Genomic DNA, 72,089 nt, shown 5'->3' with positions numbered 1-72,089 from the left:
TTTGGCTAAGAGCCATAGAGCTACTTATCCGTTAAGCTTGAATAAAAGTGACACTCCATTTGCTTTAATTCACTTGGATGTATGGGGTCCTTCACTTATTACTAATATGTCTGGCTTTTGTTGGTTTGTTATTTTTGTGGATGATTGTACCCGTATGACATGACTCTACTTAATGAAACACAAAGATGAGGTCCTTAGTATCTTTGAAAAATTCCATGCTATGATTCACACTCAGTACAGTGCAACCATTCAAGTTCTCCGCTCAGACAATGGTGGAGAATATGTCAATAAGCAACTTCAATTCTACTTTAATCACCATGGTTTAGTTCATGAAACTTCATGCTCCCAGACACCCCAACAGAATGGAGTTGCCGAGAGAAAGAATCGACACATTCTTGAGACTGCACGTGCCCTCCTCCTCAGTGCTCATAAGCCCAAACGTTTTTGGACTGATGCCGTTTCTACTGCAGTCCATCTTCTCAACCGTATGCTATCTAAGGTTCTATCCTTTTGAGACTCCATTTCAATCTCTATCTATACATGTGTCCCTTCCCACAGCCTTGATGTTACCTCCTCGGGTCTTTGGGTGTGTGGCATATGTGCATCTCCATAAGAACCAACGCATGAAGCTTGACCCATGTGCCATACGGTGCCTTTTTCTAGGCTATGGCATCCATAAAAAAGGATACCGATGCTACGATCCTATCACTCGACGACTCTATGTGACTATGGATGTGCAGTTTTTGGAGAATGACATGTTTTTTTCGGCACCCAATTCTCTCCTCTTCAGGGGGAGACACATGATGAAGACTTGAATTGGTTTAGTCATGAGGAACCAAATGAGTGGAGTTGGTTTAATCGAGAGGAACAACTGAATCATGAGAAGCAAAGTGAAAGCCACACTCGACCAAATGACAACTCAGGTGGTTTGAATGATGAAACTGATAGTGTGGAACCCGAGATATGTCCCAACGTGGAGCATGTGACCGAACCTACATCCCCCCACTCTAAAGTACCAGTCGAATAATCTCCTAAGAATATTCATGAGGTAAGTACTTCTATTACATATCCACATAATGAAGATATAGATACTCCTGTGGGATATGTCTTACCTCCCAGGAACAATCGTGGCAAGCCACCCAATAGGTACTCTCCAGATTTTGAAGAACGAAGATCCAAGTATCTGATTGCTAACTATGTCTCTACCAAGGGACTATCCCATCCTCTCAAGAAATTTACATAGGAGCTCTCCATGTGTCAGATCCCTACTAGTGTTCAAGAGGCATTGGCAAACCCAAGGTGGACCCGAGCTACGGAAGAAGAAATGGAAATGCTACTAAAAAATGATACATGGGCTCTCGTTCCACTACCTGAGGGAAAAAAAATAGTGGGGTGCAGGTGGGTGTTCTCTATTAAACACAAAGCAGATGGATCTATTTAAGTGCTACAAAGCAAGATTGGAAGCAAAGGGATACAAGCAGACATATGGAGTTGATTATCAGGAGACCTTCTCACAAATAGCTAAGTTGAATACAATTAGAGTGCTACTGTCTCTTGCAGCAAATTTCGACTGGCCTTTGCATCAATTTGATGTAAAGAACGCTTTCCTCCACGGCGATCTCGAAGATGAGGTCTACATGGATGTTCCTCCAGGTTACACAACATCTGCAAAGATTGAAGTTGTCTGTAAATTGCAGCAAGCATTGTACGGACTAAAGCAATCACCACGAGCATGGTTTGGACAATTTAGCTTGGCAATGAAAAAATACGGCTTCCAACAAAGTAATTCAGACCATACGTTGTTCTTAAAACATCAGTTGGGCAAGGTAACCGCTTTGATAGTTTATGTTGATGACATGATTATCACAGACAATGATGAAGAAGAGATCTCTCGGCTTCAGAAGCAATTAGCAATTGAATTTGAGATGAAAAATCTAGGAGAACTCAAGTATTTTCTGGGAATTGAAGTTGCTAGATCTAAATAAGGTATATTTCTTTCCCAACGGAAATACATACTAGATTTACTAGCCGAGGTAGGAATGTTGGAGTGTAGACCTGCAGACACTCCTATTGTTCAAAACCACAGGCTTGGAGAATACCCAGACCAAGTGCAAACAGATAAAGGAAGATATCAAAGGCTAGTTGGTAAACTCATTTATCTCTCACATACTCGCCCTAATTTTGCATATGATGTAAGTGTTGTAAGCCAGTTTATGCATAATCCAAGTAAGAGTCATATGGAAGCAGTGATTCACATATTTCGGTATTTGAAGTCATCTCCGGGCAAAGGGCTTATGTTCTCAAAGAATAATAGTTAGTTGAAGGTTGATGGTTATACGGATGCAGATTGGGCAGGTAACATCATTGACAGAAAATCCACCTCAGGATATTTTACATTTGTTAGAGGGAATCTTGTAACATGGACAAGCAAGAAACAAAAAGTGGTGGTGTTATCAAGTGCTGAAGCAGAATTTAGAGGAATGGTTAAGGGTCTTTGTGGGCTACTTTGGCTAAGAAAGCTACTCACTAAGATCGGTTTTCCTCCCATTGCTGAGATGAACCTCTTCTGTGATAATAAGTCAGCAATTGCCATTTCTCACAATCCTGTTCAACATGATCATACTAAACAAGTGGAAGTAGACCGACATTTCATCAAAGAAAATCTTGATGCAAAAATAATTCAATTTCCTTTTGTGAGATCCGAAGATTAGTTGGCGGATATCCTAACAAAAGCTGCGTCAAGCAAGGACTTCAACAAGTCACTTGACAAGTTGTGCATCCGAGACCTCAATGCATCAACTTGAGGGGAAGTGTTGGCGTGAGCTATCGCTACAAACAAACAAGAGAGATTTTAGGCATTTCATATTTGTAGAGATCCCGTAAATAAGGGAGTTAACGTGATTATAGGAACTGTTAGTGTATATTCAAATATAGTTTTCTTAGAACTTACAGTTTCTGATATATACGTTTTGTAAAGAACAGAGTTTGAATATACATGAGAAATACAGAGTTTTTTGACGAGCATCTAGCACGAACTCGATCGGACAAAAAAAAGACATATTTGTAGGTGCAACAGGGGATATTATTATTAACTCAGAGATGATAAACTTTCCTTCCCGCATATACAAGTACGACGTAGTAGGTACAAACTAGTTTGCCTCAACTCCCGTGGGGACTTCGATCCATACTACGGAAACTGCTACAGCTTTTATGAAAATTACTAGGTACACACAAGTACTTCAGATGCTTAGTTCCTACGCTGCCACCCAAAGGATTCCGAACTGAACAGTGTCGTCTCGTCCCTATTATACTTCAGCCTTCTAGCTTCCTCCCTGTCAATGCGGTATGCATTTATTAACACATCCTCTGGAAGTGCCCGCATGACCGAAAACCTTCCAGCAAGCGGGTTAGTTTTGGCGTTGTCGTTTGTCTTGAATGCCACCCACTCGAATCCCTGATTTCCTGCCTTCTTAATGACGGCGAAGTTTTGAGGCACTGTCAAAGCCTGACCTTCCCGAACCTCACCGTCAAATACGTTCTGGCCGTTCTCCCCGACCACCTGAAGCCTGGCGTTGCCCCTGATTACGTATATCACACTGTGGCAGTTCATGTTATAGAGTGGTGCTACGAGGGCATTCTGCACATTTTTCAAATGACCAAATTAACCATGTTAGTAATTATGACTGGGACATTGCAAATTACTCATACGTGTTGGTATTAAACATGATTATGTGATATGTACTGGTTTTGCGTTTCGCATTTTGATTTTTTTTTTTTTTAAATTTTCATTGGGTCTTATCTCTTACCCTGTAGAGGACACCTCTCTCAGCACTTAGCTGGATGTACCTAAGGATGGGGAGGTTGAGGCTGTTGAGGCTGGTGATGCGACCGCCGCGTTCATTGTAAACATCAGTGCGTTGTGGGTCGGCGACGTTGTGTTTGAGCCTCAGCGTGCAGAAGGTTTCCTCCACGCCATTGTCTCTGTCCCATCCCCTCTCTTCTCGCTCTTCTCCTCTGCTTTGTGGGCTCAGCACCCGAAGTTCATCCTCGACGAGGACGATTCTACCCCTCTGATCATCTCGGTTCTGTATCCTCATTGCCAGCTCATTGTCAATGTTGAAGCTTTCGGCCAGAAACTCTTCGTCGAAGCCATTGAACATGTTGCTGCCACTTTGCGGGCTTCTCTCTCTTTCTTCCTGGCGTTGGCTCCGGCTTCGGCTCTGGCTCCTACTCCTGCTTCCCTGCCAGCTCTCTCTGCGTCTCTGGCCGCGTGGGTTCCCAGCAAGGTAGAACCTCTGAATCATAAATTACTGAAATAAGTACAGTTCTTCACGATGTTAATTTGAAAAAGTTTTCATTGTTTATTAGACTTTATTTATATCAAAGTATATGTAAGATAAATGCAGTGAATAACCAATACCAATAAGGGGTAAAATTATTTGTACTGACTCTAGCGTTCTCATCGAGCTGGTTAGCCTGATTTGAGGTGTCGTGGAGTTCAACCAAAATAAGCTGTGATTCGCCGTCGTTATAAATCCAATGAGCTATCCCGGCCGGCACAGCAAGGATGTCCCCCTCCCGTATTTGACGAACCTTTTGGTGCAGGTCTCTGCCCCTCCGTTGTGAGCCCTGATCTCCTCTAAACTGCGAAGAGGACTCCGATTGAAAGGTTTCAGCACAACCTGGGATAGCAGCTCCGTGAAGACCTCTACCTGCATGAATTGATTATTACAAAAATGAATGGTTATGGCAGGCATGGTATATTGACAAAACGTATGTAGAGCCATAAGTGCGGTACTCTCTAATACGTGCCTTGGACAACATAGATGAGCGTAGGGGCATTGGAGAATGAAGGCAACAAAAGGCCTCTACGTTGGATAGTGTGGCGGACCAGGTCAACTCCGGCACACCGGAACTGTTCATCGTTTGGGCTCCAGTACTCGGTGAGACCAGCCTCGGCTTCAAATCTCTGAGCGGGTTCTTGAGCGTTTAAGTTGTTGATGCGGCACTCTGTCTGGAACCGTTGTTGCTGCGGCCTCTGGGATCGCCCTGTGACTTGCTCTAACTGAGCACGGCAGCCATGGAAGAGAACGAGCAAGCAAATGCTAAGATAGAGCAAAGAAGAGTAAGCCATAGTGGAACTCCCTTAATTTAAAACTCCTTGCTTAATTATATGGTGAAGATGGGGGCATAGGTAGAGTGATATTTATAGTGTGAAAGGTAGGTTTATATTTTGCACGCGGCGAATGGTTAATTGGTTAAGGCATTTGTTTTTCGCTGTGCATGTCTTTATTTGTTGCATGGCTGCAGAACACCATCTTGCTAACACATAATATTTTCAGTTAGGGTATGTGGCAATCGTTAACCGAGAAGCTTGCATATATTGCTTGTAAGGGTGCAAATTCGTCGGTTTGGTCCGGTTCGGTGATGGAATTTTCAGTCTATCATTTTTCTTCTGGACCAGACCAGACCGCAAGATCAGTAGCTATCAGTACAGTTTAATTATTATTATTATTATTATTTAAATCAATTAATAAAAAAATTATTTAAAAAATTAAATTAAAATTAAATGACTTATTAATGTGAATTATGTAACTAACTCACTAAAAAAAATTATATAGTTAATGATAATAAATTAGATGAAAATTACTATATAATTAACTAATTGATATTATATATTAGTTAATTGATAGAATATTAACAAGTTAATAACATATTTAAAATTTTATATTGTTAATAGTTATAGGTTGGATGAAAATTACATAATAAATTGTACAATTATTATATAAATAATATATATAATTTATTTTTCATTCAGTCCTGTCCAGGATGGAAAAATCCTGGATCGGGACCGGACTGAAACTTTTCGGTCTTCTAAAACGACATATCTCAGTCTCGGTCCAGTCTAGTCCGGACTAACCATTTATCACCCCTACATATAGTGATTTGAAGAATAATTGAGATGAGATAAAAAATTTGTAAATAATAACAAAATTATTTGAATTAAGATGTTTAAGTTAAGATCTTTTTTATCATCAATCCCTCAACATGCCTTTAGGGCTGTAAATAAACCAGTCTGTTTGATAACTCGCTCGGTTAAACTCGAATCGAACTCGACTCGTGAAAAAAAATATCGTTCGTGAAAGTAAATACCCGCTCGATTTGTAAATGATATATATCCGTTAAGGCCTGCTCATTTATGCTTGAGTCGACTCGTTGGCTCGACTTGATTAAAATTCATTTATATATTGTTAAATATATACACACCTATCTATATATACATATATATATTAGCTAATAATATAAGCATACCACTTTTATAATTAAATATATAATATGTAATCTAATTACTTATATTTATATAGTGAATATACTTCATAGGTATATTTTATAATTTATATAATAATTAGTCGATAAAATTTAATCATATACTAGTATGTGAGAACCATATATGAAATAAATAAATGCTATCATATTAAGTGTATTTGTTAATAATATATATATACATATAATATATTGCTATTTTTTTTATAAATATTAACTAGTTAGATATTAATTTATTTATAAATTTTTTAAAATTTTATAATCTAATAGAGGTTCTACTTGTTAGTTGTATAAATTCAATATTAAATCTTTTATTTTTATTTATTTAACTTATTAATTATTAAATCTTATTCAAAAAATAAAAAAATAAACAATTTGAGCTCGAGTTCAGCTCGACTTAAACTCGTTTGTTGGATAAGTTTGAGCTCTAGCTTGAGTTGAGAGTTTAGGTTATCGAGTCGAGATCGAATAAAAAATAATTAAAATTTCGAGCTTGAATATTTTGAGTTTAGTTGAGCTTGGCAAGTTAAAGACCGGCTAGACTCGATTCGGCTCGATTATTACTCTACATGCCTTGATATGATATCAAATGGTAAGTTTATGAATAAATGTAATAAATAATTTCACATCATGAGATATAAGATAATAATGGCAAAACGAAAGACCAGTAGTATTAAGATTGTATCAATACCTTAGGTTGGTGTGAATTAACCAGATAGCTTGGGTCTAAACTTCGAGGTTTGACCCTTTTCTATATTGCTTGAAGTTAATGACATCTCATATTGTACTTTCAAGTCCGATAGTTTTCTGGTGTACAATCGCTGGCTCTTTTTTAGGATTGTATGTTGACTTTTAATTAATTCAAATTAAGAGGAAATTTGGATTGAGAGATGAGTTAAGATTATTTTATTATTATTTATAAATTTTAACTCATAAATCTTATTATTATTCATAAATCATCTTAATTCATCTCAACTCATTTCATAATCTAAACGGAGCCCAAATGTTGTTGATGTTCAAAGTTTAAACGTTTGATGAAAATTGGAAAAGATTAAAGTAGTAGTGTTCCTCAGATTACCAGTTCCATGAGCTTATGATATAAACTTACCACCTCTTAGAAACTCACAAATTTATGTTTACGTCCAGGATGGAAGTCGGTTCTTTAATGTATAACCTTTTCAATTGAGTGGTAAATGAAATATTTCTATCGCATTCCAGTTACGATGTTGCGTCATTCCAGAGTTACAGATTTATTAACACAGGAGAACTTGTAAGTAGGGCTGCAAACGGGCCGGTCCGGTCCGGCGATGGACCGAAAATTTTAGGTCCATTATTTTTCCGGACCGGACCGGACCGAACACCCAAAGGGACCGGACCCGACGGGTCCGGTCCGGTCGGTCCACCGTCTTTTTTTTTTTTTAATAATTAATAAAAAAAATTTATTTAAAATACTAAATTAAACTAAGTGACTTATTAATGTGGATTATGTAACAAACTCAATAAAAAAATATTTTATATGGTCAATGATAATAAATTAGATGAAAATTATATTATTAATTTATATAATCACTATATAATTAACTAATTGATATTATATATTTATTAATTCATAGAATATTAACAAGTGTTAATAGTATATTTAAAATTTTATATTGTTAATAGTGATAGGTTAAATGAAGATATATATAAAATATTGTTAATTTATAGAATATTAACAAGTATTAATAATATATTTAAAAATTTATATTGTTAATTGTACAATTATTATATATAAAATATATATAAAAAATATTTTTTTTTTAATTTTTCATTCGGTCCGGTCCGGTCTGAAAAAACTGTGGACTGTGGACCGGACTGAATGATTTCGGTCCTCTAAAATATGGACCGGACCGAACCGGTCTAAGTCTCGGTCCGGTCCAGTCCGGACCGAAACGGTCGGTCCGTTCGGTCCGACCGGACCGTTAATCACCCCTACTTGTAAGCTTCATTATCAGTTAGAGCATTGGTAATTGTTAGTCTATGACTGTTCATCTGAAATCTAAAAAATCAGATTCTGATTTTTGATTTCGTTCTGGAATAAATCTGAGCCGGAACCTGGATTGCAAAATCTGGACACACTCGGTCTAGGTACCGAATTTTAAATTCGAAATCCAGATTTTTTTATTTTTAGTTATTTTTTATTTTTATCAGTTTGAATGTTTTGTGAACACAATCAATATTGGATAGAGCCACAAGCTAGCTTTGTCCAGTGTCCATAACCAATGTAATTAAAGTACTTTAGTAGCCCATGGGCCCTTACGAACTTGAGTCTACCCCTATTTCCTGAACCTCGGAGCTCTTGGTCTATGCATGTATATATGTATATGTAAAATCATCTCTTTTATATAATCACTTTGTCATTCAAATAATATTTTTACATTGACTTATACATATTTGAGACAAAATAATAATAAAATATTATTATTTATATATATTTTACAATTAGCATCCACTACATACATTTGATATTAATAATACAAATGTAATAATAAAAAATATAATAAAATGAAAAAATATATATATAATATATTATACTAATAAAATGAATGTGTAAGTGAAGATTTGTTGTGTTGTTGGAGGGAGAAAATGAAATGATTGTGAGAGAAAGAGTGGGAAGAGAGAGAAATAATGATTAAAATATATTTTGTGGAGTGAATAATAATTATCCAAATTTAAATAAGCATTGTTCATAGCTAGTTAAATATTTGGATATGCATAAGCCAATGTAGAAGATTTTAGAGTCATATTATGTAAATATGACTTTGTATATGCATATATATAGACCAATATGGATGCTCTAAGTCTGGTGGCATTAAAATGTACATCCCATGAAATGGTGGCATTAAAATGTACATCCCATGAAAGTGGAGTATGGGTTTTCTTTGATGGGTGCATACAATTGCGACCCTAGTATGGGTTATCTTTCATGGGTCCCATGCAACGTACAATGTGCAGTAAGAGCACTAGTATTAGTTTACGTATTTGTATATACATCTACATATTTGCATGATATGACTTTAAATTGAGTTGTATTGGATTATGCATTTCTAAAAATTTGTATAATTATGAACAGTATTTCTACAAATTTGAAGATGCACTATCCATCTCCAATTCTTATTTTATTATTTTTTTTCCTCTCCTCCCCCTCTCTCTCCACCAACGGATAGAATTTTAGGAAAAAAACTCTAGTAGGTGCTAAATGATAGAATTTACAGTGGTGCTAATTGTAAAATAAAAAAAAATAGGAAAAAAGTAAATAATAATATTTTATTATTATTTAGATTAAATATGCATAATCTAATGTAGGAGTTTTTCTTTATATACAAAATCAATCTCCAAAAGATGTGATTTTGCATATGCATATAGAGAAACCAATGTTAGTGCTCTAAAAGAGGTTTTAACTGTCTAAGATTCAAAACATTCAAAATGAATAGAGAGAAAAAAAAATCTGGGTTCCGAATTTAAAACTCGGATTCATCCAGGTTTTGCCTGGGTTTGACCCGAACTAACCCGGTTCGGGTTCCGGCCCAGGTTTGGAACCTGAGTTCCTGTCCGGGTATACCCTGGTTCTCGGGCCGGAACCCAGATGAACAGTCCTAGCCTAGCCATTGTCAAGTCCAAATTTTGGCTAGAACTTCAAATTTTTGCTATAGCATTAACATTTGGCTAGGTAAATCCACATTGAACTAACCATCTTAAAGTCAAAATAATAATATAATATTTTACAAATGCACTTCATATATTAATTAATAATTTAATTTTTACATAAAGTTGATTGCAAATTTCTTACTTTTAATCACAATAGTACCTGGATGTAAATTTTGCGAACTCTCTGACCATTCAAAATATAAAGTTTGCAAATTTTGAAAAACACAGTTTACTATTGTGATTAAATACAAAAGATGAATGTCCTCTTTACATAAGTTTCTACCAACACAGAAAATGAGAAAATTACAAATCTACCAACACAATGACAACAACACATTTGGTACCATATAATTACAAATCCAGCACAAACCACGAAAACAAATTCTAGTTTCTAGCAACACAATTCTACCATATAATTGCAGTTTCTACCATCATTGCGTCCAAAAAATAATTGCAGTTTGACCCTAGTCACAACACAAGCATCTAACCCCTTTAGTTGCTACCCAGCCTCATGTTTCTTACCTAGCCACATGTTTCTCCAGCTCACATGTGGCTGGACAGCCACTAAAATAAAAATAAAAATAAAAAATCTACCAAAACAATAGTTTTTTTTTTTTTAATAAACCTCATTCATTCATAGGAATCATTCATTACAAGCCAAAACAACAGTTAGACACTTCCATAAGGTGTCGATGGAGATATTGCCAATATATAGATGTTATATCTGCCTGCCTCAAACTGTCTCAAACTCCCACATAGTTGATTGAATCAGAATTAAAGAAGGTGGCTTCCATCATTAATTCAGACCTCAGTAGTATAGTACTGATCCTATGTTGCCAATAATAAATAGAGGTTATCCTCCTCTGTAGTGAAAGGGTCACTGTCAGTTTATTGTCGTTCACTGTGAGAGCCAAGTCATGTTTTTACACCTAGCCAATTGCATTGTAACCAAAGTGGTTGTACATGGACTATCTAGTTCTGCAATGTGAACATAGGCATTTTGCAATATGCTTGAATTAAATGGATCTGAAGCCGACATATTATAATCAACATTATTTTTTATTTTTTGCAGCACTTTATACATGTTGGGGAATATCCTATGTGAAAGTGGTGACAATTTGGTCTATTTGACTAATTTTGGTTATCATCACTTGTCACCACTCTCCCACACCTTTTTAAACCCCAAATCTTCAAGCCCCTATGCTCCCCAAATATTACTCTTTATCTCTAAAACAGTAAAAACTCTATGTTCGCTCCCTGTAATCGGTAGGAGAAAAAGATGGAAAAACCCCAATATTAGTTTCATCAACCCTATTATTCTTTCAATAAAAGGACAACCTATATTATATATATATATTTAAGTCACCAACTCTCTATATTACCAACTCTCTGTTTATTTATAAGTCATGTTTGAAGGTAGAAAAATGAAGGTTTTTGCACAAATACCAGAATCACTTGATAAACTCAATGTGTCAATATTATGCAAGATGAAATTTTATACTGGCAATGATAGTCACTAACTATATAAATTTATAAGTCATAACAGACTAAACCATGACATTCAGATTGTAGAGACTTCAATTTTATTTATTTATTTTTGGTTCAGAAATAGGAATTGAATGTTCTCCACGGGAAAGCATGTATTCCAACTGAATATAACCCAAGGCATATAAAATTAGCAGCCATGAAAAATCCATTATAGACAAATAGAACATATAAAATTAGTAGCCATGAAAAATCCATCAGAGACAAAATTAGCAGCCATGAACATATAAATTAGCAGCCATGAAGAATCCATCAAAGATAAATTCATGACCTCGAGGGTGGTTTTGAAGCCCCATAAAAATATTGCAAAGAAAAAGTCACGGCCATGAACATTCTATCTCAACCACCACAACATTTAGACCAGTCCAAGCAAAAAGAAGCTAGGTGAAAAATCGATATTTGAAGGAAAAAATAACACTAAATTTACCCTTGTGAAGCACAATAGTCGTCGAGGGAAGATAGAATGTTGATCTCGGTAGTCTAGGGCAAAAATTGTGGTTGTAAATAAGTCCAGATACTTTGTGTTGCTGATGCCTTCAATGGATTCTACAAATGGAAAGACAAGAAAATGGGAGCAAGGGAAAGAAAAAAGGTGGGTTCGCTGCAAATGGAAGCCGAGAATTGGAAGGAAAGAAATGAAAGAAAATGGGAGGGAGAAAGGAAAGGGTGCGATTCGGCAAGGGTGCAGAGAAAAGACAAAAATGGGAGGGAGAAAGGAGAGGGTGCAATTTGGCAAGGGTGCATAAAGAAGACGAAAATGGAAAGGAGAAATGAGAGGGTGCAATTCAGCGAGATGAAAATGGGAGGAAGAAATGAGAGGGTGCATTTCAGCATGAGAGAAAAGGAAATAAAGGGAAATGGGGGAGCTGAAAACGAGTGAGGAAAGACACGTTGGGATCCAATTTTAGTCAATAAAATAATGTTTGGAAGAGTAACAGTGACTGACCAAATTTGAAAAAATAGATGGAAATACTGTAGCTCAAAGCTCAAGCCATTGAGCTTTGGCTAGTTCAATGTAGACCAATTTTGACATAATTGGTTATAATTTGATGAGTCACTAGTATTTGGCTAGGCCAATGCCAGTGCTCTTAGGAATTGTAGGCCTTCATTAGAAACATTTATTCGCCTTGCTGACGTGGCAGAGATTTATTTTTGCTTTGCTAGGACTTGGTCTACGCTCGTAGTATGGCTATCGTTGAGGTCCTTCAAGGCCCCCCAACGCCACCAGGGAGGTAGTGGACTTTAGCAGACGTGGTGGCACAGACTCCTCAACCTCTTCGGATGCGGCCGCTGAAAGTTTTTGAAGGAGTTTCGTATGTTGCTTTCACAAAGAAGGAAGTCGATCACTCTGCATATGCTTTCCGTTTTTCTCTAGTCATGAACTTTCTAAGACAAAGGCCATCGCTGGACATTATAAGAGTCTTTATTCGGAGCCGATGGGGCTTGGAGGCACAGCCGATGATTTCGACAATGCTCAAACCTAGATTTCTGTATTTGTTAGGCTCTTCGATGAACCAGATTTCATTAAAGCATTTTCAAGGGAGTCTTGCGAGGTAGAAGGATTGTCGTATCGTGTGTTTCAATGGAGTCTTGACCAATGTTTTGAATACCATACCAGAAGTCGTACCAGTCAAGGCACTAGAACGAAATATTTCGATACCAGTATTGTTTCGTGTACTGTTTCGGGATAGTCGATATATGAATAAATTATATATAAATTATATTCTAAAATAATAGTCTATATATGAATAAATTATATATAAATACATATATATAAATTATAAATAGTCTAGTATGAATTGTGGGTTAAAAAATAAGTTTGTAGTTTGAAAAAATGAAAAATAAAATAAAATTACAGGCCGAAATTGAGGCCGGTACAGCCGGTACGAAACGTATATAGCACCTATACCTGCCCAGCGGCCAGTACGAAAAATATTGGCCATACTGGTCAGTATGGTACGAAATTGAAAATAGTGGTCCTGACTTTGATGAAAATAGTGAGCCATCCATGGTGCCGGTATGGATTGTGTTGCCTGGTCTGCCACCGAATTATTATCACGAGTCTTTCCTGCATAATATCACTTTATCGATTGGTCAATTTATTTGCCAGGATAATTGTACGGGGTGTGCAACGCGAACATATGGTGCTCGAGTTTGCATTAGGATAGATGTTTCTAAGTCGCCGCTAGAGTCTTTTTGGATTGGTTTGCCCCATCAATCTTCAAGCAGGCTTCAGGAAGTGGTTTTATGAAACCCTTCCTGCCATTTGCATTCGTTGCTGCATGCAAAGTCATAACGTAACCACCTGTAAATAGGAGGAAAAGAAAGGAGAGAAGCCTCAGGGAGAGGGAGGCAAGGCACGAGAAGTTTGGATCTGCAAAGATAAACAAATAGTAATAGGTAATGGGGTGAACGATGCGGCAGAGACTAGTAATTAGAATGTTGTGAATCAGAATCTAGAGGGTTCGCCTAAGGATACTACTGAGATAGTGCAAGATACTGGGGAAAATAAACAAAGTGAGGAAGACCAGAATATGCAAGCAGTGGAAGAAGGTGTTCAAGGAAGGGGATTAAGTATAGAGGAGGAAATTAGTTGTGAGCCGGTGGTGGCTAAGCTGAGATTACAACATGAGGAGGTGGGAATGACAGGAGTAGTTGAGGTGAGGACTAAGGAGGGTGCAACCCAGCGGTTCGTGAGAACCTTTGGGGTAAGTCAAGATGGGGTTGTAGGTTTGGAGAGTCCTCTAGTTCAAGAAAACTTTGACACGGCTAGTGATGTTCAAGAAGAAAATGAGCTTGTTGTCATGAAGGAAGTTGAAATGGAAGAAGAAGATACTGAAAATAAAACTTTGAGGATTCACTCAGATTTTGAGGCGGAGGAGTTGGAGAACTTGGGAAAAGGTAAGGCACATTCTTCAGACTCGAAAAACGTAGTTGTCAATAAAGGAGGGATGAAGGTAAGGAGCTCCACCCGGGCTAAAAGCAAGCCCGATAAGCTCAATTTATGATGAATCCCATTTTATTTTAGAATCTTAGGGGTGTTGGAATCTCTAAGCGGAGATTAGGAAAGTTGGTGAGGAAATACATACTAGAGATCATTGTTATGGCATAGCCGTTTTTGTCTGCGAGTCATTTGTGTGGTTTACAACAAAGATTGAATATGATAGGTTGTTTGTCTAATGAAGAGTTTGGAGGACAGTTATGGATCATGTGGATTCAAGGGGTGCAGGTTTTGGTGGTGGAGGCCACTAATCAATTTATTACTATAACCATGACAACCCATAATAAATGTATTTGCATCTCTTTTGTTTACGCAAAGTGTATGCAAATTGAACATAAGGAGCTTTGGAATTATTTGTCGTCTTGTGGGCAATTTTAACATTATAAGGAATGACTCTGAGAGAAGAGGAGAACGTCTATGACCTTTCTCAGCAATGGAAGAATTTAATAGCTTTATTGATGCAGCTGGATTGTCTGATTTAAGATTTAAAGGGAATCAGTTTTCGTGGTGTAATGGACAGGAGGGGAGGACGAGGATTTGTTCCTGGTTGGATCGTTCTTTGATTAGTGCGGATTTTATCACGATGTTCCCAGAGGCTTATATGCATTATTTACCACGCACAACATCAGATCATACACCAGTCTTGATTAGATTGGAACCTAAGTCATTGTCGTATAGTTTCCCGGCTTTAAATTTCATCAAATGTGGGTTATGCATGAGTCTTTTCTGGATTGTGTTTCTAAGGCTTGGGAGGATGGGATAGATGATCATGGTATGCCGAGGTTGGCCATGAAGCTCAAAAAACTTAAACTAACTCTTCGACTATGGAATCGGGAGGTCTTTGATAACACAAGCCAACATATTAATCAGATAGAAGATCAGTTGAAAAGATTGGAGGAAAGATTACAGGAAGTGGACGACGAAGAAGATTAGCAGGATTATTTAGTGGCAAAGTCAGAATTGGTGTGTGGCGGGATTGAGAAGAGATGCAACTTCGTCAGCAAGCTAAGCAGATTTGGTTGAATAAAGAAGTGTCAACTCAGTTTTTTCAGGCTTTCAATTCAAAGAAAAAACAAAGGTTAGGGAGATGAAATTACAGGATGGGAGATGGCTACAAAGTCTGGAAGAAATACACAATGGGGCAGTGGAGTATTTTCTTCAATTTTTGGCTCACAACCATGTGGAAGAGTATCCGGATTTATCTAGTTTGGTGCAACATGTTATATAGGAAGAGGATAATGATAGATTGGTCCAGCTCCCTTCAATCCAAAATGCTAAGGATGTAGTTTTCTCAATCCCTGCGGATAGCAATCTAGGACCTGATGGGTTTGGTTCTGATTTTTATCAAGCATGTTGGCACATCATTAGCAAGGATTTAGTGCAGGCATGTTTCTTGGGTCCTTACCTGCCCAGGTTTTTTTTCTACTACTTACTTGGCCCTAAGTCCAAAAGTTGGATCATTGCCTCTTCTCTTATGGATGGTTTCCCCGGAGCAAGGTGCGTTTATCCCGGAACATAGTATTTTTCACAACATTAGTCTAACTCAGGAACTAGTGCATAGTATCAACAAACTGGTTTGTGGGGAGAATATTATTCTTAAGATTGATATGGCGAAGGCTTATGATAGTGTTGATTGAAATTTTCTCTTACAGGTTCTGGCTTCCTTTGGTTTTTCGATGCAGTTTTACGGTTTGATCAAGAAACGTATTTCCCTACCTTGGCATTTTATGGTCATGAATGGAGTACAAAAAGGATTCTTTCGAGGTAGACGTGACTTGAGGCAAGATGATCCTATCTCATCTTATCTTTTTATTATTGTTAAAGAAATTCTTTCAAGGTTAATCAGGAATCAGTTTTAACAAAAGAAAATTGGTGCGTTTACACATCCTCGCTCTACCCTTATTATTTCACATTTGTTATATGCTAATGATATAGTAATTTTTGATAATGGTAGTAAAGCCTCAGTACGAGCTATTTTAGATACGCTTAGTATTTATAAGAGGTGGTTGGGTCAAAAGGTGAGTAAGGCTAAATCCTCTATAACCTTCTCTAAGCATATTGGGATTGCTAGACGTTGAGCCTTGCTAGGAATTCTAGGATTTGCGGAAGGTTCCTTGCCTTTTAAATATCTGGGAGTGCCAATTATTTATGGTCGTTTGAAAGTAGTGCATCTAGAAGACATTATGGGGAAAATTAAGGCCAGGATTGACAGTTGGAAAAATAAATTGCTATCGGTTGAAAAAATAAATTGCTATCGAATGGTGCTCGGGTATTATTGTTGAAGCATGTTCTAATGTGTCTTCCTATTCATTTGCTTTCCATTGTTCATGTTTCCTTATCGATGGTGAAGAGTATTAGTAGGAGTTTTAGTAATTTCTTTTGGGGTGTTAAAGATGGGAAGCCAAAGAAGCATCGGAGATCTTGTGATAAACTTTGTCTGCCGACGGTAGAAGGGGTTGGGATTTAGAAACTTTCATGATATTCAAAACTCCTTAGTTATGAAATTTGCTTGGAAAGTAATTACAAAAAATTCTTTATGGTCCATATTTTTTCGAGCCAAATATGTCAAAAACCACCATATTTCGCTTTTGGAACATGGTTAGGGTACACGGTTTTGGAGGATGGTCCATTCATGTATTCCGGATGACCTTAATTTGATAAAGTGGAAAGTTAGGAATGGAAATGTGACTTTTTGGTTGGATAACTAGGCGGATGATGGTCCCCTTGGAGATGATTACCCTGTTGTGGGCAATCCAAACTTACAAGTGAAGGAGTGTAGGGTGGAGAATGGTTGGGATATTGAATTACTAGTTAGCCTCCTTGATGGTGAAAAGGCTAAAAAGGTCATGAAAATCTTGAGCAAGGCTCGGGGTGGTGCGGATGTGCTTGTGTGGAAGGAGAATACTAATGGGAAATTCACGTCTAAGAGGTGCATGGCAATGTATTAGAGTTCAAGCTCCTAAAATCCGATGGGCTGAATGGGTTTGGCATTCTTGTCTTCCTAAAAATATTTCGATCACCATGTGGAAGGCATTTAACAACGCACTAAGTGTTGATGACAAATTGAAATTTGTTGGAATCCAGGTAGTATAAAAATGTGATTGTTGTTTGAATGGTGGGTATAAGGATTTAAATCATGTATTTGCAACAGGAGATATTGCAAGAGAAGTGTGGCAACATGCGACAGCTCAGGTTGGGTTAGGCTGTGTGTTAGGTTTTACATGGAATCAAATTGTTGATGTCTGACTTATAAAGGCATCGGGGAGCTCACAAATGGGGCAGATTCTAGGCATCTTGCATTCTATTATTACTTGGAAATTGTGGCTTAGGCGTTGTCGTGCTAGGATGGAAGGGGTTTTTCAGTCATCGGCAACAGTTTGGGTTCAAGTTAAGCTTTGGATGGCATGAGTTAAGGAGAAGTTAAAGACAAGAAAGTTATTTACTCCTCGGGATGAAGTTATTCTTAACGATTTCAACATCCCTGTCAAGCCTCCCAAAAGAAAAGTTTCATGGCTTGTTTGTTGGCAATGTCCACAAGCAGGTAGATTGAAGCTTAACGTAGATGGGGCCTCAAGAGGCAATCTTGGATTGGCAGGTGCTGGAGGTGTTCTTCGAGACTCGGAAGGTAACTTACCTCGTTTGTTTTCGGAGATGAGATGAGATGAGATTAAAGTTAAAAAGTTGAATAAAAAATTGTTAGAGTATATTTTTTAATATTATTTTTGTTTTGGGATTTGAAAAAGTTGAATTGTTTATTTTATTTTATATTGGAAGTTGAGAAAGTTGTAATGATTAGATGAGATGAGATGAGAAGAGATGTTTTCCCAAAACAAACGAGGCCACTTATGGCGTTCTCAGCTGCTATTGGCACAGGTTCTAATAACTATGTTGAATTGATGGGCTTGTTACATGGCTTCGAATGGTAAAAAAAACATGGGTATTGTGCATCTTGATATGGAGTTAGATTCTTTGTTAATGGTTAAGTGGTTAAAGGAGTAGAGTTGTGAAAACTGGTACCTTGAGGACTATTGGGAGGAAGTCATGGACATTGTTAAGTGCTTTCATGTTCAAGTACCTCATATATACAGGAAGGGGAATACTTCGGCAGATTTTCTGGCAAGAATGGGAGCGGAAGGGAGCAGTTGCCAATGGTGGTCCTTAGTGGATATTCCTTCTCGTCTTAAAGGAATTTTGCACATAGAAAAGCTAGGTCTACCTCATATTAGACTTGTTTAATTCTATTAATAAGGGTGGTTTTTGTTTGTTTGCATGATTTGATTATAAGATTGTTTTTGGGTATATTGTAAAGTGGTTGGATGTTTATGGTTTTTTATAACTGGGTTTTGATTTTTTATGAATATTTGTAACTCTCATGTGTTTGATTTGTTACCACAATTTTTCTCCTTCATAAGTGAAAGCTATAAATAAAATTGGAGTTTTGTTCTCTTCTTAAAAAAAAGGAAATTCATTATCAATTTTATTATTGATCAAGTACTTTTGGGTAGTACAATTTTCTTAATGTTAGTGCTTTGCCTTTGCTAACATTGTGAAGGAAAAGACATAACAAAAAAAAAAAATATTGTGAAGGAAAAGAATAAGTTGCTCCATTGGGTTTTCCAAAAGAATGGCAACTACCTGTAGGAAATAGGAACCTGATGTGCATGGTCAGATTTCAGGAATCATGTTGGCAAGAAGCTGCTGTTAGAGTTCGGATTATAACACCATCAAGGAAATTTTCTGGTTATTTACTGTTCATCACTCTCACACTGTATATCACTATTAGCAAAATAAAATAAAAAAAATTACTAGGGTAAGAAAATGATGTTAAAGAAGTGCTTCATATTCTGAAGAAATGTTAAAGAAATGCTTCATATTCTATTAAAAAACGTTAAATACCCATGCTGAATTAAAAAAGTTCCCCAAAAGATTACTTTTCCTTTTTTTTTTTTTTATAGGAAAATGATACTTGATTCCTCAAAGTTATCTCTCAAGTATTTTAATTTTTTTATTTAATAATTAAGGAATTGATTATTGACGAAATAATATATTTTTTCTTAATAGTTAAAGATGTTAAAAAAATGTTTAAAAAAAAAAGAAAATTAAAACTCAAATGCACTAAAGGCACGACTAGTTGTACATGCAGAACGGCCCCTAACATTGTCCTTTTTTATAATCTCACTTGAAGTGAAGTCAAGTTGAGTCAAGAAACAGTGCGGTTTCTCCAATCCCACTCAAAGTCAAGTCGTGGTACAATTTGGCTAATTGAAGAAAAAAAGTTGCCCACTTTGATCAAAATGATAATCAGTCTCGTTATACTTAAGAACATGACTCCATAAACCATTGAAATGCAAGCTAAGTGAGGTTTCTTATGCAATAACATTGATTTTTTTTTAACGTACTTGATAATGCTTCAAGACTGCTAATCGTTATTTAAAAATGATTTTAACAATCCAAATCATGGCCCAAGAAGTACACGAAACAGAAAATTGAAACGCAAGCCCAGTAGGCTGGGAACAAGGCCCGTTTAAAAGCCCAAAATACGTTGATTAAGCTAGAAGACCCCACCTTTCCCGTTGTAATTAGGGGTGACAAATCGTATTTTCGAATCGTATTCGTTTCATATAAAGTTATGAATATTTGATTATTTAAGTCAACTTGAATCGGATCCATTAAGCTAAATGTATTATATTTTCAAATCTTAATCCAATATATTTAGATAACAAATCGTATCTTATCATCCGTTTTAACTCGTATAATAATTAATTAAAAATAAATTAACACAATAAGATCTATTTAAATCTATTTATGTAAATGAGTTAAACTAACACGCATTCTCTCATTCTCTCACCCAAAAAAAAAAAAAGACATTTATTTTCTCCCACCAATCGATTCTCTTTCTTCTTCCCCCATTTTCTGCGCCCCTTCTCTCTCTCTCTCTGAAACATTTCTTCAAATATCCCATTTCAGTTCTACTAATCCTCTGAGTTGAGATTATATGCTCTGTTATTTGTTATGGATTTTTTGTGGACATGATCATGCATCCATCTGTAAATGGAGCAGACAATGAGCACATGGAAACACAAAAAATCATGGTGACCGTTTGGTAAATAATCAGTTCAATAAAAATGATAGTATTGATAGTTTCTTAGTGACCGTTCGGTGAAACAGTTTTCTGGGCTGCAAATTTATGTTTTTCTTCTATGTTTATTTATATCATTTTAGCTAGGTTGTGTTGGATCTGGATATTTAGGTCTCTCAGGGACCTGGATTTTGAGATGTTTGATCGATCAATGTGATATTTCTTGGTTTTTGCTGATAAAAAAAAAAACAGAGAGGAAACAAACATGGGGAGACCCTATGCATGGACAATTCATTATTAAGAAGAAATGTTTCAGAGTGTAGAATATTACAGATGGATAGATTGGAATAAATCTAATATTTGAACAATTACTCTCCTTTTGAAAAAGCGTATAACCAAAAACCAAATTATAATTTTATGCGAGTTTTTGGCTGTGCTTGCTGGCCTAACTTACGCCCCTATAACAAACATAAATTTGAATATAGATAAAAAAAACGTGTATATTTATTGGCTATAGTCTCTCACATCAAGGATATAAGTGTCTAGACCTGTCTACGGGAAAAATTTTTGTCTCTCGCCACGTCATTTTTGATGAATCACTTTTCCCTTATAAGTCTCCATCCTCTGTGCCCTTAATCCCTGAGTCCCCCACAGTCAACTTACCTTCCACTTTAAGGCCAAGTGTCCCGAGTCAACTAACCTTCCGTGCAGGTGCAGTTCCGCGTGCTAATCCAGTCACTCCACCTGCCTCTGATCATTTACCAGCTGTTGTTCAAACAACTGTCGGTCAAGATGAGATGCCCGCCCCAGCAATGCATGTTGTTCCTCCCTCTGTTGCTGATGCATCCGCTACATCCACCATTCCACACAGAATGACTACCAGATCTCAAACGCACTCCCTCAAACCGAAGCACCCCTATGTTGGTTTTATCAAATACCCACTCCCTCATGCGCTTCTTGTGCAATCCACTCAAGCTCTGGTTGAACCAACTTGTTTCAGTGAAGCTACGAAGAACCCGAAGTGGAGGGAAGCAATGAACATGGAGTTCAACGCTCTCTTACGAAATAATACATGGGACCTTGTCCCACCTCCATCCAATGTCAACCTCGTCGGCAATAAGTGGGTTTACAGAATTAAGAAACATGCCGATGGCACTATTAAGAGGTACAAGGCACGTCTGGTTGCTAAAGGTTATCATCAACAACATGGTGTTGATTTTCTGGAAACCTTCAGTCCAGTCACTAAACAAGGTACAATTCGGCTAGTATTATCTATTGCTATCTCGAAGGGCTAGTGTATTAGGCAACTGGATGTCCAGAATGCCTTTCTTCATGGGTTATTGAATGAAGAGGTGTAGATGTGTCAACCTCAAGGGTTCATTCATCCGGATTTCCCCACACATATATGCAGTTTGAAGAAAAGCCTGTATGGTCTATGTCAGGCTCCCCGTTCTTGGTTCTCTCGGTTGACAGAACAATTGACTGCATATGGCTTTGTTGGTTCTAAATCAGATAACTCTCTTTACATTATGCATTCTGCAAAATTTCAACTGCTCATTCTTATTTATGTTGACGATATCATCGTCACAGGTTCTCACTTTGAAGAAATAACAAAACTCATTACTTATCTTGGTCGGGCCTTCCCTGTCAAGGATTTGGGGCCATTATCATATTTCTTAGGAGTTGAAACTCTGCAAGAGGGTGGCAATCTAATTTTGACCCAACGGAAATCTGTTATTGATTTGTTACGGAAAGCCAATTTAGATAAGGTAAAACCATGCAGCACCCCAATGTCCACGAGTTGCAAACTCTCCAAATATGAAGGTGTTGATTTCGATGATCCACATTTATATCGAAGCACGGTTGGTGCTTTACATTACCTTGGCTTTACACGACCTGATATTGCGTTTGCAGTTCATAAGGTGAGCAAGTTCATGCATCAACCCAAAGATGTTCACTGGCAAGCCGTAAAGAGAATCCTTCGTTACCTCAAACACACTGTAAACTATGGCTTACATCTTACTAGTCAAGCTTCTCATACTTTACAAGCTTTTAGTGATGCGGATTGGGCTGGTGACAATGATGATAAATGGAGTGTAAGGGCATACTGTATTTTTCATGGTGACAACCTCATTAGCTGGAGTTGCAAACAACAGCAAACCGTGGCACGCAGCAGCACTGAATCAGAATATAAGTCCCTCGCCAATACTGCAGCCGAATTACAATGGCTCCAATCACTCTTGAAAGAACTCCAGATGCCACTTCAATGCTGTCCAACACTTTGGTGTGATAACATTGGAGCCACTTATCTATCCTCAAATCCAGTTTTTCATGCTCGTACAAAACACATTGAAATTGACTTTCATTTTGTACGGGATAAATTTTTACAGCAAAATCTTCAAGTTTCTTTTTTGTCTACCAGTGATCAACTTGCAGACTTATTGACTAAACCTCTGGCTGCAGCACGGTTTAATACTCTAAGATCCAATCTTCACGTGCAAGAGCTGCCCATTCGATTGAGGGGGCATATTAAATCAGGTTCCGCAGATCACGTAACAGCTCAAGAGGAATATTCTGCAGCATCTAAACCTCAGGCCAAGTCTCTTAAATCTGGTTTCACAGATCACGTAACAGATCAAGATGAATATTCTGCAGCAACCAAATCTCAGGCCAAGTCTCAATTTGCGGAGAAGACGTAGCAATCCTGGACCTGCACTTCCGTTTCTGTTACACGTCTTTTTAGCATCATTTTTTAGGGACAACTAAGATTTGATCAAGAACAAAGGATTGAGAGTGTGTCGATAAAGAGGCTTTTCCTATGTGAGTTATGTGCAAACATGTGCCATCTCCAACTTGAATCTGATCGTTACCAACATACTCTTCATTACGAATATTAAGATTGTTCAAGTTGTTAGTCAAGTGATGCGTAGCTCCAGTGTCGGCATGCCATTCTTGCTCCATTGAATGCTGGATGGGTTGATTGGAGGCAATGTTGGCTTGATGATTGGGCCGAGGAGGTTGGGGAAGAAACTGATCATCAAATCTTTTGAATCACCGAGCTGCAGTATGACCAGGTTTGTCACAAAGCTGACACCAAATATTAGTGTAGTTATGGGAACGAGTAGAAGATTGGAAATTACCTCTACCATGAGAGGATGAATGGCCACGTCCTCTGTTCCGAAAAGAAGAGTTGTTGCCAAGGCCACGTGATCCAAAAGGATATTGTTTTGTAGCAACATTAGTCGCTGGGATAGGAGTCAAGAGAGCTTGTTGATGATGCTGCATACGTGCCTCACAGGTGAGCAGCATAGAGAATACCTCTTCTAAGGAGACATGTTCTTTAACAGAGATAGTGGTAATAAGGGAATCATACTCGGGTCCAAGACCAGCAAGGAGATATGTGATGATCTCATCACAGTGGAGGGCTTGACCTGCCATAGCGAGGTCGTCAGAAAGTTTTTTGACATACATGAAATAGTCTGTTACAGACTGTGTAGTCTTCCGAGCAGTAGCAAGTTGTGAACGGACTTGTATGACTTTTGCTATTGACTATGTAGCAAAAGCCGTGTGTAGAGAAGTCCAGACTTCATGAGAAGTACTGCACTGTGATACCTGCATGAGTATTTCATCAGTGAGAGATGCATTAATACAACTGAGAATAAGATTATCTTGGATTTCCCAGAGGTCAAAGGCTGGGTTGGGTTGCAGGGTGCCATCACTGCTAGAAATTTCTTTTGCCGGCATTTTGAGAGTACCATCAACGTACCCAAACACTTTTTGACCCTTGAGAAAGGGAAGCATGGTGGCTTTCCAAGTAGGAAAATTGGTGTGGGTAAGTTTAGAGATATTTATACTGCTGGAAGGATTGAAGACAGGGAGCGTGGTGGGAGTATTATCAAAAGTAGAGGAAGAGTTGGTGGAGACGGCCATGGTGTTTATGATTTGAACGAGAAATAAGTTTGAAAGGAAGTGGGAGCAGAGAAGAAGGATTTAGAAAGTGACGCAAGTCGTTGTGGCTGATACCATGTAGAATATTTCAGATGGATAGATTGGAATAAATATGATATTTCTCAATGATTAAACTGTGTACAGAGTGTATGTATATATAGAACTCTTGTAAGTAACTGACTCTACTTTAAGTAACATTCAAAATTCAAATGATGCTAAAAAGACGTGTAACAGAAACGGAAGTGCAGGTCCAGGATCGCTACGTCTTCTCCGCAAATTGAGACTTGGCCTGAGATTTGGTTGCTGCAGAATATTCATCTTGATCTGTTACGTGATCTGCGAAACCAGATTTAAGAGACTTGGCCTGAGGTTTAGATGCTGTAGAATATTCCTCTTGAGCTGTTACGTGATCTGCGGAACCTGATTTAATACAGAGAGAGAGAGAGAGAGAGAGAGAGAGAGAGAGAGAGAGAGAGAGAGAGAGAGAGAGAGGGGCATAGAATGTGGGGAAGAAGAAAGAGATTTCTGTAATTTGCTATTTTGCCCTTGCTATGGTGCGGCCAGATTTAGATTTAGATGATGTGTTTAGCCGAGGTGTTATTTTCATATTGGTCTCCGATACACCCTTTTATAGGATATACCTGCCCAAAGAGGAACGTGAGTATATCTCCTTATACTTAAAAGAGCCTATCGCTCTGTGAACAGTGACATCAACAGTAATAAACAATAACTTAATTTACAATTTCTCCCCCACTCGCGTTGCTCTCTACCTCACAATTCATCACACAAATCACAAACCAACAGATAACGTCCCTCTCTGCAAATTCACCATAAAATAACTACACAAATAACGTCTCTCTCTACCTCACAACAAATTCACAATTTTCCCTTCATCCCTCTTTGCAAATTCACCACAAAATAACCTCACAAATCACAAAATTACCAAATAAATTTTCACAGAATTCACAATTCACCACAAAATCACAAAATTACCGAACAAATTTCTATTCAAATCACAAAATCAACACACAAATCACAAACCAACAGATCCGTGAAGAGAGAAGGCAGGAGCTGGGGCTTCGGCTGGAGAAAAGGAGGAAGAGGAGGGGTCGTCGACGAAGGACGAGGCTGCTGCTGGTGGTGCGGTGGCGTAGGAGTGGCCAACGGCGGCGCTACGGGGAGAAACCCGTGCGTCGAGACCCATTTCAGGTTGGTCGCGTGCGGCTGAGGGAGGAGCAAAGGAGACTTCGACGGTAGGGTTTCCTCGCCAGCATGAGGAGAAGTTGGTGACGTAGTCGGTTACGTCGGATGGTGGCGCACGACGGCTTTGGGCTGCTTGAGGGAGGAGATCGGGTGAGAGAGAGAGGGCAGATGCGCGGGGATAGGAGGAAATGCCAAGGGACTTCGACTGTGGGTTTTGATCGCCGGCGTGAGGGGAAGCTAGTGATGCGGTCGGTGACACCGCACGGTGGCGCATGGTGGCTTGAGGGAGCAGATCGCGTGAGAGAGGGAGGACACGGGACGCGGCTGAGCGGAAGGAGAGAGAGAGGGAGAAATAGAAAGTGAGGAGAAAAAGAAGATTTTTGGATTTAAATCCAACCGTTTATCATAATCTCTAAATTTGATCTAATGGTAAAAATTTAAACACTGATTAAATTAATTTAAAATAAATAAATATTATATAAATATTATATCATAAATAAATTATTAAATTTAATTTATAAAATATTAAAATTTCTTATATTTAAATCTAATTCTTCATTATAAATTTCTAAATTTGATCTAATAATAAAAATTTAAATATTGATTTAAATTAATTAATTAACATATAAATATCATATCATAAATAAATTATCAAATTTAATTTATAAAATATTAAAATTTTTAAGATTTAAATCAACTCTTCATTTTACTACTTTTTTTTTTTTTCGGTTGGATTGCTTCGATTTATGCAGTGAAGTACTATCACCATCACATAAATTCTTCGCATCTCTTTTCACTTGTTAGGTGCAAGAATTGAGTTCATAAAAAATTCTCTATAACTTTTTTTTTCTTCGCATGTTTTTTCACATATTCTCTTACTGTTCATCAACAGTATGATGAACAGTATGAACAGTATATTTTTTTTCCTCTCTTTTTTTTTTGTTTGTCCATGTGAATGCCAATGTGTGACGTAATACTGCAATCGCGTGCAGGAAATGAGAGAGGAAGAAAGGAAAAGTGGGAAAAAAATATTTATTTTTGAGTTTTAAATGAACAATAAAGAAGCTTTTTTTTTCTTCACATGTTCTTTTCGCAAATCCTATTACTGTTTATTATATCATACACTAAAAATCAACTTTAATTTATAAAATACTAATTTTTCATCATTAAATAAATGATGAAATTTTACTGTACATTTTTAAGAGAAAAAAACTATCTAATTAATTTGAATTTTTAATATAATTTAAATTTCATAATAAATTATGAATATAAATAAATAATAATTTTATTCTTATACATTAGACTATTTTAATATTCGAAATTACACTTTATTTTTTTCTTTAATTTGACAGATGTGGCCGATCTATATAGTAAAAATAAAAAAATATGAACTAATTAATTACTGTCATTTGGCAGATCTGACGCTTCTGTCATTGCCGACCTTACTATACTAGGATGCCAATTAACCTTTTATATATGTATGCGTATATATATCTCTTTATGTTTAAAAGTGTGTATCGTCTGATTAATTGTAAGATAAACAGTAATGAACAATGATAAACAGTATTCTTATTTTACGCTTCCCTTCTTCATCCATCTCTACATCCTCACAGCAATCCTCTTTACAAAATCACCACAAAATATTACAAAAATTATTACAAGAGAACTACTACCTAAAAAGTAGTATGAAAATATGTCCTGAATGTGTATTTTACTTTTTTTTTTCATGTATTTTTTTAATCATCATAAACATTTTTTAAAAAAATAAAAAATTCACAACATCATTAAAAAACAATTCCTTAATCACTAGGTAAAAAAAAAAGGTGAGAGAGGGAGAAAGAGAAAGCGAGATAAAAATGAAATTTTTTAAAATTTAAATCTAACCCTTCATCATAACTCTCCAAATTTAATTAAATAGTAAAAATTTAAATACTGATTTAAATTATTTTAAAATAGATAATTAACATATAAATATTATATCATAAATAAATTATCAAATTTAATTTATTAAATACTAATATTTCATCATTAAATAAATGATAAAATTTTGTTAAATATTTTTAAAAAATGTATAACTATATAAATAATTAGAGTTTTAACATAGTTTAAATATGATAATATTCTTAATTAACTAAAGAGAACTGCTACAACTAACGAAAAAGTAGTCCGAAAATATTTCCTGAATGTGTATTTCATTTTTTTATCTTTCTGTTCTTTTTTTTTCATGTACTTTTTTAATCATCATAAATATTTTTAAAAAAATAAAAAATTTACAACATTATTAAAAAAATACTTCCTCAATCACTAGATAAAAAAAAATATTTTGCTTATGATTATGTTTTTTTTTTTTAACACAAAACATGTTTATATTTTACAAAATAACTTATTTTTCATTTAACCGGGCAAATGTGCCTCGCACATTGCCCAACTGCTAGTATATATATATATATATATCAATATTTTTTAAATTTTGAAATATAATAAAATTAAAATTATAAACTATATAATAATAAATATGAGCATAGATTTAAAATTATATTCTCAACAATAAAAATAATAAACATATAAACATATTAAAAAATATCAATATTATAGCTTAATAATAATAAAATCTTAATTTTTAAATAAAATCTAAATAGATCAAAATAAATTAATTTTGTGTTAAATAAATTAATCCGTTATTAATCCAATTATATTTTAACGTACAATTCGTTTTAACCTGAATTCATTAAAAATAAATTCAAAGTTATTAATTTTGTATCATATTTATAGTAGATTCACAGTTGGTGTCAGCAATTGCTACCCTATTTGTAACCCCTAACCACACACGATTGGTCGGTCACGTTTCAAATTCGGGGCTGACGCTGTCACACGCACGCAGTGTCTTTTAAGAGATTGAATTCGAACGGACGGCTCCGTTCCGATAAGGCCATTCTTCCACGCGATGGCCTTGTCGAGCGCCACCTCCACCTGCTTCTCTGCAGCTCCTGCTTTCCTATACTCCAGTTTCGGCCTCAGGCGTAGCCATGTTGGAACTACAACGCTAATGAGGACAAGCAGGATGAGGGGCTCCCTGAGGACGAGCATTTGCGCCAAACTTGGCGAGAAGAGCGCCTTGCAGTATAAGAAACTCGGGGACTCCGACCTCGTGATTAGCGAAATTACTTTTGGAACCGTAAAAACTCTCTCTCTCCCTCTCTCTCTCTCTCTCTCTCTCTAGTTTTTTTGGTCTAATTTATTAGAAGGATTTGTTCTTAATTCAAGATGAGGTGACTGTTCCGTATTACAATTCTATGTAACATCTCAGATGACATTCGGAGAGCAAAACACAGAGAAAGAAGCTCATGGAATGTTAAGTTATGCACTTGAGCGTGGCATTAATGCTCTAGACACTGCCGAGGCTGTGAGTTATTTCTCAAGACTCTTAACCCATGCCCACGCACTTTTTGTTTGGGGACACTCCAATTGCTTTTCTGTTTGCAGTACCCAATTCCAATGAGGAAGGAGACACAAGGAAAAACTGATCTCTTTATTGGTAGCTGGCTCAAGTCTCAACCTCGTGACAAGGTATTAGTAGTTTTTGATGGATGCTCAATCTCTTATTTGTGAGTAAATTGCTTTTTTTGGTTGTAATTTTCTTTGATCATATCCGTTATTCTTAACTTTTTATCTTGATTACTTAAGGCGGGCTTTGTGTTTTTTAATGTATAATATTGTTTTGTGGATCGATGTTGCAATAACCATGAGAGCAAGAATAAGAAGCTTTTGCGATTTTAAGTTACTAGCTATTATCTTTCATGGATAGGTTATTTTGGCCACAAAAGTATGCGGTTATTCAGACCGGTCAAGTTATATACGAGACAATGCCAAGATTTTACGGGTCGACGCTGCAAATATTAAAGAAAGTGTAGAGAAAAGCCTTAAGCGCCTCGGCACCGATTACATTGATTTATTGCAAATTCATTGGTAAGTTAAGTTTGCCTTCAAAAGCAGAGGCGCGAATACTATTTTCTTGACATGATTTGTGATTTTCTGGTGATGTATGCGATCTCTAAATTGTTTAATATGTCTGCAAGTTGCAAGAGGATCTAGGGGAATTGAAGAACCTGTTATTTATTTACTTTTTTTTTTTATTATTTTTGCATTCATTCTCAGCAAGTTGGACGCCTTCTATCAATGTGAAATTTCCCGATTACTTCCCTGTATCAGATTAATTGGAGAAAATGACAGCTTCACAATACACTGCAGTGCCTTCAGTGTAGTGTGTATGTGGGAGCAGTCATATTAAGCCTGCTATTTGCTTTTAAGAAGGGAAATTTCACTAAAAATGGCTTTTAGTGTGGTTTCTGAAAAGTATGGCTTTCTTTTCAATCCAGGCCAGATCGCTATGTGGCATTGTTTGGTGAGTTTTCGTATGATCCTGCAAAATGGAGGTCAAGCGTGCCATTTGTGGAGCAACTGAGGGCTTTCCAAGAACTTATTGAGGAAGGAAAGGTAACAAATATGAAGAACTCAATTTTTCTCTCAGGCTTCTCAAAGCTGTTCATGTAGTATATCCTGAAATACAGGCTAGGTTCTGTGCAAACAACCAATTTCTCCAGATCTATCGTGTGGTCAATTTGATAATAGCATGTTATTATTGGAGTGTTCGGAGTTTACTTCTTCTGATGAATGTACTGATAAGCAAATAAGCGTTACAAGGAAGAGAACATACATATTGATTGGGTAGCTGGATGTGCACTCTTCTTATAGAAGCAATGAAATGTAAACGATTGGAATATTGGATTGTTTGTTTCAAATAACTGGAGTGTCACTGTTACTCTTGAATAAGTATTTTGCTGTCTGTGCTTTGGAGCCTATTTAGGTACGCTACATTGGTGTCTCCAATGAGACTTCATATGGAGTGATGGAGTTTGTTCATGCAGCGAGAGTTGAAGGGCTGCCAAAGATTGTCAGTATCCAAAACAGCTACAGTTTGCTAGTTAGATGTCGTTTTGAAGGTTGGTTCTTTTATCACACTATCTCACATAGTTATTAGAGAAAAGCCAACATGGTAATTTGTTTTCAACATAACATTTTAAAGTTTCAAATGTTACAAATAGTTTATATATATATATATATATATAAATAGTTATTTCAAGATTAAATTAAATCTTTGACTTTCCTGCAGCCATATACTTTTTCTTTTAGGGATAGATAAATCTTGCTTCCAGCATGTAGTTGGTCTTGTTTCAGTCTCTTGGAATTTAAGATTGCATGTGAAGACTATGAATGGTTGTAAGATTCAGCAAAGGTCCTTTATTCTGTTTTTTCCTTTTTCTTCCCCATAATTTGCTAACAGTAGGACCTTTGTGCATATTGGGACAATAATTATACCAAAAATGAGTTGGCCCACTCTAGGAAGTAAATAAGTTTTTTGTTAGTGTATACAATTGGTAAATTAAAGCTATGGTATCTCACCATGTTGGCTCCAATATTTCTTGGTGATAATGTTTTTTGTCAATATGGTTGCCATTACCAAGAATTTACTCAATGTGGCAGCTGATGATGTCTGAAGCACTCGAGGCTCATCTTGTATACGAGGCTCACCTTGTATAATTATATAATTGTCTGAAGCACTCAAGGTTTTTTTTTTTTTTTTTTGCCAAAACAAAGTTTTATCAACTGATAATTCATGCTAGTTTTGCTTCATCTTACTTTAATCCAAATTGCGTTATCTATATTAAAGGACTAATATTAGTCTGGCATTAAAGTCTGCAGTAAATAATTAGAGGGACTAATATTAGCTCAAACTATTGAGTGAAAGGGACTATAACCTTTACCACACTCTTAAGAAATAGGTAACCAGTTAGAAACTTTAGGCAAGGTTAAGGAGGAAATAACTCATTGTATAGTGGAGATTTTATATGTTCATTTGTAAAATGTAATTCATTTCTCTCCAGACTTGGTTATGTCAGCCTCTTACTGTGGATTTTGTCTGTCCACTTGATTCTTTGCAGTTGATCTTGTAGAAGTGTGCCACCCAAACAATTGCAATATTGGTTTACTGGCTTATTCTCCATTGGGTGGTGGATCACTGACCGGTAAATATATAGATAGCAATTCTGAACCTGCCCGAAAAGGAAGGCTGAACCTCTTCCCCGGCTACATGGAAAGATATAACAAATCTGTTGCCAGGGTACGGTAATCATTCTATCATGGCATTTGGTAGTGATAGATATCATGTAGAAATCAAATGTACTTTTTTAATCTGAAAAATAAGTCATGAATCTCCTAGAGTTGGCTCAAATGTTAAGGGCGTTGATCTTGATAGTATGCTCCCCCAAATCTAAGGTTGAACCTTAGGTGCAACAGAATTATAGGGGCCACTTCCCGTCAATGAAAAGTTGATGATTTACCCGATCCATGTGATATGGACACAGTAGACGAGTTCTGGGGTTTAACCTAATAAGAAAATGCTGCATTTACACAATCTCCAGAGTTCCTCATCAATTAAAAAAAAAAGCTCACGATGTTGTTCAATAGTGTGAAGTAAACAAATTAATTTGGTGATATCTCTTCAACATGTCATATAACATGCAGTTGCATTGCATCACATTAGGTTTCTAATCTCTAAAAATTGAAAATGATTTAAAGCAAACGGCTCAATTAGAAGCTGTAGTTTTTGGAAGTTGTTGCCCTGCTTTTGCTTGTTATTTATAACTCTCAACTTTAGACCACAGCCAGTTGAATGCTAGTGTTGACATCACATCTCAATTACAGGAAGCAACGATAGAATATCTAGAGTTGGCCAAGAAGCATGGACTAACTCCAGTCCAGCTCGCTCTTGGTTTTGCGCGAGATCGACCATTCATGACCAGCTCAATCATTGGTGCAACCTCTGTCGAACAGCTAAAGGAAGACATTGATGCTTTTCTAATAACTGAGCGGCCTTTGCCACCAGAAGTGATGGCAGATATTGAAAATATTTTTCAGAGATACAAAGATCCTGCCATCCTTTGAGAGTCAGTGTATCGTTTTCTTATTTACTTGATCATAACCCTCCATGTTCTGTATTTTTTGACTGGTTTACACGATCATAAAACTCTATTCTTTCATCTCTCTTTTAATAACTCATGAAATCAGCCATGTAATTTGTAAAACATGAACTTCATCATAATTTTTTTTTTTTTTTACAAAATCATCGTTCCTGGAAACAGGGACAGACCCGGGAGTGCTGGGATGGGCCACGTCCCCACTGGAGCAAAAACTAGGAGGCACCCCTAGTTTAAGACGAGAAGGGGTGCCCCAGGACCATGGGGAACCCAAGTCTGTCTTCTTTTTCAATAAGAGAGAATTTTCGAACGGGATGTCGTGTCTTGGGTAGTTTTACACCTCTAATGGAAGAGTGACACATCATGATTATGTTATACTTGCCGTAGACCTACACAAATTAAAATTACGGTAGTGTCAATTATCATGGAAAATCGGAATTGAGAAAAAACACGATTTTTTTAAATATATTCGTATTCGGAATTCGGTTAATATGTTCAGTCCGAAATTATTTATTCAGAAGTTTACTTTTTTTGGGTCTGGTCGGAATATCGGCTTTTCGGGTCGGGTCGGTGAATAGAGTCGAGCGAACATTCCTAGTTGGGCTGAAGAGAGCGCTTGAGGAGAGAGCGATAAGTGCTTCAGTTTCAGCTTGAGGAGAGAGAGCATCTGAGAGCATTCAGTTTTAGAGGGGCTTGACAAAGGCTTGAGATGGAATTCTGTTGTATTTGAGTGACTGAGACTATTGTAAATTTGTAACAAAGAAAAACATGACGTGGCTGTATTCTATCGAGGGGTGTAAACTTTAGATGTTTACTGCATCCCCTAAGAGCACTCTTAATGAATTTTTTATTTTATTTTTTAAAATATATCATCAAAATTTATTTTTTCTATTTTATATATTGATTTTTATAATATATTATACATTAGTTTATCTATTTTTTCTTCATATTATTTAAATATTATACTTTTTAATCATTTTTATTCACTTCAAATATTTTCTCTAACTATTAATGATATTTTTATATATTTTGATATTTATAATATATTTTCATATACAATATCAAATAATTATGTTTTATTTTAAATTAATCTAAATTTATAAGTTAAATTAAAATATAAATTAATTCAATAAAATAGAGCATGGTATATACCTACAACTACGCGCACCACCAACGGACATTTGGTTTGCAGTGAAAGAAAGGAACTTGTGGCTGAAATGGCAACAAAGTTTACTTTCTAGTTTCTACAGTGAAAGAAAAAAGTAGCAGCTAAGAGAGAGAAATGAATAAAAAATTTATACATTTATGAACAGTTTATGCTAAATATAGCGGTGGTACGGTAACAAACTGTATTTTAAAGATGAAATACATAATTCATTGGAGGGTTATTTTGAGCTATTTCCTTTAAATATTACAAAAAGTTGAGTTTACAAGAGTCATTGGGAGTGCTCTTGTCTCTTATAACATTCACATCGAATTTTCCATAAAATTTTTTATAATTTAACTAAAAATCATATTTTTTAAATTTTATTCATCTTTTAAAAGTTTCATACATCTCATTTCTCATTCCTATTTCAATTCTATTAAATAATATTTTTTTTATTACTTTTTTCTCTCACTTCTATTTACAATCTTAACTACTAATTCTTTTGTCTTATTATATTCTTTTCAAATATCACATTCTACTAAATACTTATACGATTTTGACTACAGGATACAGTATTATTTTTCAAACCGAAATCCATATTATATAAATAGTAATTTTTTTTAATATGTGCATTTTTTAACGTGATGATATTTTTTAATATCTACTCTTTATTAGTTTCTCTAATGGTAATACCTAGTCACATATTGATGATATAATCTTTTGTCATTTCTGTAATGGTAACATTTTTTGTCCTATATGTAACAGTAACTTTTTCTTCTATAAATACGCATTATGTTTTCATTCACATTCTCACAAACTCAAGTCTCATTTGATCTAAAGAACCGAAATTCAACAGTCTCTCCTGATCTTCCACTCTCTTCATCAAATGACTCGTACCTTCTTTTACAAATTGCCCACATGCTTATCCTCTGAATATGAATTGGATGTTGTTCTTAATGATGAGGCCGATGGATAATTATCAAGGCATCGTGGCAATCGCCAATGCCGTAAATTTATTCAGCGTGATCATATTCAAGGCGACGAGCGCCTATTTCTCGATTATGTCGCAGAAAATCCAGTATATCTTTCTAATCTATTTCGAATGAGATTTCGGATAAGCCGTCCCTTATTTCTCCGTATTCTAAATAAGGTAGAGTCTTATGAACTATACTTCGTCCATAGAAGAAATAATATCGGAAGACTCGGTTTATCTTCTATGTAAAATATAACCGCAACACTTAGAATGCTAGCATATGGGGTTATTGGAGATTTTATAGATGAATACATAAGTATTGGTAAAAGCACCGCAATGGAGAGCCTTAGAAAATTCTGAGACAATAATAAGTATTTTTTCAAATGAATATTTACGATCTCCAAATGCCAATGATATTGCTCGATTACTTGTGGTTGGTGAACAACGGGGATTCCCAGGAATGCTGGGAAGTATTGACTGCATGCATTGGAAGTGAAAAAATTGTCTTGCAGCCTGGAAGGTATGTACTCCGGCCACACTCATGAACCAACTATTATTTTATAAGCAGTTGCTCCATATGATCTCTGAATATGGCATGTATTTTTTGGTATGTCAAATTCACATAACGACATTAATGTGCTAGAGAGATCTTATATTTTCACAAAACTTTTCCAAGAGCGTGCTCCTCCAGTTAATTACATAATCAATGGCAACCACTACCAGATGAGGTATTACCTTGCAGATGGTATTTATTCCAAGTGGTGAACTTTTGTGAAGACGATTTCATCACCACAAGGGAATAAGAAGAAAATTTTTGTGAAAGCACAAGAATCCGCAAGAAAATATGTCGAGTGTGCATTCGGGGTACTTCAATAACGATTTGCAATCATTCGTGGATCTTCCCGAATGTTCAAATTCAAGGAACTAACAAATATAATGAAAACATGTATTATTCTACATAATATGATCATTGAAGAAAAACGTGATGATAGTGAGGGTCCAAACATTGAGTATGATCAACTTGATGATGAAGTAGTCCATGAACTATCGTGCAATCATACAATTGAGCTTACGGACTTCATCCAGCGTCATCATCATATTAGAGACAGCTTGGCACATCATCAGCTCCAAGCATATCTAATTGAACATCAATTGTTATTATATTCTCAACAGTAGACATGTCGCATAATTTATTGATATTTCTTTCATGTTATAGTGACTATATTTGAGTTAATCAAATTTCAATTTGTATTTCCTTCATGTTAGTATAAACTATATTTGAGTTAATAAATTTCCATTTGCATTTCCTTCATGTTAATAGTGACTGTATTTGAGGTAATATGTAATATTATGAAATTATAATGGCCAATTTCCTTATTTCAAAATATCAATTTACACAATCCAAATAAAAATTAAACTGTCTTAGTATCAATAATATTGTCATCCATCATTGTCTAAAATAGAAAATAAATAAATAAACTTTTTACAAAAAAATTTAATCAATCCAAATGTGCTGCAGCATTGCATCTCACCATGATTTCCCTTTGCAGTTCTTGAAAATATAATCGCTGCAGTCCTGGCATGGCACTCACGTTCATCATCATAATGCACTGATCCACTTCCTTTTGGGCGAGTGCTAGTTTCTCCGCCTCCAACTTCAGTCTTTCGTCCTCTTGTCGGATTTTATTTAACTCTTTTTTCTTGTCATTTTCCATTTTCTCGGCCTCCAACCTCAGTATTTCATCTTTTAGATGGATTTTATTTACATTTTTTCCTTATAGTACTCCATCTTTACAGCTTGAGGCAAAAATACTCTTTCCTCTGAGCACGTGACTCCTCCAAAAGCATATACTCCAGCTTGCTGAGCACAACAATCTCCTGTGCTGACGTGCCTTGAGCCTTTCATTTTCCTTTCTCAGCTTTCCTTCTCATTGGTCAGTCCAATTCGATCACGTCATTATCCATCACATTATCCGCCTCGAGATCCAAAACTGAATCTACCGTGGCACTCGAACATTGAGTTGGGGTCGAGGACGGGGACATCGTCTTCCATTTAGGTTGGTTCTTCAATAGGTGCCAACAATGTTCGAACTGGAAGGAACATTTCTCTAGCGATTGGTACATAACCTTGGCCTTGTCAAACTTGCATATAAACAAAAAAATTTATGTTAAACTAGTGTAGAAAAAAATTAATTATTCGTAAAACAAGTAAGATTATGGATAATCTACCTTGTTTTATTCGGTCATACCACTTTGATTCAACCTGGGCTAGTTTCACACAAAATTTATTTGTCTCCTTTTGAATAACCGACCACCGACGTATTAAAGATTTTATAGTCCAGTCATTTGTGGTTTCTTTAAATTGCTATAAGTATTCAAAAAAAATTTCAAAGTTGGGAATGTTTTTGGTCTGTTCCCTGGACGGCATTAAGGTTACAATTAAGTTATGCGGAGACAAATAACTTGTCTTCTTCACAGGTGAAGTTTGCACCCATGTCTGATTTCCTAACGCCGATAGGATAGTTATGAGGTAATGGTGGAGAGTCATCAACAATCATAGGAGAGTTTCCACTTAACCCACCCTAAGTGGAGTCTAGTTGAGAATCTTGACTTAGGAGGTTGGTGAAGTACATATGTCCAGGATCTTATGAATCCATCTTTAAAAATGCATTGAAATGTTAGACATGTAACTATGAAGTTTTGGATTTTTTCATCGCCGACTCAGGAACCGAATGGTGACATCTGCGAAATTTGGCCACCCTCTCATGGCTATAACAACCGGTTGTCACTACTTATTGACTGTTCGAGTTACCTAGCCATTGAGGAAATGACCATAAATTTCCTATATCACCACAAGGCTTTGTCATCATCACAGCCGAGGAGGTTTAATTTACACATTACTTCTCTACTACAACATAACACAAAACAATAAAACAATAAAAAGCAATGTAACAGAACTGACCAATTCACATATTCACACAAAACAATAACCAAACAGCATGCAAATCACAATAATGCTAAATAAGAACATTCTCATCCAATGCATTTATATCGAATGTATAAATAAATGAGACTCAGAATGGTGGAAATATTGGCAGCATGCGTAAGTAAGGAGCCATTCACATCAAATGGCTGCAAAACCCCACCCGAACCCCAATTGCATTTTGTGGAAAGTACCATAAAAAGCAATATGGCCATCCGGGTGATGATTACCCCGACATATCGATGGGGCCTCATTAACACTTGTGAATTAACCCGCACTATAACACCATCATCACAGCCTAATAATTGCCCCGTCAACGAGAGATACGAAACACTGCATAGGACCCAACAACACAGAACAAATTACCCATGGAAAGAGCAATGAAAGTGAATTGGTTTAAGGAATTGACAATGCATTTTTTGGATATCAAAAAAGCAATTCAGATATGCAATAAATTAACCCAACACAGTCAAAAACATACAGACAAACTTAATGAATGGATAACCACAAACAATGATTCGCCCATTTCATAACCACAAACTCCACTAAATTCACCTCAAAACCAGATTCCCAACTCACCAAATCCTAAAAAACCCACAATTGCAAGCCTCAATGAATGGATTGATCAAGAAAAATGGTTAGACGGCAATGAGAGAAACAAACTAAAAAAAAATTCGTGTGAAAGTATCATCACTTTTTCAGTAGCCAAACAGTCAACACAGCCAAAAACATACAGAGCCAAAAACCGAATGCACCAAATCTTCAAAAGGCCACACTTGCAAGCCTCAATGAATGGATCGATCAAGAAAAACGGTTGGACAGCAATGAGAGAAACAAACTTAAAAAAAAAAAATCTATGTGAAAGCATCATCACTTTCTCGGCAGCCAAACAGTCAATACAGCTAAAAACATACATAGCTAAAAATTCCACGCACCAAATCCTCAAAAAGCCACAATCGAAAGCCTCAATGAATTGATCGATCAAGAAAGACGGTTGGACAGCAATGAGAGAAACAAACTTTAAAAAAAAAATCCGTGCTTTCACTTTCCCGACAGCCAAACAGTCAACACAGCCAAAAACATAAACAGACAAAGCTCAGCACGCAAAAAAATGAGAAGCAGTTTCCTCAAACAAAGCCCAAAATCAAAATTGTAAACGAAAGTGACAAACTAAAAAAAAAATCTTGGTGAAAGCATCTAAACTTTCTCAGCAGCCAAACAGCGAAGAGATCGCCGATGTAGAAAGAGTTGTAGGCAAACAATCTTCTATTCTACCTTGATCATGGTGTCGGGAGGAAGAAAAATGGGAAGAGAAAAACAGAAACGAGAGAGATAGGAAAAAAATAGAAGAAAAATCTGGAAGAGAGAAACATACGATTTTGAAGAAACCAAATTTCACTTACAAAAATTGCCAATGGACAGGTTGCGATCGTTGGTGCTACATTGCAAGGGAGGGGCCAATTGAGAGAGAAGAAGACGCGGGACAAAGGGAAAATCGAATGGGATTTGGGACGATGGGATGTACAATCGTTCTCCAAATATGGGGAATTCTTGTACGAACTGTAAACCCTAACCTTAAAATAAGGATTGAGATGGGGAGGGGTTTTTGTTCAAAATCCTAAAATTTTTCCTAAATTATAGGGATAAAGGAGATATGCAGACCAGAATGAAAATGCTCTTAATAATTTAAAAAGAGAAATTGGTGGGGAAGTGGAACTCCAAAAATTATCTCCTGGACAAGTGTCACAATTCTAAGTCCGTCTTGACAAATTAAATTTTAACACCATTTTATATATTCTATTATAATAAGGGCTATCAAGCCGTGAAAAGCAGGATTTATTTATCTTTTGTGTAAATGAATCAGATGTGGATTCAGCTGGGAAGAAATGTCAGATGTGTGTCATTTCATCTCTCTCTCTCTCTCTCTCTCTCTCTCTCTCTCTCTCTCTCTCTCTCTCTCTCTCTCTCTCTCTCCCCGCTCCCCGTTGGGCTCTCACCCTCCTCTCTCCCCATCATCGTTTGCCATTTTGTTTTGTTTTGCTCCACCGCATTGTGCACGACCACTACAACCCCCATCACCACCTTAGCAACGCTAGCCCCCTCGCCACCGTCATGCCGACCCAAGCACGGCTGTCGCAAGATGAAAACAACACCAGGAAGCCAATTGGCCACTGTTTCGGCCCTTTGGTTCCTCCATCAAAACTCACACCTAGCCCCGTCGCACTTTTCACGACAATGCCATCGTGAGCCTCATCACCAAAGCAACCCTAACGCTAAAAACCACCGCCACCAGCCACTGATTTCGGCTCAACTACCCCTTAAGCAAAAAAATTGGTTTTTTCCCATCTCTCTCTCGTTTCTTTTGAAGAAAATGGATTTTTTTTTTTTGCATGTTTGTTTTATGATTTTTTTTTTTTTTTGTATGTTTGTTTTTTGAAAAAAAAATGTATGGATTTCGTTTTTTGACCAGCACAAGGGAGCCAATTGGCTACCGTTTTAGCCCTTCGGTTCATCCATCAAAACTCACGCCCAACCTCGTCGCACTTTTCAGGCAACACCATCATGAGCCTCACCACCAAAGCAACCCCAATACTGAGAACCACCACCAGTAAGCACTGATTTTGGCTCAACTACCCCTTAAGCAAAAAAAATTGGTATTTTCCCGTCTCTCTCTCGTTGCTTTTGAAGAAGAGGGTAATTTTTTGTTTTTGTTTTTGCATTTTTGTTTTCTTTTCTTTTTTTTTTTCTTTGCATGTTTGTTTTTTGAAAAAAAAATGTATGGATTTCATTTTTTTGGTTTGCATGTCATTGTGTTATTGTCTTTTTATTTTTTTTCATTCGGTTTCTGAACAAAATTTGTACAGTTCGGATTTTCTTTAATTTTTGTGTTTCTCTTCTTCTTTTTCTATGCTAACAGTGTGTTTCTCTTCATTTTTTCTATTTTTTGGTTTGCGTGTCATTGTGTTATTGTCTCTTCTTTTTTTCTTTAATTGATCCTGATTTTTTTTTGCAGGAATTTTGGACTGTGGGCTGCTTTTCGTGGATGTTTTTATCTGCTTTGTCGATCGGTTTGGTTTTTAAACAAAATCTGTATAGTTCGGATTTTCTTTAATCTTTGTGTTTCTCTTTTTTTTTTTTTTTTGTGCTAACAATGTGTTTCTCTCCTATTTTTTCCTCTTTTTTTTTGTTTTTGTTTTTTTTCTAGTTTTTGGTCTGAAGATCATGCTGGTTTGAAGTTTGTATATGTCTTCAATTAAAAAGTTTATTCTTTTTTTATTTTTTTATTTAATTGATCTGATTTCGTGGTTTGTACTTTGCAGGGACTTTGGACTGTGGTTTGGTTTTTGTGCATATTTTTATGTTGAGTTCTTCTACGGATCAACCACTATTCACGGTTGATCTGTAGCACACTTTAGTTGTCTTCGCTTTTCTTTTCTTTTTCATTTTTTGCCCAAACAATTACCCCCAATGCATTTCGAATTCGTTCGTAGAAGCCATCCCACCTGCCCAGCATCACCCCGCGACGGCCATCACTCTGTCTTGCGCCACCCGTCATTCCTCCTTCTTCGCCCGCCGAATTTACACATCCCATGTCGCCCCAGCACCCACTTTGCATCGCTTGCCCAACGCCACCCCACAACAGATCCCTCGGCCCAGCGCCACCTACGAACGTTCACTTTCTCAAAGAGAATGTTTAGGTTGTTGAAGAAAGCACATGAGATCTCTGTGCTTTGTGATGCTGAGGTGGCTTTAATTGTTCTCTACCAAAGGGAAGCTCTTTGAGAGAGGTGACTCCCCTGTGTGACTCCACTAGGTAACTCCAATAATATTTTCCTTTCGAATAAAGCTCTCTAGTTGGTGTGAACCCGTAGGACTGATGTTGTTTGGTCTCAGTGAATTTATTCTACATGTTCGGTTGAGGGGAGTTTGGATTAAGTGCGCAACAAAGTCATCTATCATGTGTTGTTTAGAAGTCAAAATTTGACCCATATTGTTATATCATTGGCAGAAAATACAAACTTTCCAAAAGGACATCATTGTTTAGTAGTCTTTACAAATAAAAATATGTAATTCCTGATCGAAATTGATTGTTATAGTGGAGTTGAATGGCTAAAGAGAAAAGTTAAATGCTTTCTTGAAGTTAATGGTTGATGTGATGATCTTTAAACTCACATATGTTTTGTTATGTTTTTAAACTTAGATATAGCTAAAGTGAGTTACAGAAAATGCAAAATGGCATTGTTATGTTTTTAAACTCATATATAGCTCAAGTGAAAAAGAAACAATATATAGATCATCTATATATGTAAGTGGTAGGATATTGTTATTTATCATGTATTGCTATTGGGTCTCAACTCAGGGGAATTAGGTGAAAGGGTAGATTTTTGAGGTAATGAAAGAAGTTATTGAAATACGTATCAAATGATATATACCTAATCTTGTTGGACTATGAATGGTTGTCCCTCACCTTCCCACTAAATGCTACCAATGGCTTTCAAAAGATAAGCTTGTTTATAGGCGAATTTAGAATTTTCCAATGGTAGTGGATGGGAAGTATCAATGCCACAGTGGTGCAATAAAAATGAAGAGAGAATAGGAAACTCATGAAGAGAAGTGGAGTCAGATTAATGGTTCAGTTTTCATAGTAGATCATGTACCAAAAAAATCTTCGTTTGATTCAACAATCTAGAATTTTGTGAAAGACTAATATTAGATATAGTCATGTTGTGTAGTCATGTTCATATCATGCAAGCTATTCCTAGTTTAATGCTTGAAGAGCAATAGAGAAAGAAAATTATCAATTTTGATCCTAAGGAAAGCAAATGGAGGCATTATTATTGCCAATTTTTCCCTCCCTCTCATTATTACTCCCATATATTATGTAATTGAACTCAGCATCTTCTCTTTCACTTCTATAAGATTATTTATAAGTTGGTTGTGTTCTTTTAAGCTTAAAAACACAATGGATACCTTGGTCCATTGGTTTTATTTATTCTGGCTGGGATTTTGTTTGGAGTAATATCATTGATTGTGTTGTGTGCATAATCTCTTGATCATCAAACCCATTACACAAACTTCACCACAACCTCTCCGGAAGGTACAAAAATCCATAAAACATCGCATCTTCACAAACTACAACACAACATCAAGGTGGTTACACGTCTAAAAGAAAACAAATATAGTTAAAAGCTAAGGTGTCGGGGTGTGCACCCATGAACCGGCTGATACCCAGATTATTTCTTAAAAGCTAATACTACTAAATCAGGATTCCTAGAGAGCGCATTTAACATAGTTGTTTATATTTGTGGCTTCTATTTTATAGTTGTTTAGCAAATAAAAAGCTAGGTTAACATAGTGCAGTGCATTCTTGCAATGTCTTCCTATTTTGCCAAGAATTGATTGATCTAATTTAGTTTCTACGCCACTTCAATATCTATCTACTTTTTCAATTTTAGTGTGCTGTTCTCATTCATATACATCAATTTTATGCTCTTATATGAGGTTTTGGTGGTTCTTGTTATACGATCTGGAAACATTAAGCACTAGATTTTCAAGACAAAAAGAAAAAAAAATGCAATAAAAATAGTTGGAACCATAACACTGATAATCATAAAATGCACATGTGTTCCAATTAGCATGATGACACTTTTGCTCGAGTTTTTTTTTCTCTCTCTCTCTCTCTTGCTTTAGAGTGCGAAAACGTAGAGTTAAAATGAAGTAGTTGAGAAACTAAGGTCAATCTTTTTCGTGATATTTTCTCCCTTTTTCCATTGAAGTTTTTCTTCTTCTTTGACGCCATTTCTATGATTTTGGGACGTGACGAGGTGGGGATATTTTTGGATCGATATAGTGGAAGGTATGTGGAATTTTGTGTTAGAGCTTTTGTTTAACTTTAGAGTTCGAGGAAAATGAAATTTGTGATTTGAAAATTCTTTCAATTTAAAGATTTGCTTGTTTGTTGAGAAAATGGATGAAGTAAAGGAAAAATTTTGTTTCCGTTTATTTTTAGGTGCCACATGAAGTGTACTCCACAGACTGTAACGCTATCATCTCTATGTCCGAGATTGGGAGCTTGGAGTAGTTGAAGCTGTTGTGTTGGAGAAAGTTTAGAAATGGCAGTGTGAGTTGATGTGGGATTTCAAAGGAAAATCAAGTACTTTTGTCGTTTGGTTCAGAGGTGTTTCCAATGTTTATATAATCTCGATGGTTTGTAGGCGTTCAAATTTGTGTATAGATTTTGTGTATTGGCGGGTTGTGGAGACCCTGTGTTGTGATTCCTCATGAATTGGGAGTACATGAATGTGATTCCTAAAGTGTACATTTGCTTTTGTGCCACGAAATCATGAATGGAAGAGAGGTGTCGGACAATACATTCAATGGAAAATTTCCTTTTGCTTGATTTGGACCTTATATATGGAAGCAATGTTTATATATTAAAAATTATGTTCATATTATGTTTCTGTCAATCCATCAGGTTCTTTGATAAGATATTTATTCTTTGGTGTTAATCCCAAACCATCGAGTTGGTTGTCCTGCGCAAATGTCTGTGTGAGATCTTTTAAACATCATTGGCTAATAGAGAGGCAGTCTAAGGCAAAGCAAAAAGTCTTCAAAATCACAAATGCAAAATTCATTCAAACAATTGTGCAAAAAAAGTATCTGCAAAAAGTCTTAGAATCTCAATTGCAAAATTCATTCAAACAGTTGTGTAAAAAATGTATATTTAACTTGAACATATACAACCAAGAATCTCACAAATTTGGGGCAGAAAAATGTCGATTAAAAATGACATAACCTTCTTGAATGTCATTTGAGAATTAATATGAAATCAATATTTTCCCCTGCTTCAGTCAATCATATACATACAAGGTTACACCCTTATCAACAAACAATTTGTTTATACTTTGTTAAATACATGATAAATACTTCACTTCCAGACAAATTAATCCGTTTTTGTTCCAAGTAAGAATTAAGAAACCTTACAATGAAGATGCCATTTCTTCATTCAAATGCCTTACAACGAAGATGACATGTCTATTTAAGAAAATAAAGAGATACTTATATAGGAACAATATAGTCCCATCACTTAATTGCACACAACATCAAAGTAAAAACCGATGCTCCTCCTTTGACAGTCCTGAACGCTAAGCAGCTCCACATCCAAAACTTCAAACTGTTTTGAGCTGAAGAAGACTTTGCTCAAGCGGCGTGTCGAGCACACCTCGAGCGAACAACCAAATGAATATTGACTCGAGCAAGTGTCGAGCGAGACACAAACCCTAGTGTTCGCTCGACACTCACTCGAGCGGGACTCTTGGACTTGAGCTTTGCTCGAGCGGTGTCGAGCGACGTTAAGCGAACTTTGGCTCAAGCCAACTTTCAGCAAACACTTTTTCAGCTCCAAAACCAGTCTCCACATATACCCCAACAATCTCCCACTTGGAAACTGGGTCTCCACATGCCAGTCACTGTTTCTAGCCAAGTCCTATCATCTCTGCAGCTCACAACTCCCGTCTTCAAGCTAGAAGACGCACTAAAGTCAAGCCTGATTTCAGTCTTCCACATACATCGCCCTTAGTCAGCACATCCACAAGGTAACTCACAACTCCCACTGCACCAGAAGTATCCGGTCTCGAGCCGATCTTGGCAACCTTAGCCAACTTTCCCAAGCTTTCATAAGGAACGACAATGCTGACTCCATTTGGCTTCCTCACAGGTTTCGCGCGATCAAGCCTGTAATTTTACATTCTTGTATTTCTCTGCACATCATTGGACCCTGATGTTAAATACAAAGAGTTAGATCTCTTACCATGCGCTAGGACCAGCGCACCCTTAGTGATTTCCAAGCTCCTCTAGAGAACGCTACTGCAAAATCGCTGTCATCAAGCTGTCCCACAGAGATCAGATTTTTCTTCAAATTTGGAACATGTCTGACTTGATGTGAAGTCCACAAGCTCCTGTTTGAAAGTGTGATGTGCACATCACCCACTCCCACTACATCCAATGTCTCTCCATCAGCCGTATGCATCTTCCCAAAATCACTAGTAACATAATTCTGCATGATTTCTCGATATGAGGTGCTATGGAACGAAGACCTTGAATCCAACACCCAATCATCAATCGGACTGTGTACTGCAAGGAGTAAGGCATCATGAATTTTATCTGCCACTACATTCACAGCATCATCATTAGAACTTTCTTGATTCCTGCAATTTCTCTTGATGTGGCCCGGCTTGCCACAACTTCAGCATGTGATCTGCTGCCTAGATCTTATCTTGCTCTTTCCCTACTCTTGGAGCTTTACCTGTCATGTCCTCTGCCTATATTATCAACAATCAAGGCCGATCCAGAACCCAAGGACTCACCCAAGTCTCTCATACGTACCTCTTCAGCAAGCACCATGTCACGTATGTCATCGTAGTTCAATTTTGCCTTGCCTGCTAAACTACTCACAACCATCATCATGACCTCTCAACTATTTGGCAACGATGCCAACAGAATCAACGCTTTGATCTCATCATCAAACTCAATCTCTACAGAAGACAATTGATTTGTGATCGTATTGAATTTATTCAAGTGTTGGGCTACAGACATAACTTCAGACATCTTCAGATTGAACAATTTCTTCACCAAGTGCATCGTATTGTTCGTAGAAGACTTTTCATACATACCTGACAAAATCGCCATGAGATCCACCGTGGGTCTCTCCTTACTGATATTGTGTGCCACTATTCAGGACAAAGTTAGCCGAACAAGACCTAGAACCTGTCGATCTAATAGGGTCCACTCAACATCAGCCATGCTCTCCGGCTTCTTTCCCAACAATGGAAGGTGGAGCCTCTTCCCATAGAGATACTCCTCGATCTGTATTTTTCAGTACCCAAAATCAGTGCAATCGAACTTCTCGATCCTGGATGCATTCACTTTATCTCCAGCTATCATTCTCCTTCAAATCCGACATTAGCTTTTGATATTAGTTGTTGTGAAAAATGTTATGCAAACACACACACCAACAATAGCAAATAAAGTAAAAACAACACAATCAAGAACACGACGCACAATATACGTGGTTCGGCAAATTACCTACGTTCACAGAGCTGCAGAAATCTTATTAACCAGAGGAGATTACAATCACTCAATCTCAACTCACACTCTCTAGGACTTTTTGCTCTCTCACACAATATGCACTCACTAAACAATTGTTCTCTTTCAAAATATGCTTAATGCGATCCAACACAAGTCTAATATGACATATATATAGTGAGTGGCGTTGTAAACCCTAATCTGGCAAAACTGCATACTTTGTTCGAGCGGCGTGTCGAGCGCACCTCGAGCGAATAGCAAAATGAACATTAGCTCAAGTGGAGTGTCGAGCGAACACTAGGGTTTGTGTCTCGCTCGAGCGAAGTGTCAAGTGGGACTCGAGCGGGACTCTCGGATTGAGATTCGCTCAAGCGGTATGTCGAGCGAACTTTGGCTCGAATCAACTTTCAGCAAACATTTTATCTGCTCCAAAACCAGTCTCCACATATATCCTAACAGGTTGTTCCTTTTATATTATGAGTTTATAGTTTTGTATCTGTGACAGTTCAACAATATATGGATTAAATTATGTTGAGGTTAGAATTTTTTGGTTTGGAATTTTATACAAAAACTGGTCATTTTCCACTTTTGTGGATTTCTATCTTGTTGTTAGTATCTTTTATATCATATTATTGGAATTATTTTTTTAATTGATACATTAAGCATCATAGAGATCAATTAGTGAGGTTCAACTATTATTTTTATCTTCTTCCTCTTTACTTTTTCGTTCAAAGTTGTTTCTTTTTGGTTGGAAAATGTCAGAACGAGGATTATAATTTTTTTTTACATGTGATTTAAGATGGTTTCTGGTTATTCATCTTATATTATGAGTTTATGGTTTTTGTATCTATGACAGTTTAGCAATGAATTAAATTATATTGAGGTTTTGCTTTTGTTATTTTATATTATAATAAAGATAGAAAGGTTCTGTTAATGGAGGTTATGTTTGTAAACTGTGGCTTCTCTCAGCAGAGAGTATTATATATATAGCTCCTTGAAATAATTTTGAAAATGAGTTGCTGAATAAATAATTCGCTTTTCTGTTTTGAGATGGCCGGAGGACACATGGTTGCAATTTCGACAGTTGCATTCTTCATCCATTATCAAATATATATCAAAATAGAACAGCGCATTATTATTTCAGGAATTCCTGAGGCCGGATGTTGCTGTCCGAATTGCGAGGAATGTGCCCTTCATCAAGGACAACTACACACCCCATTTCACGCCCATTTAAGTTGCTTTGAGGTTTGTTTATGGCTTTTCAGTTTCATACCCGTTTTATTTTCTTTGTGCTAATATTTTGGCCAAATGGATTGGTAATATATTTTTTTAGAACAGTGAATCAGTTTTTTTTTAAGCTTTGGCCATGAAAAAAAAAACTTTTCTTCCATTATGTTTTTCATGTTATAATATTCTGTTGCACTTTTCCCCTTTGTTTATTCTTGTTTGTTTATGTGTTCCTTGCAGAAAGTTCAGAATTTTTTCCATTTTTTAGGAAAAAATTATATTTTTTGCATGTTGATCATAATTTTTTATGCTGTTCGATTTGTATATTTTGGGTTTGCCATTTGTACTTGGTCTTTTAATAAGCTTTAAGGCATTTAAGCAAGTGTTTAGAAAAAAAGAAAGAAAAAAATTAAAAATGTGTGCTTATGAGAACATTTTTATTCATTTCTCTTTTTGTCTCCCCCCCAAAAAAAAAAGTTTTGGTGAGTTTTTTTATTTGCGAGATTATGCTGCTTAGAGGTTTGAATGCCTTTCAACATGTATAGTTTGCTCCCAATTTTTCCCTTTGGAGTTCAATCTGCTTTGGACTTTTTTATATCTTTCAGTTTATTTTTTTCCAGTTTGTATATTTTGGTTGGCATTTATTTGAGCATGTGTACATAAATTTATATTTTCCGAATGTATCATGTGTTTCAGGTTGCTTTAGCTAGAGTTTGTATATCTTTAAGTTTTGTTTTTTGGGGTTGTAAATTTTGGTTGGTGTTTTTTCCAACAGGTGGCCGGTTTAAAATTTATATTTATTTTTTTTTTTTTTTTGTACATATTGATTATTGTTGGATTTGTATATTTTGTTATTTTTTGGGTAGTAGGCATTTAGTTTTTACTTATTCCCGTTAAAAGTCAATGTTTTCTTTAAAAATAGAGTACTTATCCTTCTAATTCGATTTGTATGTTATATATTCGGTTTTAAAAATAAATTATTCCCATGTCATGTGAATTCAGATTTCAGATGCATGTCAAATATGGAGTGAGTAGACGCACATTATTTGTAAAACAATTATAATTATATTATTGTAGCAAAACCGGAAAAGTGTAAAAAATTTCTTGTGTCCTCAGAGAGGTTGGGATGAATGAGAAAGGTTTGTATAAAATACTAGTATCAAGTTTTGGTCAAAGGCATATGGTCTGATTGACATAACCCGGCCCCATATTTCAAAATGAAAGTTTGGAATTCGAAACCCTCCTCCCCCACTCAAAAAAAAAAAGGGATTTAAATTTTTTTGTATCATTCCAAAATGTTTACAAAAAACATATATGAACAATCTTTTTATACTTATTGTAAACAAGTATAAAAAAAAAAAATAATAATAAATAAATAAATAAATAAATCCTGTTTTTCTTTATTTTTTCTTATCTTTGTCATCCATCTCCTCCTCTTTGGGAACATAAGAATCGTTTTAGACTTTTTATATTTCGTTGTAGTAATATAATTATGAATTTTTGCAAGGAATGGTTTAGATATTTTAAATCTTTAAACTTTTTTTTTTTAAAAAATAAGAAAGTGCACATTAGAAAAAAAGTTTGGTATATCTCTGAAATTTCAACTAATCAAATGTTGTCATTGTAATTACTTGCTCGATAGGAAAGTTTTGTTTTATATAAATCCACAGCAAAGATATGACGTACGGTTGAAAATGGGGGTTCAAACTAAGTATACAATATATGTACAATGATCTAGAAGAATCGTATCTGCAAATAGATCTAGATGAAACACAAAATAAAAGTTGGTTGAGGGAAAAAGAACCATTCACGAATCTACAAAGCACATAACATACTATCTATATTTTTTCGTAAAATATTGATCTTTGTCATGAAAGGCAAAAGTTTTTTTGAATTTACAAATTTGTTGCACTATTCAGAAGAAAACAAAATTTATATTGTAATGATAAAACTCAAAACACTTGGGACATTCCTTTCCAAAAAAAAAAGAGAATATAATTTAAAATATTTTTTGTGAAACAATGCAAAATTATCACATGACGTGTTTTAATTTTTTTTTTTACATCTGCCAAGCATCCTTATTGGAAAAACAATTGATTAAAAAAATCCCCTAATTATTTTATTCAAATCTTTTTTATTTATCTCTTTTTTTTTCTTTTTTCTTTTTTTGCAATGGAAGAATTTTCTCAATGTTTTGAAATTGTTGTTATAATAAGTTTTCTTGTTGCTGAAAAATGTAATGAATATGTCAAATTTTCCATGAAAAAAACTTAAACGGGTAAGTCGGTGACGTGGAAGCAGTTAAAGATGCGCGCCAATATCTCGTCCCAAGTACTGTTTTTCTTGCTGCAAACCTCTCTCGACAATCTGACCGCTTACTTCCCTCTCATTTCGCCTCTCCTCTCTCTCTCTCTCTCTCTCTCTCTCTCTCTCTCTGCATTGGGTTTGGGTTCATGTTCTTTTTGCATGTCCAATTCGCTCAAACACTGTGAAATCGCAAACCTAATTTCTGATACATCATACATGCATGACTCAGGTTCTATGAAGTCTGTTATCTGGCTCATCGATGTTTTGCGGATCAAGAATACACCCAGAGTGACGTCGTGATCTTTGAGATTTGAGTTTCTCGTGGTGATTTCGTTTTTCCCTTTCATTGCTTTTCATTTTGCAAATCGTGATTTTGAGTGTAGTGAGTATTTTGATGAGAGGCCAACATAAAAGAAGAAAGCATATGCATCTATGAAGACTGGGGCTCGAAAGTCGCCGCCGCATTACCGCCTGATGCAGTTTTCGGTTGAGCTTCGTCCTCCGCGCTTTCCTTATTGTCTTTTCAGATGGAATGGCAGATCTTGCTAGTCATGGGAAACATGAGCGAGACATTGAGCAAGTCAGTTTCCCTTCACTCGACCTTAATTTTCTTTTTTCCTTTGATTTTTCTGTTTAGTTTAGATGAAATTGAGGGAGTAGTTATCTTCTTCAATCAAATGTATATATCATGGTATTGTTAAATAACAATGCATTCATATAACTTGTCATTGTAGCTTATTAGGTCTTTTATGTCGTAGGTTTTATTAGCATTAAAACATACTCATAAGGAGGATTTTTCCAGTGTACTTGTATAGATATGTTCTCAGAGGGTTTTTTAATGAACACCAATGTAGACCCAGGATCAAATTTATAGATCCTGCATACTTTTTACAACATATGCCAAAATAAAAGGATATTGAAAATGAAAATGAAAATGTAATTTCTGAAAATTGAAGGGTTAAATAGTGATTTTAATTATGGTAATTATGAATATGGTTATTATTATGTCCTTTCATTTGGTATTGTTATAAAAAGTATTAAACATAAGTATTATATGTATTAAATATAAGTATTATACCTACAAAATGTATAAAACGTATTAAAAAACAATAGGTTATATAAAACGTATTAAAATGTATAAAACATATTAAAATGTATGATACGTGTTGATGTCATATTTCACAACCCGAGCAACTCCGCTCTTCTGGGTTGGCCCGTTCCTACGCACAGAGGAAATGAAAGCTCGGAGTGGTGGGAGATACTTCCGATGCCTAAGTTAGTTTGAGTTCTGAATGTGTCGTCTGTGTGAGTTTCAACCAAGGTATATATGTGTTTTTGCCCCCGAGGGGGAGATATTTATACCTGGTAGGGGCAATCCCTTGTCAGGCTGATCGTGGTGGTCCCACTCCGTACCCAAGTTACATCCTCTGCCAACTCCCTGCCATGTGACAGGCCATCCATGCCTGATCGTGTCAACCGCTAACAACCCTAGGTCCTTGCCATGGCATGCCTGCATTCATCCTTCATTAAATGCGGTGTGGCCTCGGTCAGGCACTCCCACCTTCCAGGTCTTGTCCAACCGTTGGCGATCAAGGACCTGAGTTATCCCTGACCCTGTGCATACAACTTGTCAGCCAGTAGACGTGTCAAGACTCCTAGCTTAGTCCCCATGCCCCATGCGTGCTGCCTTGCTGCTTCTTTGTGAGCTTCATGGGCTGACCTTGCCCTTCATGGCCCAGCCTAGGCCATCATGTTCTCTTATCGGGCTGTCCTTAGGCCCACCCATACCGCTTGGGCTGGGCTTGTTCGGTCGGGCCCATCACTGGGAACAGCTCGCCTCACAATACGTATAAAATGTATTAAACCCAATATTAAAAAGTATTAAACATAAGTTTTACTACTCATCATTCCCACACACCACACTTATTTTTATTTATTTTTAATTTTTAATTTTTTAAATTGTTTTGGTTTTATTATTCTACTCATCATCCATACACCACACATTTGGTAAGAGAAAAAATTAAAAAATTATGTGTAGTGTGAGGATAATGAGTAGAATTTTTCATGAAACATATTAAAACGTATTAAAATGTATTATACGTATAAAACATATTAAACACTATATTAAAACGTATAAAACATATTAAAATGTATTATATGTATAAAACGTATTAAACACAAGTATTAAAACGTATGAAATATAAGTATTAAAACGTATTAAACATAAATATTAAACATATTGAATACAAGTATTAAAACATATTAAACACAAGTATTAAAACGTATTAAACTTATAAAACATAAGTATTAAACGTATTAAATATAAGTTTTAAACATAAGTGTAAAACATAACTATTCTACTTATTATACGTATAAAATGTATCAAATATAAGTATTAAACATAAGTATAAAACATAAGTGTTATACGTATAAAATGTGTTAAACATAATTATTAAGGAAAATGATTGGATGACAACCAAATTTTCTCACCAAATATGCCCCCTTGTGTATTTTATTTTATTTTTAATTATTTTTTTTTAATAGTTAAGGAAATGACTACTACTGAATTTATGTTTTTTTTTAATGTTTAAATATGTTTAAACAATATTTAAAAGAAAAAAAGAAAAAAATGTGCAATTTATTGCAATAGGGGGCATATTTGGTGGGCACGCAAGTTTGAGAGTCATCCTCGCATTGTCCAAGTATTAAACATAAGTATTAAATTTATTAAACATAAGTACTATTATACGCATTATACATATAAAATGTATTAAATATAAGTATTATACGTATTGTCCAAGTATTAAACATAAGTACTAATATACGCATTATACATATAAAATGTATTAAATATAAGTATTATATGTATTGTACATATTAAACATAAGAATTATACGTATTATAAGTATTATACATATAGACGTGTTAAACACAAGTAATATGTATAAAACGTATTAAACATATTAAGGTTAATTGTTTGAACTACGATAAACTTTCGTAAATAACTCTTGCAAAATCTTGATAGACTTCATAATGTGAAGACTATTAATTACTACTGCAAATTAAGGCCCTGTTTGGAATGTAGATCAACTCAGTTCAGTCTAATTTTAAACTGAGTCTAATATCCAAACACTCAACTTTCAAATCACTAAACTCATATCAACTCAAAGCTTCTTTACACATAGGACCCACAATCTTTTTTCAACTTAACACTTTTTTACATGCGGGACCCACAACTTTTTTCAACTTTTCATAAATACATCTAAACTCATTTTAATATCCAAACACATATTATATCTTAGGTGGGCCCCACAAAATTCGTTTCATCATCTCAACTCATTACCATTCATAAAGAACTCAACTCATCTCAACTCAGGTCACTACTAAATCTCCGTTCATTTTGTGCATAGGGTGTGCCACCGCTTCATCAATATGCATTTTTTTTTATTATTGTAGAAGTCATTAGCGTGTATATCATTTCTCTGAAGTGATATTTCCTAATGTGAATTGTTCGTGTCAAAGGAATAAGAACCTAGATTTTATGTGTTGCATATATATATAGGCCAAAAATATGTATAAAATTGTTACTTTTCTAATTGTAATATGACATTGGCTGGTGATAAAGCTTAGAATTATGATTAATGGGAGATTTACTATGCAAGTAGGAAAACCTGCTTGGATTTTTAAGCATACCAAAAACGTTAACAGTTCATACATACAAGCAATAGAAAAATAATATATATGGGAAAGCTACCATATGGAAATTAACATTTCTCATTTCTGTATGGGGTTATCAAAAGCTAACAATAGATCAATGCTACTAATTACCTGGTGGAATTTTTTTATTGTATGCCTTATTATGTGGTCACTGCAATTATCACTTGTAATACTTTTGAACATTTTTTATGTTTCACTAACGCAGAGCTGTTAACACGCGTGATTTCAGGTAGTTACAAGTTAATAAAGCTTGGCATGTCTGAGTGCTCTTAACATTTATTTATTTTAATTTTTTTCACCTCTTTTGAAGGCGCTCATTGCTTTGAAAAAAGGTACTCAGTTAATAAAGTATAGTCGGAAAGGGAAGCCTAAGTTCTGCCCATTCAGAATTTCTACGGTGAGTTAATTTCTATGAGAGCAAATACTGTTTTCATGTTTTTAAAATTCTTCATTCTAGACATGATGCACCATGCATATATAGGCTACTTTCAGTTGGGGAAAAAAATTAGAAATGATCAGATTGTTGTCAGAGAGATGACCCTTTTAAAGAGGGGCTGAGAGTATGTATGTTATGATGCATTGGCAAGAAGGATGTTGACTCAATTATGACTCTAGTGGAATTTGTGCCTGCTGTAACTCTTTGTAATGTGTCACGTTTGTTAGCTGCCATGTGTATGCAGAACAAAGTAGACTCAAATAGTTTGGACTGTCATAATGAGAGATGTGTTGTGATCTCTAAATACCAGCTTCATCTTCTCCAGTATGGATAGTCACGACATAACTCTCAAGTATAGTGTATGAATGACTTTACATTTTGTTGTATCAACAGGATGAAACAACACTGATCTGGTACTCGCAAGGAGAAGAAAGGAATCTGAAATTATCTTCAGTCTCGAGGATTATCCCTGGACAGAGAACTGTGAGTTAAAGACTTCTATTTGACATTTAATTGATGATATATAGTCATATCACTGAACCGATCTCTTTTGAAATAGGTCATGAATTTTGTTTCCCAAAGCTGGCATGAACTAACTTCTATTTGCAACTTTTTACAGGCTGTTTTTAGACGATATTTGCGCCCTGAAAAGGATTACTTGTCATTTTCCCTTCTATATAATAACGGGGAACGATCACTTGATCTGGTTAGTAAAGATCAATTAATCATTTTGGTTTGTTTTATGTCAGCTTGATGAAAAGTTCATCTCCAGATCCTTTCTTTTTATATTTATAGATCTGCAAAGACAAAGTTGAGACAGAGGTATGGTTTGCAGGCCTTAAGGCATTAATTTCTACCGGACAACAGCATAGTAGAAGGACTAGGAGTCATCTTTCGGATGTGAGTTCCCATTAACACAAATCCATCTATGGGGGAGTTTTTTTTTTTTTTTTTTTTATGTACTTTGTAGGATGTGAGTTACCATTTAGCACAAATCCACCAAAGAGGGAGTTATTTTTTAACTACAATATATACTTTGTAAGATTTCCATTACCTTGTGGTTGAAAGTTGAAAATTGTGTTCCAACACTTTTAATAATCTTGGACATTAAATAATTATTATTTTGGTTGAAACTAATTTGTTTCCTTGTTGGGAAGTCAGATTCATATTTAAGCTTATGTTCATTTTAAGTGATATGATGATATCCAGGAATCAGTTGTTAATAAGTAATCTGGTTGGTAATTTTCTAGAATTCTATGAGTTGTTTTTCCAGTTCAATGTTCTGGTTGGCAAGAAACTGCATTGGGTGTTACATTTCAATGATATGTTAAACCAACTCCTAGATTATATATCTCCAGAAGAGAAAAATTTTAGTAACCGTTGTTAAGATTTTATGGAATTGCATCCATCATATAAACTAAAGTAATATTTTTCTAACATGAAAATACATATAAATCAATTAAAAAAATATAAAATACTATTTTTTCAATGGCTACTAATATTCATGCTTTTTAACCATTATACTGACCAGTGGGGGTTTAGATTTTTATTTACGAGAGCTTTCTCCTTTTTTTATCATAACACATTGCTCCTTTAAAACTTAGTTTGAAATTGGCTTTAATCTTGTACTCTAGACCAACTTAACTAATATTAGATGTTGATTGACATATTAAGCTTTTATGACATATTTTGCACTATACATGCATTTTATGGAACCATCTTGATACAAATGTGAAGAATGTAAAAACTCATTGGTGGTTGAACTACTTTTGAACATTTGTTTGTGGTGAAGTTTTTCCAGAACATCTAATTTAGTTTTTTTTTTTCCCCTATTTAGCTAGATAAAAGTGGTGACTTTATTCAGAACGGCCGTTCTTTTGGTGCAACACTAGATTTCACTTCAAGTATTGCTCAAGGTTGGGGATCTCGTGTTTCGAATTCTTGTGAATCTTCGTTGAGCTTGGAAAGCTCAGATGTGGATTCAGTGCGTGCAAATATGCAAATAAGAACAAGTTCTGGAGATGGTTTTCGTTTTAGTGTTTCCAGCAATCCTAGTACTTCTAGTGGAGGATCTGGACCAGATGACATAGAATCATTGGGAGATATTTACATATGGGGGGAAGTATTGAGCGATGGGATTTCACATGATGGTTCTATGAGTCAAATTTCCACAAAAACTGATGTGCTTACTCCTAAGCCCTTGGAGTCTAATGTTGTTCTTGATGTTCACCAGATTGCTTGTGGTGTGCGACATGTTGCTCTTGTAACAAGGCAAGGTGAGGTTTTTACCTGGGGAGAGGAATCTGGGGGTAGGCTTGGTCATGGGATTGATAAAGACTATAGCCGCCCCCATCTTGTTGAGTTCCTAGCAGTTACTAATGTAGATTTTGTTTCATGTGGAGAGTATCATACTTGTGCTGTATCTACATCTGGTGACTTGTTTACTTGGGGTGATGGTACCCATAATGCTGGACTTCTTGGTCATGGAACAGATGTTAGCCATTGGATACCTAAAAGGGTTATTGGTCCATTAGAAGGACTTCAAGTTTTATCTGTTGCATGTGGCACATGGCATTCAGCATTGGCAACTTCCAATGGAAAATTGTTCACATTTGGTGATGGAACATATGGTGTTTTGGGACATGGAGACCGCGAGAGTGTTTCATATCCCAAGGAGGTACAATCATTGAGTGGACTGAAGACTATTAAGATTGCTTGTGGAGTATGGCATACTGCGGCCATTGTAGAGGTTATCGGCCAGACTGGTGCAAATGTTTCGTCTAAAAAGTTGTTCACCTGGGGTGACGGTGACAAACACCGTTTGGGCCATGGAAGCAAGGACACTTATCTTCTTCCCACCTGTGTCTCTTCACTTATTGACTATAACTTCCACCAGCTTGCTTGTGGACATACACTGACTGTTGGCCTTACTACATCAGGTCATGTGTTTACCATTGGTGACACTGCATATGGTCAGCTCGGCAATCCAACCTCTGATGGAAGGGTACCTTGCTTGGTACAAGATAAATTGGTTGGTGAATTTGTTGAAGAAATATCTTGTGGGGCAAATCATGTTGCTGTCCTTACATCTAGAAGTGAAGTATACACTTGGGGGAGAGGTGCTAATGGAAGATTGGGACATGGGAACACAGAAGACCGGAAATATCCAACACTAGTTGAAGCCTTAAAAGATAGGCATGTAAAGAATATATATTGTGGCTCAAACTTTACTTCAAGTATATGCATCCATAAATGGGTCTCTGGAGCAGACCAATCCGTTTGCTCTGGTTGTCGGCAAGCATTTGGTTTTACCAGAAAGAGGCACAATTGTTATAATTGTGGACTGGTGCATTGTCATGCTTGTAGTTCAAGAAAGGCATTGAAAGCAGCATTGGCTCCAACTCCTGGCAAACCCCATCGTGTATGTGATGCTTGCTATACAAAACTTAAAACTGCTGAGGTTGGTTACACTTCTCACACAAATAGAAAAACTAGAGTCCCTCGCCGTTCAGTAGATTCCAGGGAAAGATTAGATTGGGTAGAGGCAAGGTCGTCGAGGGTTTTGCTGTCTCCCACTACAGAACCAGTCAAATACCATGAGATCAAGTCCAGAAGTCCTGGGACTAGATCTGATTCTCCTTCTATTGTGCGAGCTTCTCAAGTTCCATCACTGTTACAACTGAAAGATATTGCATTTCCAAGTTCGTTCAGTGCTCTTCAGAATGCTTTGAAGCCTGTTAGGCCGTCACCGCCTCATCTCCACATGAACTCAAGACCTGCTTCACCATACTCGAGGAAACCAAGCCCTCCACGCTCTGGCACTCCCCCATTCTCTAGGAGTCTTATTGATGGTCTCAGGAAGACAAATGAACTACTGAATCAAGAAGTCTCGAAGTTGCAAAACGATGTAAGATTTATGTACCTTTTGTAAATATAACATTCTTCTCTTCATCCTATTACTTTATTGGTTTGGGATTTAAATTGTGATGCTGTCCCTCAGGTATAATTTCATTCCTTTTCTCCTCTCCTTCACTTCAGGTTAGATATTTGAAGCAAAAGTGCGATGCACAAGATGTGGAGCTTAAGAATTTACATAGAAATGCTAGACAAGCTGCTTCATTAGCTAAAGAGGAATCTTCCAAGTATAGAGTAGCAAGGGAACTTGTCAAGTCTGTTGCAGAACAGGTATTTTAATTGCTGAATACAAATTCCTCATTCAAACTGATGGGTCTTTCAAATACGAAGGATGCTCCAGGTTGTAGCCCAGATGTAACGCGAACCAAAGTTTTAGGAATAGATTTCCTATATGATTAGGAATAGATTTCCTATATGATGGGAAATTGCATACTACTGGAAAATTTAGTGAAACAAAATAATCATGCTTCTGGGACCTGTCTGCTTTTTTCTATTTCATATTTAAGAACAGCTGGTTGATGCAGGCAGCCAGCAGGGGCTGCTGTATTTCTCGACTGAAAAACTAAATTATCTTAGCATGCAACAAATATGATTATGTTCCAGCAGAAAGTACTGACAGAATCACTGAAAGGGTTCAAATATTCTGACACCTGTGAATGGAAAATCTAATGACGAATATGATTAATAAAATTAAAGGTTCAGTGTTTTTCTTTGCCACTCGTCTTTTTTTCCCACTAGCTATCAATGAGTAAGAATTAATTGAAGGCACCAAAAGGGGGCTCAAGACTAGTTGACAGGATGTATGCCAAAGGCTACAGAGAAACTACAGAGACTGATCGTGCAAATAAATCATGCCCAATAACCTAGCCCATATGTAGTATTTGATAGAGCTCGAGCTTGGGCCATACACTTGGTGGATGGTTCCTTTGTGTGTCTTATGTGGTGTATTTAGTTGAAAATGAACAAGTGGTGTTTTAATGATAAAGAGTGTACTTTGGAGGAAATTCGGAATTTTTTTGTGCACTCTTTATTGCATTGGTTCTCTGCTTCAGCTCATGACTTTTTGTTGTCGTTTTCTTCTTCTTAGAATGTATTTAGGTCTTTTCTTTTATATATGTCCTATGTACATGGGTTTCGTCTATTTCATTCGTTTTAATAAAATTGTATTTGTTACTTCCAAAAAAAAAAAATTCTTTATAAATAATAGGATTAGATTAGATCATTCCGTTCATATTGCAAAATCTGAGTGGCATGCAATTGAATCATTGTTGGGGAAACGAAACTATGAATGAAATGATAATTGTATTTCCCCCTTTTATTATATTGGTTTAATCATTAGTTAATCATGCTAATTAGACTGTTTGTGCTAAACTTTTTTATTTCAGTTGAAGGAAGTGATAGAGAAGGCGCCTCCAGAGGTTTCTGACAGTGAAACCTTTAAAGCCATGCATTCTCAAGCTGAAGCTTTTCTAAACACAACTGAAACATCTGATATATCTTCATCTCTGCCTGAAGACTTGGAGTCTGACCAACAATACGCATCTCATATAACATCCTCCCTCAACGGGTCTTCTAAGATGCGAGATAAAATGACTCAAGGCCATGCAGATATAGCAAGAGTAATGGAGAATGGGAGAAATATTCTTCAGGGGAGTAATAGACCATCTGTTTCTAACTCAAGAGGTGCTCTATCTCAGCCAAGCTCTGAAACTGGCTCAAGATTGCCTGGATCTTCAACAATGAGGAATGAAGAAAAAGAAATCATTGAACAATTTGAACCCGGTGTTTATGTTACAGTCATTCTACTTCGAGATGGTACTAAAATTTTTAAGCGAGTGAGATTCAGGTACTCGAGTAAATACTTGACCCAACAAAAAACATCAAATAATTCACTTTTTGTACAGTGTGATCTCCCACATGCCTAGCTCATTTTCACATATATCTATGCATTTTGGTTCTCAAGTGTTTCATTACTTGCATTTAAGCCCATCACAGTATGTATGTAGGTGTGCCTCCACCATGTAAGCTAGAAATTACCCAAAACTACAAATTATCTTCAACATTTTTTTTACTGCATATGGACGTGTTTGGCATGTATTATGCTTCTGTCTAAACTTGTATAAAGTGATGGTGTTTGACATATGTCTAAAGCAGATATAGCTCCTTTGAGTTACCTATTGCTCATATTTGTCTGTCTGTGTGTTTCCATCCTCTGAAGAAATTGTTGATGATAATATAATGTATCTAATGAATTCAATCTTCATGGCTTATGCATCTGCATCCAAACCTTTTTCAGTAAACGAAGGTTTGACGAGCACCAGGCAGAGGAATGGTGGAATAAAAACAAAGATAGAGTAGTTAGGAGATACAGTCCAACAGCAAGCCCTACTTTAACGGGATCATCTAGCACTCCAGCACCTGCTGATGATGAAGGATCATCTAGCACTCCAGCACCTGCTGCTGATGATGAAGGATCATCTGGCACTCCAGCACCTGCCGATCAGGAAAATAACGAGGCATCAGAATCTTCCCAAACTAATTAGATTTATAACTAAATCTTCTGTGATATACGTGGTGAACTGCCTTAGAATAGCAGCATTAAGTATCCATTAGGTGTAAACATATTCGTGTTCTGAACAACTTAGGGATGACTTAATTTGAGATGAATGGTACAGCTTACTTGTAATTCTTTCATTCGTTTTGTTCTTAATTTTTTATTTTTGGCACCTGGCACTTAAACCTTCACGGTTGTACAGAAAATGAACGTTCCAGGTTTTTCACAAAGCCATTGCAAAGCCTTGTTTGTGATGTTTCATTCTCTGGTTTTGAAAGTGTACTATGCTGATAATTTTGCCAGATGATAACGTTACAAAATCAGTAGTAGCTCTCATTGCCAAAATAGTTGTACATTCCCTGAGTGTTCAATGCAGCTAAGCCATCTTTCACATTTAAAATCTGATCTTTCAGGCTTTCCATAGAGGCTTCTTATTAAAATATCATCATTTAATTATCACGAACATCTTGAATTTTGACTGCTAAAGATGGTGTGATGGATTTCTGAGTGTTTAAGCATCAATCTATTTTGCTTTGCATGCCATTTTCATGTTCATTGGTATCAATTGTCTGTATCCGTAGATAATATTATGTCTGCCAATGCTAAAGTACTACTAGTCCCATATTTTTCTCATCAACGTAGGGATGGCGAAAAAAAAAATGAGAAAAAGAATTCATGCTAGTATTGACATCATTGAAAAAGGAAAAAATGAGAAAAAACTGAAGGAGAAAATTAATAAAATATGTCCGTGAAAGTATTTCATCTCATCTCATCTTATTTCATTTCAGTATTACAATTTTTATCAAATTTTTACATAAAATATAATAAACAATTTAACTTTTTCAAATCGCAAAACAATAATAATATTAAAAAATAATATTATAACAATATTTTATTTAATTTTTAACTTTCATCATAATTCATCTTATCTCAACTTGCTGTCCAAACTTTACATAAAATATAATAAACAATTCAACTTTTTCAAATCTCAAAATAATAATAATATTATAACAATATTTTATTTAATTTTTAACTTTCATCATAATTCATCTTATCTCAACTTGATGTCCAAACTGCATCAAAATGAATTAAGAGGAGAGTAATACTACTCTTACCAATGGTGTCTACCGTTTGTTTTTACCGCTATGATTTTTTTTATTTTTTTATTTTTTACTTAATGATTAAGTACTTATTAATAATATCATGCGCGGTCCCACTCAGTAACATATAGTAGATCTGCCAACCAAGATCTGACGTGTCACTGCGTTATTTAAGGCCTCGTTTGTTTTTGCAGATAAGATGAGTTAAGATTAAAATTAAAAAATTGAATAAAGTAATATTAGAATATATTTTTTAATATTATTTTTGTTTTGAGATTTGAAAAAGTTGAATTGTTTATTTTATTTTGTATTAAAATTTAAAAAAATTATAATAATTAGATAAAATGAAATGAGATATTTTCTAAAAACAAACTAGACTTAATGTCAAAATAATAAAGACCTATTTTAAATTTTAAGATTATTTAAGTGATACATATTGAATCCTTTTTTATATCAAATAAATTAAAAAGTACCCTTAATACATTTTCTTCAAACGCATCAAAGGTACTTTATTTGACAGGGCAGAACATAATTTAAATTTTAAAAAAATTATTAATAGATAAATATATGAGTGGGCTATTATGCCGGCTACTCTCTTATTGTTGGTATGTCCAATCATTTTTTTTTTATATTTTTTTTATATTTTTAAAAAATAAAAAATATATATATTAATATATTTAAAATTATTTTCTTAATGATTAAATAAAAAAAATTTAATCAGCGGTAAAAAGGAGCGATCACAGTGAGGCAGCATATTAGTTTTACTCTAAAAATATCTATACAACACGTATGATTGTCGAATAATAAATAGTTTTTTAATAAAAAAATATTTCATGACTAAAATATTTCTCCAACTTACAAGCCGCAAAATTATAAGTTACATTCACAACCACAATACCTAACGTAATTTTCTCAGGGAAAGAACTTGGAAATTTCCTTCTTGACTTCCCAAAGATCCTTCCTTGCTAAGAAATGAGAACCCGATTATTAATTATCAAAATAAATATATTTAATTATTATTATCCATCTCTATTCCATTATTAGCCTTCGATTGTCGAAACGTCTTTGTGATCCTGGAGGTTTCTCTCTTGATTATCCAGAAGGCTCGAGTTTTCCTCTATACTTGTGGATCCGTGTATTATTTTGATTTACTTTTTCCTGGAAAATAGATTTACTTTTTCCTTCAAAACCCGTGGGATCTCACGCTCTTGGTTTCAAAATGGGACAACAGCAATCCAAGGAAGAGCTGCTCTACCAGCAAGTCAATTATGGGAACGCGGAGGGCATCAAAGCCCTTTGCAGAGAAGGTGCAGGCCTCGAGGTAATTCCGTGAAAACAAAACAATTCGATCATAGTTCTCATAGTTACCTTGGTTTACCCTTTTTCTTTGGTAGTTCAGCGGACGGTGGTTTTGGAAAATATGTGTAATTGGTGAGAGTGATTGTTGGGATTGGTGTTGATTCTGGTGGTTTATGGTGCAGTGGATTGACAGAGAGGGGAAAACCCCTTTGATTGTAGCATGTTTGAATCCGGACCTTTATAACGTTGCAAAAACTTTGATAGAGCTCGGCGCCAATATCAATGCTTATCGACCTGGTATTGAGCTTTTTACTTTTTAATATTTTATGATCTGTGCTGTCTTTCCTAACAAATTGATACAATTTTATTACTTATGCTTGCTACATTCGTTGAATGAAGAAATTCGTGCTTAAGGTATCATAGAAAAACTCATCTTTAGTGCTTAAAAATTCGTGCTTAAGGTATCATAGAAAAACTCATCTTTAGTGCTTAATAGCCCATGCGTGCTTTTATTAATTATAGATATCATATAATTGCAGATCCATGCATGTGCGTGTGTGCTGAGTCATCTTGGGTTCACTTCATCCATCAATTTTTTTAACTTGTTGTAGGTCGCCATGCTGGAACTCCTTTACACCATGCAGCTAAAAGAGGCCTTGAAAATACTGTGAAGTTGCTACTTTTGCATGGAGGTGGGCTGTACTTTCATCATATCAGCAAAGATTTGCTATTGAAATTGTATTTAAATCTTAGGGTAGACCAGCAAATATGGTGCTTCCTCCCATTTTTGGTACGCTAATAGATCATTTCTGCAAAACTTTCAGCGAATGCGCTGTTAATGAATGATGATTGCCAAACTCCTCTTGATGTTGCTAGGGCCAAGGGGCACAGTAACGTAGTTCGTGCCATTGAGGTATATTATAAGAAATTTAGTGTTGGAAAGAATTTTCCTTTCCTTCTTTTAATCCCAAAGCATATATTTTTCCATTTCTCTGTAGGGTCATATTTGCTTATTCTCTGGTTGGCTGCGGGAGCTTTATGGGCCAGGTTTTCTTGAAGTATTGGCACCTCAATTAGTCTCAAGAAAAGTGTGGGTTTCATGGGATTTCTTGTACATTTATTCTTGTTGATTTTTACCCATTCATTTTTTATGCCCCGCCCCCCAAACCCTCTTTAATTTTATGGTTGGACTTGCCATATGCTTGCATTGATGCAGTTTTTTCTTTACCCCTTGTTTTCTGGACTATTTATAGGATAGTGTTCTCACAACTGTTAGTCCCTCATGCCTGTTAGTATTGTATTTCTTGCAGTTGGGTTGTCGTTTTACCCTGTGGTTCACGTAATCCTATGAAGCCTTTTAAGTTGGAGCTTGCAATATACCCGAGTTTACAGGTATAATAAATTTTGTTAACCATTCTGCCCAAGAATTTGATTCACATATGATTAATTTAGGCACAATTATGACGGATGCTTCTAAATAATTTCTTAAGCTAAATTAACTCAACTTAATGCTTCAAAACTCCTAAAATGTAATTGTCACTTTTTTACCATTAGTCGGGACGCTGTTCCTGGACACCCGGTGCCAATAAAAAACAATTGTCACTTTTAGATCATACTTTTCTCTTGTAAGTCGAGTTGGTCCTCTATTTTCTCATCACAGTTAATGTTACCTGTTGGGCTCAGGCTTTGTTTCAAGACTACAAATTAATTTTCAAGCTCAATACAATGGTTTTCATGATCAAATTATTATTTTTTTTTTTCACCCCAATTTCCTGGGATTAGAATTTTGAAAAAATGAAACCAGGTAACTTATTCTTGTAAGATGATCCTTGGAGCAAACCTTGCTGTCAAATATGCTATTACCTCTCGTTCTTCTACTAATGCAAATAAATTTATATTGCAAAATTTCTCCATTTTATGGGTTTCTCCTGAGCAGATCATATCTTCGCTTGTCTTTTAGTTTTGTGCAGTAGCTATCCCTCCGGTGTCTCACATGCATCCAACTCTGGTTCACTTCCTCTGTTTTGCTATTTCAATATCTCTCTATAGTTGCAATTAGTCTGGTTTTGTATCAATGGCCACTTGAAGCTATGTGTTCTCAGAAGTTTGTGAAGCACCATTTTCCCTGTTCCTTTTTTTCAGTTTTTATTGTGGGTACTTTGAAGCAATTTTGGGTTATGAAAAAGATACCCAATTTGAGTCTTGCTAATATCTTCGCTATCTTATTGTACAATCTTTGGATTTAGCCTATTGTGAAGCGATATATCTAGTGCCTGTTTTCACTGATTGATACAATAATGTGTCTCTCATTATTATGTTGTGCTTCTGTCTTTAATTAATGGGTCTCTTTTTTCAATAGCCTTATATAGTGCATTTGATGAATGAACAGGTTGCCCAGCCACGTGCAGTTATCTCATTATGGAAAGCCAATTTGGAAGAATCAAATCTACTCCAGTCTGATCCTTCAGTGATAGTACATGATACCTCCACCAGTAATTTCTCATTTCTGAAAGTTGCCTTTGGGAAGCTTTGATTTTATGTCTCATATAATAGTATCTTTATCATAATTTAATTTTATGTTCGTGCATAGTGTCAAGAGGCAGGAGGCGGAGACGATGTGTTTACACCTCCCGAGAGGCGAGGTGTAGCCCTCGAAAACTTAGGCGTAAGTATAGTGAATGTTAAATTGTTCAAACCTATACTGAAATAATAAAATTGAATAAATAGTTGCGATAAGAATATTAACAATTAGAGAATTCAAGAAGCACATAACATAAGACTATTTGTCCTCTATGGTTTAGTAGAAGTTGGGAAATTATTATTCCAATTCCGTTCTCCAGCCTCAAATCCATAGTAGTCTTGCCTGATACAATCTCGGTAAAAATCAAATCTTATTTATTTATTTATTTATTTATGTTATGCTTGTGAGTTCGCTTTTCCAATTTCTATGTTGATATTAGGATGCTTCCATTGCAGAAACACGCATTAAGCTTGCACCTGCTAGTGAAAGTGACAAACAACAACTTCGATGGTTTGTTGATGCATGCAAGGGAATTCCACAGGTACCATGCACCCTTCTCTTATGAATGTTATTCTTCCATCTGATGTGTAAGGCAAGAGCAGAACTCTTACGTGAGACTTAGGGCCCGTTTGTTTTCAGAGATGAGATGAGATGAGATGAGTTGAGATTAAAGTTAAAAAGTTGAATAAAATATTGTTAAAATATATTTTTTAATATTATTGTTGTTTTGGGATTTGAAAAAGTTGAATTGTTTATTTTATTTTGTGTGGGAATTTGAGAAAGTTGTAATGATGAGGTGAGATGAGATGAGATGAGATGAGATGTTTTTGGAAAACAAACAAGGCCTTAGGATGCGTTTGGTTGTTGAAATCAATTCAATTCATCTCAAATCAATTATTAATGGGACCCACTACTTTTTCAATTTCTCGTTAAAAAGTTAAATCCATCTCAACCAACTTCATACACTCAAACACATATCTCAACCTATTTACATTTAGGCCTCGTTTGTGTTCGCAAATAAGATGAGATGAGTTGAAAGGAAAGTTAAAAGTTTAATATAATATCGTTAGATCACATCAATAAAGTTTATCTCTTACTTATCAAAAAAAAATATAATATCGTTAGAATATATTTGTTTAATATTATTTTTGTTTTGGGATTTGAAAAAGTTGAATTGTTTATTTTATTTTGTGTGGGAATTTGAGCAAATTGTAATTATGAGATGAGTTGAGATGAGTTGAGATGAGTTATAAAAACAAACGAAGCCTCAAACACCTCAATGGGACCCACAAAACACTACTATTCATAGATCAACTCAGATCATCTAAGATCACCTCGGCATCCAAACGCAGCCTTTCACGAGTGTATGAAGCAATCATGAATATTTTTTAAACAAGTATTTACAACTTCTTGTAATCGTATTGGAATAACTTCCATGATTTGCTTACCTTAAGCATAAATGTGGAAGCACCTTTTCCAAAGCCTGTAAGATTGATGCTTTTCCTCCAGCTAAGTTGCACTAGATCATAATTCTATATGTAACTTGAGGCATTATGATCATAAGCAGGGGTAAGGGCTCGGAGGTTGTGATAAATGATTGAAATATTCCTTACTGAGGCCATATATTACATATTTTTATGTGTGCGTGCTGTTCTGCATGACTACCAGTACATGCAGTTAATAATTGTGGCCTAAATGACATAAGACATAAGGTCTGGTTTGGATAGAGAGATGCTTTCATATCATCCCGTCTCGTCTCGTCTCATCACATCTCATCTCAATATTCAAACACTACAAACAAAAGCACTTATCAATTTCAATTTTTCAATTTTTTCATCTAATCATTACCTAATTATAACAACTTTCTCAAACCTCCAAACAAAACATAAAAAACAATTCAACTTTTTCAAATCTCAAAACAAAAATTATATTTAAATATTATATTCTAACAATATTTTAATTTTATAATATTTTTATTCAACTTTTTCTCTCTCCATTCCCAAAACCCCATAAAACATTTTAACTTGAACCATTTTTAACTCATTTCATCTCAACTCAAATATCTCACTACTGTTCACTAACAATCTCAATTCATCTCATCTCAACTCATTATCCAAACCAAACCTTAAGATAATAACCTAATAGGAAATAGACTTGCCCTTTCTGTGCTTTAAGTTGGCTTCGCTATTGGGTTCAACACAATGATTTGGTTTATACCTAAAAGTGAGTTGTTGACCAGTAAAGATCATACACAATGATGGTGGCATAATGGTGCGACAATTGTGAAAATGTTTCACAATGTAAGATACATGCGCGTATAAAGAATAAGAGGTTTGACTGTTCGAAGTTGCATATTGAATCTTTGGAGGAGAAAACCAAATTTCTCACTATTATTTAGCTTTCTTTGCATAAGATATCAAAGGACTTTAATCTTGTTTTGTTTTAAAAGAGAAGCCATTCCATGGGAATAAAAGGGCGTTAATGCCCTATCATCTGCCTTCAGCTACTTTTTCTCCTGCTTTAATTCAATTTCAGCTCAGAAGTGGCTTACCTCTTTTTTATTTAGCCTTCCATGGCACCTCATGTATATGAAGCCTTACCAATTCCCTAGTATAATTTTCTTTGCTTGGAACTTTCATACACTGTTAAGAGTTGTCATGTTGACCTTGCTTCCATTATTTGGTTCTCTGGCCCATGCAGAATATAAATAATTAGTATGACATTACTTGGTCAAACAGCTCAAAGTTCAGCTTGGCTGGACTTGTTTACCCTGCAGACAGAATTTGGCCAAAATATTGTAGCATGTGACATTTATGTGTGTGCATTTTGTGCACGTGCATGTAGATTGGTTGCTTGCTAATATATATCCTCAGTTGGCAACGAGCCTCTCAAAATACTACACTGTGTGTTCCCTGATTGAATTAGTATTATATCTGACTATTTTAATAATTTTCATGTGGTTAGGAACTTCAGCATTTTACTCGGAATATTTCTGCTAAGATATGTGGAACGTGTTGAAAATTGTATGGAGACTTTTACTGATAAAAATAATTGTATGGAGACTTTTGTTTAGTAGATATTTATGAGGATGCTTGAATGCTTTGGACATTTTTTTCACCTTTAATAATGAATAATTGTGTGGGACATTGCAGGCAATGCATCCTCCTGCATTTTTGCATAATAATCAGGCCCCAGTTGTTCCAGCCACTGCACCACCAGCTGCTGAAGATTTGGAAATGGCAATGGCAATGGCTATCAGTGCCTCTATTCAGTCTGCTATACAGGAGAGACCATCTTTTCTCGACGCCCATCCAAGCTCTGAAGCAAGCTCATCCACTAGTGGGAATAACCCTATGAACATGAGCAGTCAGAGTGGTTTGGATGTACCAATTGCACCTGCTCCAAACACTAGTTCCGAGTGGGCAGTGCATGAAAATGGCCCAGATGACACTTCAAGTCAGCAAACCCAGAACAACTACATTAGTTCAACTCAAAAGAATCCCGACCCGGGTTTGGTCCCATCAGCTCCATCAATGGCTGATGAGATTGTGGAAGACGGTCCTATTCAATACCCATCAATTGATTCCACTCCTGTTGACTTGCCGTCCCAAATAGCCAAGGATGTATCTGCTACAACAGGTGAAAAGAAAGACGATGGAGGTGCATCATCATGTGTGATATGTTTGGATGCTCCAGTTGAGGGGGCATGCATTCCATGTGGCCACATGGTTGGATGCATGTCCTGTTTGAACGAGGTCAAAACCAAGAAGTGGGGTTGCCCTGTTTGTCGTGCCAAGATTGACCAGGTTGTAAGGCTGTATGCTGTTTGACCGTTGAGGCAGAATCTGGAGAAGCTCCAAATGGTCAGTGGGTTTTGGACACTACAATGAATTTTGTTTGTGTTTCTATAAGGAGGAACAGTTCCTAAATATTTGGGGACCTCACCTGAGGGTTTCTGACTATATTATTGCCTTGCACCGTGGTCTCTGAAATATCACTTGCCTCTGTTGCAGTTATGGTAAGGCTACATGAACTTTGATCTAAATCGCCAATGAAGGAAGGTGCTATGACCTCTAGGTCTGCGAGGCCTGTGATATCTCATAACCTCAGGGACAAGGTAGTAGTAGTCAGTGAACTCTAGGTGGTATCCTGAACCTAATAATGGAAAAGTAATTTATCAACTGTTTAACTATGCAGATGTGAAAAGAAGTTGCAATTAGAGAGTTGTCGGGAGAAATCGGTACCGTCTATCTGGATGTTATGCCTCCTGAATGAGAAGCACGAGCAAGACTGCCTACGAAATACTCTACTTCTAGTACTTTGTAGTATGTGTGTGGACAATTTACAGTTATTTTTGGAGCCAGGAGAGTTCAGAGCATGATTGGGATACCTAAAAGCAAGCTATTTAAGTTATAAGCCAATAGTTCTTTACAATATTCTTGTGTATAGGCCTTTATGGAAACCAGGAAGATTGAGATTGGTGTCAAAAAAACTGTTGCATATATTATTTGCGTTACTGTCCAGTATCAATCTTTTTTGCCGGTTGCTGCATTAACAATTTCTACAGAGACAATGACAGCTACCAGAAGAAGCACGAACGCGACGGGGTCTATGTCCTAGCTAGGGGGTCCCTGAGTTGCTTTCTCCATGGCCACGCCCACTTTACAAGTTGTTTAACACTTTTAATTAAACACATATTTCAAAGCACAGTTGCAGACCTTGTAAAATGAACCAACTGTAACCCAAATTCCCCTTTTAATAAGCAATTAATTCGTGAATCCTACATCAATGCCGATTAATGTTGTTTCACTGTTTCAGCATCCCCACCAAACCGTTACATATCTTCGCAGGTCCCTTTGACTCAACAACCCAATGCATGTGCAGCAGTTCTGAATATGATGATGACTCCTGTTTTGAGCTTGCTGTGCATCCATGATCCTTCACCGTATTTTTATATTTTGCAGAGAATTAAAAAAACACCATTTGATTAGAGGACAACGTGAGATAGTGGTAATTAAGCAGTGTTGAATCTATAAAAATTTTTGAAACGGGGAGCCAAGTGAAAAGAGATATTCTTCTTTTGCCAAGGATTTCTTTCAAGTCACATCTAAACTTTGGGAGGGCTTTGTGAGGATAATTTGAAAATCGAAATTGTTTCACATCATAGAGCTATACAGATCTCAGACATTAAATAGTCTGGGCGCGCTCACCTGATTGGCCTTTGTTACGTTCAGTGGTAAATTAGAGAAATGATCTGTATAAATTTTAAATAGACAAATCACATATAAATTCTTGTAAAAAAATGAATCTCACGTTAAAAAAGTATAAAAAAATTATTATTTATTAATAGGGTCTATTATTTAACAAAAAATTTATATGAGAATTGTCTATTTGAAACTTGTATATAGCATTACTCGATAAATTATAATTAGCACAATAAATGGCCATGTACAAAAGAACTTTAGCTCATAGCTCAGGACAAAACAAACCATGATAGACATGATAGATAAACCGTACTTTTCAGGGGCGTTTGAACTTTGAACAGAGAGGATATTAGATCTATTCCCATGGAGTTAAAAGATCATGGAAATAGAAGATAGATATGTAAACGAGAGGGAGAGGGGGGGGTGCAAAAGAAAGAAAACTGAATACAACTTTGATTTGACTCATAGCAAACTTAGATAAACTGCAGGTGCATCTTTAAGGCAACACAGTAAAATGATACAGAGAATTGGAAACAAAACTTCCAAGTTCATGTCGGTAAGTTGTAGGGTAGGGTACCCTAAGGTTGTGTTTGGATGTTGAAGTGAGTTGAATTGAGTTGAGTTGAGATGATAAAATATTGTTAAAATATTATTTTTTAATATTATTATTATTTTAAGATTTGAAAAAGTTGAATTATTTATTATATTTTGTATTGAGATTTGAAAAAGTTGTAATGATGAGTTGAGATAAGTTGAGATGAGTTTGAAAACCAAACATCTTAAAACCACAAACTTTCACTT

At 35.9% G+C, this 72,089-nt stretch overlaps 4 protein-coding genes across 6 annotated transcripts; 3 read left to right on the top strand and 1 right to left on the bottom strand.

The window, feature by feature from the left end:
• Positions 1-3,064: 3,064 nt before the first annotated feature.
• On the bottom strand, positions 3,065-5,152 carry LOC109007180 (legumin B-like). Its single transcript, XM_018986750.2, has 4 exons — positions 4,813-5,152; positions 4,450-4,712; positions 3,807-4,295; positions 3,065-3,637 (listed from the first exon to the last, which is right to left on the bottom strand). The coding sequence occupies exons 1-4, from the start codon at positions 5,132-5,134 to the stop codon at positions 3,248-3,250; spliced, it is 1,464 nt and encodes a 487-aa protein (XP_018842295.1). The 5' UTR covers positions 5,135-5,152; the 3' UTR covers positions 3,065-3,247.
• Positions 5,153-28,583: 23,431 nt separating this feature from the next.
• On the top strand, positions 28,584-32,929 carry LOC109007179 (protein tas-like). The gene is made up of 8 exons (XM_018986749.2): positions 28,584-28,962; positions 29,095-29,190; positions 29,271-29,354; positions 29,593-29,753; positions 30,164-30,281; positions 30,652-30,787; positions 31,787-31,965; positions 32,550-32,929. Exons 1-8 carry the CDS (start codon positions 28,732-28,734, stop codon positions 32,787-32,789), a joined length of 1,245 nt encoding a protein of 414 aa, XP_018842294.1. The 5' UTR covers positions 28,584-28,731; the 3' UTR covers positions 32,790-32,929.
• A 17,891-nt stretch (positions 32,930-50,820) lies between these two features.
• On the top strand, positions 50,821-61,280 carry LOC109007178 (PH, RCC1 and FYVE domains-containing protein 1-like). Its single transcript, XM_018986746.2, has 9 exons — positions 50,821-51,122; positions 54,570-54,656; positions 55,089-55,178; positions 55,315-55,401; positions 55,491-55,595; positions 56,533-58,602; positions 58,734-58,880; positions 59,996-60,456; positions 60,907-61,280. Exons 1-9 carry the CDS (start codon positions 51,075-51,077, stop codon positions 61,151-61,153), a joined length of 3,342 nt encoding a protein of 1,113 aa, XP_018842291.1. The 5' UTR covers positions 50,821-51,074; the 3' UTR covers positions 61,154-61,280.
• Positions 61,281-63,138: 1,858 nt separating this feature from the next.
• Positions 63,139-70,618, top strand: LOC109005273 (putative E3 ubiquitin-protein ligase XBAT35). Of its 3 annotated transcripts, none has more exons than XM_035691968.1 (11): positions 63,139-63,585; positions 63,746-63,860; positions 64,175-64,255; positions 64,388-64,476; positions 64,562-64,653; positions 64,874-64,955; positions 65,953-66,055; positions 66,154-66,228; positions 66,540-66,625; positions 69,237-69,947; positions 70,282-70,618. In XM_035691968.1, exons 1-10 carry the CDS (start codon positions 63,484-63,486, stop codon positions 69,912-69,914), a joined length of 1,503 nt encoding a protein of 500 aa, XP_035547861.1. In that variant the 5' UTR covers positions 63,139-63,483; the 3' UTR covers positions 69,915-69,947; positions 70,282-70,618. The 3 variants fall into 3 exon arrangements, with proteins under 3 accessions (XP_035547861.1, XP_035547863.1, XP_035547862.1); XM_035691969.1 differs by lacking the exon at positions 70,282-70,618 and adding an exon at positions 70,098-70,265 and having other exon boundaries at positions 63,180-63,585; XM_035691970.1 differs by lacking the exon at positions 66,154-66,228.
• Positions 70,619-72,089: the final 1,471 nt, after the last annotated feature.

This window comes from Juglans regia, chromosome 7 (genome assembly GCF_001411555.2).
Source record: "Juglans regia cultivar Chandler chromosome 7, Walnut 2.0, whole genome shotgun sequence".
Taxonomy (NCBI): Eukaryota; Viridiplantae; Streptophyta; class Magnoliopsida; order Fagales; family Juglandaceae; genus Juglans; species Juglans regia.
Note: the sequence above shows the minus strand (reverse complement) of the source record. Positions and strands in the feature narration are given on the sequence as shown.

What these genes read in the sequence shown, in the direction of transcription:
- LOC109007178 (XM_018986746.2), top strand. Translation starts at nt 51,075, where the DNA reads ATGGCAGATCTTGCTAGTCATGGGAAACATGAGCGAGACATTGAGCAA. An exon ending in ATGAGCGAGACATTGAGCAA is followed by an intron (nt 51,123 to 54,569) that starts GTCAGTTTCCCT and finishes CCTCTTTTGAAG; the next exon opens with GCGCTCATTGCTTTGAAAAA. An exon ending in TCTCGAAGTTGCAAAACGAT is followed by an intron (nt 58,603 to 58,733) that starts GTAAGATTTATG and finishes CCTTCACTTCAG; the next exon opens with GTTAGATATTTGAAGCAAAA.
- LOC109007179 (XM_018986749.2), top strand. Translation starts at nt 28,732, where the DNA reads ATGGCCTTGTCGAGCGCCACCTCCACCTGCTTCTCTGCAGCTCCTGCT. An exon ending in CTCTAGACACTGCCGAGGCT is followed by an intron (nt 29,191 to 29,270) that starts GTGAGTTATTTC and finishes TTCTGTTTGCAG; the next exon opens with TACCCAATTCCAATGAGGAA. An exon ending in AACTTATTGAGGAAGGAAAG is followed by an intron (nt 30,282 to 30,651) that starts GTAACAAATATG and finishes GAGCCTATTTAG; the next exon opens with GTACGCTACATTGGTGTCTC.
- LOC109005273 (XM_035691968.1), top strand. Translation starts at nt 63,484, where the DNA reads ATGGGACAACAGCAATCCAAGGAAGAGCTGCTCTACCAGCAAGTCAAT. An exon ending in CAATTAGTCTCAAGAAAAGT is followed by an intron (nt 64,654 to 64,873) that starts GTGGGTTTCATG and finishes TATTTCTTGCAG; the next exon opens with TTGGGTTGTCGTTTTACCCT. An exon ending in CAATATACCCGAGTTTACAG is followed by an intron (nt 64,956 to 65,952) that starts GTATAATAAATT and finishes ATGAATGAACAG; the next exon opens with GTTGCCCAGCCACGTGCAGT.
- LOC109007180 (XM_018986750.2), bottom strand. Translation starts at nt 5,134, where the DNA reads ATGGCTTACTCTTCTTTGCTCTATCTTAGCATTTGCTTGCTCGTTCTC. An exon ending in GCTCATCTATGTTGTCCAAG is followed by an intron (nt 4,713 to 4,812) that starts GCACGTATTAGA and finishes CAATTCATGCAG; the next exon opens with GTAGAGGTCTTCACGGAGCT. An exon ending in AGAGAGGTGTCCTCTACAGG is followed by an intron (nt 3,638 to 3,806) that starts GTAAGAGATAAG and finishes AAAAATGTGCAG; the next exon opens with AATGCCCTCGTAGCACCACT.